General features: G+C 40.6%; 1 protein-coding gene and 1 long non-coding RNA gene across 11 annotated transcripts; one reads left to right on the top strand and one right to left on the bottom strand.

Moving 5' to 3' along the window:
- Window positions 1-16,630: 16,630 nt before the first annotated feature.
- Window positions 16,631-22,990, bottom strand: LOC128907230 (uncharacterized). 8 transcript variants are annotated; one of them, XR_008465532.1, is made up of 4 exons: window positions 22,876-22,990; window positions 21,703-21,880; window positions 19,200-19,267; window positions 16,631-17,731 (listed from the first exon to the last, which is right to left on the bottom strand). It is a non-coding gene; the product is annotated as an uncharacterized LOC128907230 (long non-coding RNA). The 8 variants fall into 8 exon arrangements; XR_008465531.1 differs by having other exon boundaries at window positions 21,703-21,864; XR_008465530.1 differs by lacking the exon at window positions 21,703-21,880 and having other exon boundaries at window positions 19,200-19,336.
- Window positions 22,991-24,089: 1,099 nt separating this feature from the next.
- ATF3 (activating transcription factor 3) lies at window positions 24,090-50,631 on the top strand. 3 transcript variants are annotated; one of them, XM_054196867.1, is made up of 4 exons: window positions 24,090-24,180; window positions 46,804-47,047; window positions 48,024-48,131; window positions 49,068-50,631. In XM_054196867.1, the coding sequence occupies exons 2-4, from the start codon at window positions 46,808-46,810 to the stop codon at window positions 49,263-49,265; spliced, it is 546 nt and encodes a 181-aa protein (XP_054052842.1). In that variant the 5' UTR covers window positions 24,090-24,180; window positions 46,804-46,807; the 3' UTR covers window positions 49,266-50,631. The 3 variants fall into 3 exon arrangements, with proteins under 3 accessions (XP_054052842.1, XP_054052843.1, XP_054052841.1); XM_054196868.1 differs by lacking the exon at window positions 24,090-24,180 and adding an exon at window positions 42,105-42,230; XM_054196866.1 differs by lacking the exon at window positions 24,090-24,180 and adding an exon at window positions 42,108-42,230 and having other exon boundaries at window positions 46,887-47,047.
- The last annotated feature ends 21,458 nt before the right edge of the window (window positions 50,632-72,089 follow it).

Here is a 72,089-nt window from a genome sequence, read left to right as displayed (position 1 = left end):
TGACTATAAATCTTTCATACAACTGTGTAAAAGTAGCGAAACATGAGTCTGAAATTGCTATTAGAATTACTATTCAGTGCTTTAGAAGTGGCTTACTCACCAAATAGACTGCTTACTCACTGCAAGGGAGTGTTTTGGTGCACCTGGGCTCCTGGAAAATTATGTTAGCATGAAAATTCTCCTGGCTTCTAATGTCTTTTCTAGATCTGGTATTGATATTTAGATGATTCATTGATATTTTTGATGAGACAATTTCAATTTGTTCCAGGTATTAGGAATGTAACACTGTTAATGAAAATAACACTAACATTTACAAAGTTTATGGTATTACCTATCTAGACAGAAAGAAAGTACCACACAGGAAAGTATCGTAAATATTAAGCAAATACTAATTTCATTTAGGAAATAAATTGTCATGATTTTTTAAAATATTGTTTTGTACCTAAGAAGTAACTGAAGCCAGGTCAGTATGGTCCTACATATGCCTAGAGGACAGCAATACTATTTTGCTATGAAAATCAGAATCTTTCATGAGAGAATTTGAACTTTTTTTTTTTTTTTTTAAAGAGAAAAGTAGGGATTTCCTGCTCTGCAGGTTGGAAAACTGAAGTCTCGTAATAAAGAGCTCAAAAATCAAGTTCCATTATTCATATTTTACAGTATCTTATTCCATATGTAGCTACAGCAACTCACTACCAACACTTTCACAGCACAATATTACTCAGACAGAAACAAGAATGCAAAAATCTAGCTCAAAGGTTTTAGCAAGAAGTTCAGAAGAAAATCTTGCCTTTGTGTTTCCTCATTCTGCCCTCTTAATTCTCAGATTGTTCAGTCTCTCACAGGATTATCTCTGAGGGAAATACCTGAATATATACCCTCCCCTCTGCATCCTATACTTGCTTTCTGGAATTAATATAGCTGGTATAATTAAAAAAAAAGTCATCTAGGTTATATCAGAAACTTATCTAGCCCTCTGTTAGTACAAGAGGAGAAGAATAATGGTCCGATTTGTGTCCCTCTCTCCTCAGATGGGTCAATATGACATAGGTGGGGACTTGACCCCTGTCTTTCATAGGCAAGTGAGTCACTCCTAGGATTAAGAACACAGACATTAATGTACATCTGATCCTTAAACTCCAAGGTCAAATCAAACTCTCTTTTCTCTTACAGATATTATTAATTCTGAGAATATAAGATTTTTTTTCCCCTTTCTCCCCTTTATGTTTCAATGAGTTTTAGTTCTAATTTATTTTTAATATAATGATTCCTTTTAGTTCAGTTTTCTTGATTTTTTTTTTAAAAAGTTTTCTTAACATTTTCCTTCAGAATTTAAACTCTTCTTTCTTACCAAGGTTTAGATGACTTTATAAAATGAATACTGTTTCTTTAAAGCTGACGCAGTAAGAACAAGCAGGCTGTCTTAGATTGCAGACCATTTCATTTCTCATAAGCGTGCTATCATTAGCTACCTTTAGGAGAATGAATTATATTGATTGGTTCAAATCAAACTTGTGACCTGGTGGCAGTATTAGATGTTTGTTACAAAGCATCACCTCCTCATTAATCTTTCATTAGACAGCGTGATCCGAGAAGCCAGCAGCAGTCACACCACGCTTACTCTCTCGAGTGATGCCACCACAGAGGGCTCCCTTATTGGATCACGGCAATTACTGGCCTTACAATGCAGATTCTGAAAGCCTTATCAAATTTCCTCCTAGATATGGCAAGCTTACAAATAATCATGTGCTGTTTCTTGGGTGAGGACATCACAGAATGACACCAAAATGCAGTAAGCTCAAGTCATTTGCAATTAAACATGTGACTTTTAATTCTGAGATGATACATCTTTATTTACATCATATGAAGTATTTTACAGAAAGCCAAAATACATAAAATTAAGAAGTTACAGTCAAAGAACAGAAAACTGCCAAATCAGATTTCTTTATGGCAGAAATGAAGCAGGATCTCCAGTACCTGGATTGCTGGCCTCTCAGTGCCATGATTTAAAGGAACTGAGTAACAATTGCAAGTAAAGAGCAGACAGTATGAGAAAGAAGCTCTAAGCACTGCCAGAACAGAGCCCAAGAGGGGGACATAGGTTCTAATTTTCAGCTCAACAGGACATCATAACAAGGCTTGTTGGGGGGGGCGGGGGGGAAGTTGGAAATTGTGCTACTCTAACAGTGCATTATTATTTGCATGCAAACATTAAGTTAAAATTTTAGCGGCTCTGAGTGAAGAAGAATCTTAATATACTGCAACGGACCTATACTTCCAGGGATCCTCAGGCTTACAAGTATAAGGATTGTATCACTAAGCTATTTTCTGCAGACATATAAAGGTAGCATTAAACTCTGAACACAAGACATCCCATTAACCTCTGCAACCATTAAAATAAGAAGGCCTAGCAAAGGACAAAACAACTCTCCATTAGAAGGGAACTTAAAAACGCACACTGCAGAAATGTCATTACTTATGCAGCTTAAAAATGATTCTGGCTAGATTACCAAGTTTTGATCAGGGATATGGAAAAGTGACACACCGAGCACACACTGACGTAATGCAACCACCTCACTACTGCCTCAGGCAACATGGTAAACGTCTTCCAGTCCCACAGATGTTACACCTCCTAGAAACACCGTCCATGGCCGCTCCCATGGCAAACTCAGCACAGCCGTCCACTATCCGTATAACTGTGAAAGGACAGGCAGCCTACGTAGAGTACCAAAACTAAGACTGACTTCTTATCCTGCATTAAAAAAGTCCCACAAAAAGACTTCCAGGACAGCTAGATTTAGCTAATGCTCTAAGTTGTAGGTTCATCTCATTATGGGCAGTACAAAATGTCAGTGTGACACTTACTACACAGACTCCAGTGGTTCAGAATTTGGAATTTGCTCTTAAAAAGATAATTTGAGCTTTAGGAAACTGAAGTGCTCACATGCTAGTTTCGGGTAAGATACAAGTATTCTGAGAAAAGATGCAAGTCTCTGGAGAAAAACTTTTCAAATGTGAACATGCCATTCTGATGCAGAAACCGAGACTGATAAAAGAGGAATAAAATATATGAGCACTGTCAAGAGAAAACTATTATATATCTTCAGTTGCACTTAACCTGCAAAGAAAGACCAAAATTTAAATATTTATAACAGAAAACCATGCATTTATACCCTACCATTGCATTTACATTACAGAATTAAACATTTTACCAACAACAGGTGAATACAAGAAATACACTCCAAGTTCCAACAAAACAGTTGTCAAGCTAATATGCCTTAGGCAAGACTGTAAGCCACCAAATAGACTTTCTGGATGACAATCCTGTGCCTTGACAAAATGCAGTAATAATAATGTTAATAATTCAAACACATGCACGTGAATAATTTTAACCAGTGCAACTGCCTTAGAAGTTACCCAGAGATTACTTAATCTATAACTGAAAGGTAGGCATCTATGGGGCAAAAGGTAACAGCTGTGTTACACAATTGTTTTGGTTGGGGAATATATTCCAACTGAAACTCCAGAAATAATTTAGGCAGCTCTATAAATATAATTTAAGGATACAGAGGTTAATAATCTTGAAAAGAATCCTTACTGACCACAAATGGCTTCCTTCCAAAAGACACCTCTGTATCACAGCATTCCACTACACCTTCCTAGAGGCATGAATCCCAAATACTGAATTTTTAATACCAATTCCTAGAACGCAGACGTGGTCAGTAGATGTTTCTAATCCAAGTTTTTATTGAAGCTAATGACCCTGACTCACTAAATGTGATAAAAATCAAAGCACAGTGCTAAAAACTGTGACCGCCATATCAGTTAATCACATGGACCATGCACCTATTTTAAGCATGAAGCTGACAGACTGTTATTTATTCTTTTTAACTCCTGAAAACACATACATTAAGGAATAATTGTACTGTTAATTTACTATAATATTTCCATCAATAGTCTCTATATTAGTACCATACTGTGAAATGTTGAAAAAGGAAGGAATTATATGATGCTGTGACTTTTAAACTCCATATAACTAATAAGCCATCATTAAGAAGTATTAGATGTGTGAAAGACAAACTGTTTACATCTAGAAGAACCAAGAAAAGCATATTTTAATTTTGCAATTTACCAAGCCTCAGAATTCCTTGTTCAAATTGCTGGAGATTAATAATAAACTGTAGGTGTCATTATGATCACAGTTATACAAGCCTATTACAATGAAGCCAAAGGCAGTTTACATTTTTCAACAATGCTATTCGTTTCACCCAAGAAGTCAGAAGCGGATCATTTACAATAGCAGACAATAATATGACATATGAAACATATCTGATGTAACTGGCTCTTACTGGTAAACCAGTCCGTATAAAGCCATTTGTGTTAGGAAGAAAAAAAAAAAAGGAAAAAATAGACCACCAAAAATACTCATTCACAAGGTATACAGCTCCACAATTCTTGTCTAAACTGCAAGCAGCTGGATGTATTTCTAAGTGCCATCCTGATCGAAACAGAGTTTATAGTTCTGGCAATGTTCTTTCCACAGTATGGTGGCAAAATGAAACCCTGCACATGGAGCAATGTGTAAATTGGCTTCAAATGTCTTACTGCAAGATGTTACAAGACTTCGTGTGTGGAATATTTTTCCGTTTGGGACATGCAAAGCAGGGAATGTCGATCTTCAGATCTAGGAGCTTCCTGCACAGGGAGGCCTCGAAAATAAATAAAAGCTGCATTTTAGTAAATGAAATAACAGTATATCTCCATGCTTCCCTCAGGCTCTTGCTTGCTTGGCTGGAAAACTGAGATAAAATGGAGCAGCTCATCTGCTTCTCGACAAGACGATGAGAATTCTTTTCATTCTAAGAGAAAGTTTTGCATTTGAAAAATCGTGTTTTCTGACAACAAAAAAATCCTACCAGAGTCCTCATTTCACCAATCATAATTCCATTCATTTCACCAACTATAACTTCCCTTGCCTTTCATTATTGCTTCCCTCCGAACCACAAACCCCTGTTTTCCTGTTCTAACTGCGGACTTCTGACTTTCTTTGCTTCACCACCTAGAAATGCTCCAGGAGGCTAAGATACCTGAAGTAAAATCAAATAAACTTAACAGAAACTACATTTTTCATATATAATCACAATCAGTTAGAAATTCCAAAACGATACTAAGGACATTCCTTGAAGTTTTGGAATAAACAGTATGGCTTCATTAAAAATTAAGGTGCTGTAGTCAGAGAAATGTTAACGTCTTGAGTGTTAGACTTTATTTTTCTCTGCCAGTATCACTGATATAATTCTTTTGAATTAATAAATACAGCTGAATACATTTTCTGAATTTTGTCAGGGGCCTGTCAGCAAGCTTACTGCAACAAGGAAACCTTTTGGAAAGCCTGTATAACAATAACCTTCCCGATATATACTCAGGGCAGAAAACAAAAAGTGTGATAAAACCCACGGGATATGGACTTAGAGAAAGACCTGAATCTGTGCTTATATAAGGATGACAAATCCTTGCATGATGGAGACTGTAATTTGTTTCTTATTTGATAGAGTGAATTAAATCTCACAACTGTAATCCAAAACTCCAACAAATATTCTAATACAACTCTTGTATTTGATTCTATGCAGAACTTTTATTTACAGACTTTGATCCTGCCTTTGTGTACTTCAGAGAACAACCCTGGTTTTCAGCTCCTTTCAGAAAAATCCAAACTCTCAAAGGCTCACACCAGAAATGAAGCAGGGAGGGAAAATTAACTTGTCTGAGAGAACTACCATTTACTCACAGTTCTCATCAGATTAATACAGAAACTGGGTTCCTATCCAGACTGGTCACTGGCTTTTTTAATCTTATATATGTGATGCAATACTTAAGTGTGGTAAAGAATTAAATACTTAAACCCTGCTATAGCAGAGCATTTAAGCAAGTCATCCCAATGAAGTAAGTAACTAAATATGAGATGTAACTTTCATGAAGACAGTCACACTATGAGAAGTTTAGCAAAGGTTTCTACAGCTGACTTTCAAATATATAGGATTATGGGAGGAGAAGGAATAACCCAGATAAAGCAAAAAACCAGCAAATTTTAAAAAAGGTTAAATTAGGTTATAAGAACATATTTAGTATGTAAATTCACCTATGAAAAACCTAAAACATTTCTGTAAAGAGCAGTAGCAACTTTGAAGGGTATTAACAGAGCAAGGTCTGGTTTAAAATAATACCCACATTGAATCTTAGATTGTGAAGTACTGTGCTGAAGCAGGAGTAACTGGGGATAATGGGACCCAATTAATTCATAGATGGGTAATTTTTCCATAGAAACTTAGAGTTGAATAGAGAAAATAACTCACCAGTACTAAAGGATGATAAACCAGATGTTTGTACTGTAGCCATCAACATTCATCTGGAATCTAGACTGTTTAGTTTAGAACACATGGTATAAGAATGATGAAATACTGTGAACAAGTTTACAAAATCAAACATATATCTCATTCCAAAAACAGACTTTCTGCCTCACAAAACAAAATTAACTTCACCAAGCTTACTGCTCAAAACCAACCAAAATAATTCACAATGCTGCCTCTGAATAATTACTTTTTTGCTGGTCTTGCCACAAAATTACGCAATTTCACTAACTCTGTACTATTTCAACACCGGGAATAGGTATTCTGCCTGTTTGTATAGATTAGTTAGCACGCATTTTCTAGATATCCACATCAGTAATAATAGTAACATCTTTCTAAAAGATTTACAAGCATGGATGAGCCTTGTTTACATACAGAGTACGTAACAAAACATGAAACTAGACGTATTTTGTGGAGGTTTCGGATTTTACCAAGAGCTTCTGGTATAGCATAACTCCCTCCTGTGCTGTCATTCAGATCACAGATTTGAGAAAACCAAAACATGTTCTCATTTACTTTTAAGTCTGTGGTATATGTATCCAGCATGGAATTTCTCTGTAAGCAAAATTTACTTAGGTAAAGCATTATTTACTAATCAAGTGTTTGGTAATACATTAAGCAATTCAAATACCTCCTATAAAATCAACAGTGTACTTTCCAAGGACCGCAGAATGCATATTCTTCAGACATTAAGAACCACCCACCAGAGTGAGTCACACAAAATCCCAATACTTGGTTTCTTTCCAAACAGTCTTACAAGAACATGAGATTGAAAACTAAAGATTTATGGTAAATGACTGTTGGTTTTGTAATATGCTCTGAAATTCTAATAATCAATCAGTTGTAAAAAGGTTTAATCTGCATGTGACAACATGGGGCAGCATCCACTAGAAGGAAATCTAAATATTTCATCTGCGTCAGATAGGTTTTAATAACTTTCTTTGGTTTCTTTTTCTGCATGACAGAATTCTTGATTAGAAAGTCATACAGAAAATATTAAACTGGACAAATTAATCTAATTCACAACCAATAAAAAAGTTAAAAATATAAAATCCATTGGAATAGTAGTAAGCTATAGTTAGACATTAATGGTATTTTTATATGTATTCATACATATGCATAAAATAAATTACTTGTTATCAAACTGTATGATTGTGTTCATCTAGAACACCAGCTTGGTAAGGAATGTATATGAATACAGTGGTTTCTATACCAAGGTATACTAACACATATGTACATTGAAATGTAGAGGTTAGAATCTGGAATTCGTACCCAACCTATCTTAAATACAGGTATTGTATCTACCATACAGAACAGAGCGTCTGATCCTATTCTAACAACAGCACTCCCACTGTCATACGGAGAGTCACTTCCATATATACATTAAAGCAATGCTAGCAATATTTTATGCATTAAAAAAACCCAAATAACTTGTTATGCAAAAAATAGTGAGTTTGACATTACTTTGTGAAAAACTTGGTGGAAGAGATAAGGTTATAGATTAGTATAGGCACACAGGATGTGTTACTGGAACAGTTCTGTATGTATTTTGAAATGTACTTGATTAATTAAATATACTTTATAATTATGAATAATGTAGATGGAGTTACATTAAGAAAAATGTTTAAATTCTAAACTGGTAACATCAAACAGAACAGAATTGCCTGATTTCCTGTGAAAAATTCACATTATCAGGTAAAAGAGATGGACATTTCAATAGTAACTGAAAATGAAAATGCAGAACCGTACAGAGCCCTTCCACGTTCAGTCCTGCTGACCAAGGAGGAAGAGTCATCTATGCAGAATTAATATTTGAGCGCAATGTCTGCTCAGCATTCAGAGCAGTGAAAGAACAGGCGCTGCACATCCAGCACAGGGAACAAACAAGAATCCAGAAATCCTATTTTTCCAAGGCATAGTTACATTCCACATATGCCAGTAGGACCTCCCAGTGCATGCAGCCAAGAGGTAAACTAAGATTCATAAAGGCGGCAGTGAATATAGATGTGCAGCTATGAAGGGAAGTTTCCCACTTTAACATGGGAAACTAATGGAAATTCTGTATACCGCTAGCTCTCAGAAGAACATTCCTATAAAGCAGAACTGCTGTCCTCATTAAACAATTGTCTTGGTGGTTGTTCATATTGATCTTAAATTGGCTATTCACTAAACGCATTGCGTCTCAGTCAAATGATTTTTGACTATGCAGTTTATTTAATGTAAATTTTTTTGAGCCACTAAGTATATTTAGATATTTACATGATAGTTAGACTAGAAAACTTCAGATCATATTCTAGCAACACATTTTTTTTTCTACTATAAACAGCAACATTCTAATTCTTACCTGTTGAGAATGAGTGAATTTAAGGATTTAACTAAATCCTTTATGAATTTTAGTTAAACACTGAAGATTAATTCAATGTGACCCATTCCAGTTTTATATTCTATACTGCTTGCTATGTCACTTCTCTACCACAAAACATCCAAATAGCTACCTATAGTTGATCTACACACGACTTAATCTGCATACGTGTAAAAATAATTCTGTAATACCGTATTTTAAAGTCAAGAATTACTCAAGATGTATGCATCATAAGGTCCTGTTTAAAGTTACTTTAAAACCTCTTGTGTACATCATTGCTTAGAATTTTAAAAGTGTGAAGTGCAACTGACATACTATTATTTTCATGTAAGGTGTGTTCACGCTGGCGTATGGATTTTTTCATAAGAACAAGAACTTCCATACTCCTTCAGTCTACGTGGCTTTTATCTTAGACCAACAGAAACAATAAAATCAAATAAAAAGAGAAGTGCCTCCAAGAGTTCTCCTCATAAAGGAAAAAATTATGTTAACTCACAGTAATTAAAAATGCAGTCATTACATTGGCTGCGGTATAATCTAGACATGCCTGCTCTAGTTTTGTAATATTTTGCTGGGATACTTGTAGCAATCTAGGCAGGGCAGCACAGACCTCAGCAATGGCTAGCAAAATGGTCTACTTCAGGCAGTCAGGAGCTCAATGGAATTGAAAGCTTTATAATAGCAATACAGTTTGCAATTCTCACACAAGCTTTGCTCATCAAATTTATAACTACGCCTCCTTGTAGTCTTTAATTCAGACTATGTGCTTGGATGATAAGTGCCCTCACTTCCCTAGGTTTTGCCTTTACATTTATAGGAATTAATACTTTCATTCTTCAAAAGGCCCATACATGAATGAGACTGGCATGTCAGATCAACGACTACTTTTTGATCTCAGACCCACTCCTGCAGGCTTCTTTGAAATTTGATATTAGATACAGTTTTGCTGTAATCTTAGCTCAAGCTGCAAGTTAAATATTGACCTTAATTTAACTCCTATCTCTACATTAAAAAAACCCAACAACCTAACTTGATACGGCACTGGAAAATTAAAGGACAGGTAAAGGTCAATTTACACAACTCATCAGTTGCTCGCACACCACTTCGTAGTGTGGATACTTACTTACCATGCTTTATATGCTACTAGCGTTTCACAGATGTTCACAACTACTTCCACGTCTCCAGAACAAACAATCCACTAATAATTCAGAGAGTAACAAAATCCACTACAATAAAAGAACCCAGGGAATATGCACCTGAATTCACCCTAACACCCAAAAATAAGTGGATTTCTTGTACGAACACATTATCTCACACACCACTTTGCATTGTGCTCCCTGTTTAGGCTAACTTGAGGACATGAGTTACACAGTAGAAAAAAAAAAAAAGCCCACTATCTGGAGACAACAAATTCACAGTGGCTGTCCTCACTGAGTGGTTCCTCTCAATACCTACAGATTGACCACATCAACTCAGATTCATCACTGTCCTTATGCCAGCAGTGATACAAGGATGTAAGCAAGCTGGCTTTCACCTTCTTCAGCGAGAGTCAGCGTCATGCAAAACCATCAGAACAACTCCGGGCAGTTCTCCAGATTCCCCAGTTTGTGCTCCTGATGTAGTCCTTATAAATTATTACAAGAAAGCTGGCTACCTGTACGCAAAACCATTCTGACTGCTCCCTCCCCTCGAATGACTTCTGTGCTTGGACTGTGTGCAGGGGCCAGGAACGCAGAGGCGGGATGCTATAGTGACTATGAGGAGAAGGAACAGAGAACCAGCGTACAGGGAGGAAGACAGGACCCTTTTACTCTCTTATCCCCGATATCTGCACATGGGGTAAGGCAGACCAAAAAATGGCTCCTAAATGTAGAATCAGTACATGATCATGCTGACATGTTAGTAAAAAAATACTTTTTTTCCCCGCTCTGTTACAGTTATTACCCATTTTTTTTTTCTCAGGTAGGAAAAAAGACTTTAATCAAGAAAAACACTAATACCTAAGAAGATTAAAGAAGCTCCACCAGAAAATTTTCCTTCTAAAAACTTAATCTATGAGTAGAGATGTTGCTACAATACATAGTACAAGATGTGCTTTGTTCTCTAATTGTCTCAAAGAAATAAAGCAACGTTACTGCACAGAACAAAAATATGCTCTACAATCTACTTCAATACATTTCTTTTCCAAGACTTGAACAGCAACATTAATCAAAGAGTTAAGTATCACTACTACAGAAAAAGTAGCCCATGCCCCCCGACAGATGCACATTTATATTTAAAAAGCAATGTAATGGTTCCTTATACTGACTTTTATATGTATACAGTTCTCAAAGACAGCAATAGTGTTCCTCACAATGGAAATGTCTATGTGGCCAGGGATGTGTACTACATAGAAGGGAAAAACAGTTACTAACCTTTTCATATCTTTTTCTCAGAATAGATACATCTCTTCCACTCTTGGTTGAGGCATCTTCCAGGCACTAGAGCCAGATTTTTCTTGGCACTGAGTGGGATGAGCACTTTGTATGCTTTTGACCAGAGTAGACACCACTCTGACCTGTTTTGCATTCCATCATGTGAAATTACTGATGGATACACACAACGAAATGGAATAAAAGGCAGACCACACCTTAAAGAGAGCAGGCAATTCTAAAAAAGGAAAATTGATACTTTGCTTATTTTTATATGACTTTCAAAATGTATTTTGTAGATCCTAAGAATCACAGTCTATTTGGAAGACATGAACAACATTACCAAGTCTGCATCAGACCTCAAAGTGGCAAAGCACTTTGCAATGATACAAATGGGTGACCGAGTAATTAATTTGCAGAATTACAAAAAAACCCTGACTTCCCTACTATATTGTGTGTGCTATTTCAAAATCATAAGGTAATCTACATAATGTAACTGTAAGGTAATCTAAAAAAAACTTACAAGCAGCTGGCACTTCAGATCCTCAGTAAGAGAATACTATCCAGCAAATACCTGTTAGAAATTATCTATTGAGAAGCAGGTAGACATTTTATTTTTTCTACACATGGAATAAACAGGATAATGCCAAGGCTTCAGTTTAGAGTAACACAGAGGGTTAGACAATCAGCTGAGGCCTAGAGGTTAACAAAATGGGAGGTGGATGTGTAGGGTTTCAAGCAATTTTGTTATGTCATTGCGTCTGGCTGTAATGACAGCCAACAGGACCGTCCTTGTTTGTGCAAAGCATCAAGCCTTGCCTCTTTCTTATTCCCCATTGTAAAGATCAGACACTTTTATGTAAGATATCCCAATATACTGTCCTGTCTTGATGCTTTTTAGTGATCCTTCGGCTACTGCTCTGGGAATCTTACAAAAATGCCTTGAAGACAGAACAAACCTCCTTTTGTCCACAGACAAGATGTGTACGTTCAACCTTACAGAGGAGAGTTAAATAGCACTAAAGCAGCACTCTTGAGAGAAACAGGCTTGCCCAGCCTTGAGAAGGCCATGAGGAGTCCTACTGCTGTCTTCCATGACCTAATAGAAGGGTGTAGAGAAGATAAAGTCAAACTCTTTTCAGAAACACGCAGTGAAAGGACTGCACTAGATGAGGCAATGGCCACAAGTTGCAACAAGGGAAATTTTGATTAGATATTAAGAAATTATTCACCATGAAGGCAGTCAAACCTTGGAACAAGTTACTGAGAGGAGATGCAGAATTTCCGTCATTGGAAATGCTAAAAACCTGACTGGACAAGGCCTTGGGCAAATTAATCTAAGTAGGCCGTGCTTTCAGCAGTGGTTTGAATTAGACAAGCTCCAGAGATCCCTTCCAATCTATATAATCCTGTGATTCTTGACCAGGCATTCCTCTTCTCAGAAACAGAGGATGGGATAAAGATTCAAGAAAATAATCCTGTTAGTGTATCTCTGGTTACTTTAGAAGCCTTTTCTTAAACATGTCCTATGTTTACCTCCACGCCATTGTCTTGTGGCAAACCTGGAAGGGAGGTATAGGGACTGCTGCCATGGAAGCTTTGGAATTCTTGTTGTATGAGGGGCAAAGTAGAAATCAGGGTCCACAGCAATATAAAGAAATGAGAGACAAACTTAATGAAGAAGAGCAGTCCCACGAACCTACCTATTTAATGCTATGCTATTTACATTACAGACAGTTGTTCAAGGAATGTAAGAGCACCAGTTCTCATCCACATCAAAGCTCTGCATGAGAAGAATGCCCATCCTGTCCTGACGCTACTGATTTTTCCATCTCTGATACCGAGATACACATACCAAGCATGGAAGACACGTGCTATCAGTGGAAGAATTTCTCTTAGGTCTTCCCAAAACACTTGTGCTCCTATTACAGTCCAATATCTTTATAGCAAAGCTGAGTTATATCAGGGGATATCTTAACAAAGTTTTCACCTTTGCCCGATGTTTTATGACATCTATATGCAAGAAGTGATAGACATTTGCTCCTAAAATTAGGAATAGCACTGTAGCATGAGTAATACCCACAAAATTCATAGCCAAGAAAGGAACGCTGCTAGTTAATGCTTTACTTTTCTGCAGTTTGCTATTTCTAGTAAGTTTCGAATGTATTTTTTAACTGGGCAATGTTCCTTTGCTCCAGTGCTGCAGGGCATTTCTTGATAATCAGGAGGAAGTAGGAGAAAAGAAATGAGTGTTACTTTCAGCAACAGCTGAGTCACAGTAACATTTCACTACGCAACACCCTGCCCCTTGTGCCCTTCTGCTTACAGGCTGCAGCAACCTTCAGCTGCCTACAAGTTGAAAGTCATGTTCAAAAACCAAACAATGAAATCAGCAACTTCTGTAACATGTCACATGGATCTGTGAGCATGATTTTGGGAAAGTTCCAAATTTAGAAAATGTTTCTCCTACTATTCCAATTATGTGGCAAGAACTTTTTGTTTCCATGGTTGGTTTGTAATACTGTGTAGGATTGAGGGTTTCATCCTGAAAATAAAGATGAGATATTACTGGATACTGAATAACAGTGACAATGGCCACTAATGGTCCTCCATTATGTGTGTGTGCATATTAGGAACTCCAGTGAATTAATCAATACACGTTTATTATGTCATACAGTGATCAGCTAATCTCAGTCAATAGAGAGACTTGTGCTGCCCTCAATAGCATTTGGATCAAACAAGCCATGATGCAAAAAAAAAAAAACCCCAACCCCAAATCAGCTGATATTGAACCATTGGGTATGTGCTAAATAAGGATGACTAAAGTTCCCAAACTGACTATTCAGAGGCAATATGTCAGATTCCCATACTGCTGCACACTCACAAATACAGTCAACTGCCAGTAAATGGGGCAGCTGTTTCAGCTTCATGATGGTTAGAGTTTATATACCCAGGCTTCACAAACAATGCTAAAAAACCTTGTCATTGTTGGAGACCTGTATATGTTGGCGCATCTGCTAATGCCTATAGATTATTCACCAATATTAAGATACCCTTGCCCTTCTGCAAGGGGTTAACATCACCATGCAGATGAAAAAATGTATGAGCAAACCCAAACAAAAAAACAGTCTCAACTGTTTGCTGAATGAATATATCCTTTGTGTAGCTGAGCTATAATGACAAAGCCACAGAAGCACATAAATGCCTAACCGCATTTTTGCATTACACATTACATACCTATAGTTCAGGGTATAGGGTCAAGTTATTATTACACTTTTATGGCCAGTTTACGTTCTTACCAAATTTATCTCAACGGAACAGTATAAGCATATTGTGCAACATGTTCTTTGCCTCTACCCTCTCCTAAACCAGAACTTCCCAGTTTCATAAATGTTAAAGATAAGTTTATAATATGTAATATGAGCTTGCATATTGTCTCGGCCGCAGTTCCAACATGAACTCAACTAATCACAGCAGCACTGTGCCACATCAAAGACCCAAACAAGACACTATGCCATGACATATGGCTGCCACTAACTTGTTCAGAACTTGGGTATCTCTGCACGTGCAGGACTAGATGGCAGAGACATCCATAGTGTATTTCAGAAAATGACCTATCTGGTCTCTGTAAAGTTGATTGCGGTCTGCACCCATCTGTACACAGGGAAACATTATGTACAGCTCATACTCTGTATTATCAGAACATGAACTAATATTCAACATGCTAAAATGGAGGTTCTCAGAAAGCAGATACAAGCAGGAAGGACATACTGTCATATTTAAATGCTATGCAATACTTCACTAACACAATTGTCAGTGTAACTTGCAAAATTTTAGGTCACCTCCAGTGTCAGATGTTTTAAGACTTCTTCGCAAACCATTAAGCTTTGGAGAAAAGGTATCCAAAGCTACACAAAGAAGGACACAAGTGGCTTTCAACATGTTCTCTACGTATTGTATCATACAATGAAAACAAAAGGAGACTGAAGAAAGTGCAGAAAAAATTTCTTCCTCTGTGTGACTGCCCTCCTTTAATTTACTGCATTCTGTTATAAACTTATAATCCAATTTTGTGAGAAATAAATGCTTTTTTATGAATCTAAGTATTTAGCAAAATCAAAGACCATTAGAGAGTCATCTTCCCAATCATATTAACAGCAAAACTCCTATAACTGAATGAATCAAGAGTTAACTCTACAACACATTAAAGAGACAGTTCATAGCAATTAATTGTCCAAATTGTAGGTCTTATTTTTAATAAGAATATCATCACAATAAAGTTTGTTACAAATGCTAGAGTACTATAATAAACCAGAAACTGTCAAGCTCATCTTCGAGAAACATTAAGCAGGGGGGGAAAAAAGAAAATGTAAAACCAACCCTAAGTAACTTGCCTTACTCCTGTTACTAGAAATAATATAAATCAACACCTGTGGCAATAATGCATTCCAGTACCAGACCTATGCCTATGGGTGCAGCTAACCCAAGTCTTGTAGGGAAAGGATTAGCTTCAAAACGGCACTGTCTCACCACGTCCTTGGCCTTGTGAAGCACATCCATGAGGGGAGAAGAGACTGTATGATTGGGGACATACATTACCTCCATTGTCACTCTTGGAGGATTTACAGGAAGAGAATGAAGAGCACAGCAGAAGTTTTATAACAATAAGGTACCCCCAAAGCAATGCAACTATGTATTGTAAATACAGTTAAAGAATACTGAAGTGTTTTTGCAGTACTAGATTCTTTGCTAGACATCGTCAGCTACTGGCTGATAGCCTCTCATACTCAGTGAGAACAGATACGGAAATCGACATTTAACCTGGTCTTTAAAACGATTGCTGAAATTTATTTAAGAAGAGAACTTATTCATTTTGGGTCAACATGATTTATTTTCTTTTATACAGATACCCATTCTCTTTTGTATCTAGATTTTCATTAATATTGTACAAGATTGCTATTCGTAACTGGATGAGAATCTGCAAAGTAACACTTAGAATACCATATCTTAGAATGCACATTTCCTCATTGCAACATCAGAAATACTGATTTAAAAAAATGTGTCACCTTGTTTTATGGTTCAAACGTACTATAAAATGTTCCCAAGAAACATCTGGTTTGTATTCACACCAGTTTGGTTTAAATACATATGTCAACAGATAATCCTCATATTCCAAGTCTGAATGAAAACAGACCTTTTCAGCAAATTCAGCCTCATCCTAATTCCTTCTGAAATAAGTGATAATTTCTACTTCATTAAGTGCAGAATATTATCCACTAGTACTAAACTTAATGAACTTAAAAATCTTACCTTTTAATAATCAATTCATAGCTCATCCCATTATCACTGATCTCAGTGACACAGGAACATATTCTAAGGGATCGTTAAATAAACAAGCCTATGCCTTTTTAGATTTGAAGTTATATTTTTCAAAGAAATGACAACAAGCATAAAAAATAATCATAATAACCTTTATTACAGATATACTCTTATTTTCAACAGCTGAAGACTGTTTTTTTTCCAGTGCTAAATAACTTAGCATTTAAGCAGAACAGCACTCACGAAACAACAAAACTCTACAGCAGTTATGAAGCAGCAAAAGAATAAAACCTGGATTTCTTTATCTGCTTTTTCAAGCCCTTACAAAGATTGCACTAAATACAGCTTAAGTGCCCAGGAGGCAGGCAGGACACTACACTGTAATCACAGTTATTAAAAGCAATCCAAGTTACAAAAGCTAACGCAAAACCAGACTTATATTTAAGTACCATTTTTAGTATAGCACAAAGATTAAAAATCATTATTTTTTCTGCATTACAAAGGGCTTTTAGGACATAAGCTACCATGACAAATTGTTGCAATTCATTTTCCTAAAATGTGAATAAAACAAAGAGAGATTAGGTGAAAGTGAAATAAAAATACGTTTTCAGTAGAGTCTTGAATAACACTGAAACAGTGTGCAACTCAGCCCTTAAAAACACTTCATTATTTATAACATAAATTTAAAATCTTAAAAAAATAATCAACTTATAATTAGGCATGTTGTATCACTGAAATGCATTTTCAAAAGTTAGTGAGAAGCGGGAGGAACCAAGCTTTTGTGGGAAATCTCTCAGTTTCAGGAAGTGAGCAAAATTAGGCAAAAGCTAATTAGAAAGCCTTAGAAGACCCTTCTTAAAACAACAAAGATACAAGAAGTTATCCGAGTTCAAACACAAACCAATGACCAAAAATACCATTTACATACCTGGTACTAGGGGGAAAAGGAGCAGACATTGAAAGTGATCTTCACTTTTAACATTGTGTAGGTTGTGTGTTTTAGCAGCCAAAACTGCGGCTTTTGGTCACACATCAATCCATACGAAGAAAGGAAACCAAGAACAAGCAAACTCTCCCATCCAAGAACCTACACACGCAGTCCTGCATCACTTCAGATAGTGAGAACTGCCACCGAGTTCAGCAGGGACAGGACCACTTGAAAAACAGCTTTATCGTATTTGCATTGCTTTTAAATGTAAGGCAGAAAGAAGATACCATGGCAGAATCATTCACTAAAAAAAAAAATAAATTTGAGATTTAAACATGCAAAAGTCAAAGAAATGAAAGATTAAATTTTCACAAAGCAGCAGTTCTCTCCTCCAGTGTAAATTGTGTGGTGCGTTTCTGCTGATAATGTTTAAATATATTGCCTCGACATGTGTTCATGCATGGTTTTCCTTCTGCTGTCCATTCAACTGAATGAGTAATAAAGGAGTTCTAAGCATTGTGCTCACTTAACATAAATGTTCCACAGTACACAGTGCCCTGTTTGTGGAAGTTTCAAAATGGTAGTCATCATCTATTGAGTCCATTTGCAACTTCTCATGTTTAGTAAGGCATTCCAAAGCAAAGGCCAAGTTCCAAAGAATGTATGAATCTAAACAGTCAGGAAAACGGGAGCCCTTGGGGAAAACAATGTTTAACTTTTTTAAACTTCTTTCCACAACTCTTCCTGCTTTGCAAAATATATTTCCCACTGTGATTTACAGTACACTACAGTTGTTTCTTTGTAAATTTAATAAAGTTATCGAATTTTTTTTTTTAATAACAATTGAAAACCAGAGTTACAGACCACTAGCAGTCCTAGATAAAGGCAAATATCATTCACAAGCAAACAAAAAAAGAATCAGTGGATATGGCGGAAGTGCCAGGAAGTTTTGGAAGAAACAAACAGAACAGAAGTTTCAAAGAGTCCGAGCTGCATAAAGAAGATGTATGTGAAACATTTTGACTTTACGGTCTTGGAAACTTTGATTTTGGGGTGGGAAGGGAGGTGAGGGTAGGAAGGATTAGAATGCAGAACACAGCAATAATGTTTAATCTATTTTTGAACTTTGTGAGTCACATTTAATGTAAACTTTCAAGTTGCACTGTTGGTAAAACAGTGGTAACAACAACAAAAAGTTCATAAATTATGTAATTCATTGCGTCATGATAAACACTACCAGGTAACAATCCTGCACTGACCCTGTGAATGGACTAGTTGACAAAATGTCAATTAGAAATTAATAGATTTATGAAACAGTTTAATGTTAAATGAAAAGCTATGATAACCTTCTGATATGAATTAAAGTTTATGATTAATTCACAGGTAACTATCACAAAATTTCTTAGAGATGAATGCTGTGAAATCTTACCAGGATTTGAGGACACAAATAAAAAAGGGACCTTTCTTTTAATAAGTTATGCAAATTGTCAGTAATGTAGCAAATGTCACAAATTGAATAAATTTATTTGTGAGACTATTAGACTACAGCAGATTTAATGAATACCAGTATTGTTTCAGTTCTACAGATGCTGCAGTAATTGTTCTGCAGAAAGTAGTAAAAGGTCAAAGAAAAACAGCTTAGGCCTTTAATGTGCAGTTTCTACTTATCTTAGGTATTTACATGATAAACAGTCTTAGCATTATGCTCACTACGTTGCTATGAGGTACAAAATGTATTATCTGTATTTGTCAGAAAGCATTAAATGACTTACCTAAAGCACCCTGTGGTAGACTGTATATTTCTTAAGTTTCTTGCTCACATCCTAACTACTTTTTCTACCTGAAAAGAAAAAGGCTCAGGATCACTGATAGTTCTGCTTACACTTGCTCGGAGAAAGGAAGTGATCACCTAAGGAATCAAACAAAATAATTTCATTTCTCAAAATGAGAATTCACTCAGCCATGAATTCCTGACTTTGGTGCTGCTAGAAAAACAGGAGATTCCCATGAAGAAAACTACAGGGTACTGACTTAGTAGTGCCTATGCTTGACTGTTCATAAGTAACAGCAGAACTGTACACATTAAGGGATTTGTAAACTTTTTTTAAACATTAATTTTCTCATATACCTTCATCATCCAGACTATACCCACTTCTACAAAAACTTCTATCATGTCCCTTCTTGAATTCCATCTTTCCTCATTAGATTCACAACCACAATGTAATAAATAGCTTTAAGGGTAACTGCCATCCTCCACCTTGCATAACCTAACGAACGATCTAATGAGAAAATGGTATTTCAAATACATTTCAAATGTATCATGTTTTCTCTAGAATGAAAAAGCCAGACTGCAAGAACTGACTTGACATTCAGCTCTGGTTCATAACAAAAGGAAATCCTTATGATTGTGAAGAAGAGAAAGCAGGGCATTTAAGTCACAGATATAACTCCCATTTACCTTTTTGGAGAGCTCCCACAGAAAAAGGAAGACTACCACAAATCACAAGTGTAACATAGCCAAATCTTCTCTATAGCCACAGGAAAGGTGCAATTATAATTTAGCAACAAAACAGCAACTCCTCCAGGCAGAAAACATCATATTGAGAAACAAAAATCACTCCTCCTTTCCCTCTACCCTCAGGCTCATAATTAAAGGAAACTCAGAAGAGATCCTCTTTATTTCTATTGCTTGAAAACAAAGAGCCCTGTTGAGTCAGAGAATACATCTCTCTCTCTCAACTTCCACCAGAAACTCCTTCTAGTCTGCCCTGAAAATGGGTTCCAGACATAGACGGCATTAGAAAATGTATTATTTTTTTAATCAGATCAATAGATCGAAGTTGTTAAAAGAACGTGGACCTTTGTAAGTCTCACAAGAATTAAAATACCCTGATTACATTAAAAAACTATATGTTTTCAGAGAAAAGGGTAATTAGCACTTAGAAGTGTGGAGGGGCCTTAATCATCATGGAATTTAAAGAACAGCTGCTAATTAGTGCATGTGTGAAAACAGAGGGCTGACAGGAAGAATAATGTCAAAATTAAGTACCAAATTTATGTTTCTGTTGAAACCACATTTTTTAAGGGTCCACCTGAGTTTAAAAAGTTAGGCTCCGGGCTTATGTCTTGGAGGCACTCTATCAGTCCACTTGGATTGCTCTGCAAAAATATTCTCCAGCTGCTGACTGGCTATTTCCATCCTTCAGCTTGTGAGAGCCACTCTAATGCCTGGCAGCTGTTCAGATTTATCCCAGTAACTTCCATGAGGACATTCAGTATATTGAGCAATTAAGTCACATTCTGGGATGGGAATGAGTAGGATCCATAGATTGCGGTAGGTCTGCTGTAGAGGGCATTTATTATGCAAGACTCACACACAGTCTGATTCTGCTCAGTACTCACCAACTTCCAGCAAGGCTGTGTCTAACTGGGCACCACCTGAAAGCTACAACGGGCAAATGAAAAATTCTGCGAAAGCTTCATATCAAGGCATAGGACTTTTTTCAGGAAAAGGGGATTATTCAACTATTTTCCAGGGAGGTTCTAGTATAGGATAGTACATCACAGGCAGAGATGTACAATCAGTACAGATTATTTTTTTTTTTTTAGAGTTACAGTAAGCTTTGCAATCGTATTCTGGTAGCTCATTCAAAGGACCATTTCCCTGTCAGCATACAGTCATCCTTGTAATAGTGAGGTAAGCATTGTAAAAGCCCCCTTCAGAGGGGATGCAATGTTATCTCCAGAACTGATAATATATGCTGGGGCTGTTTTGTTGCACTTAGAGCAATTAATTGTACAACTACATGTATATTGGTCCAAACACCACTCTGTTTGACAGGTGTACTCATAGTAGCATGTAACCAGAAACAAGTTAGTGGAAAAGCAACAGCTATTAGATTTCTAGAAGCTAATGAAGTAATCCAGGTTTTTGACAGAGAACAGCACAAATCTGTTGATACAGGTTTCTGGAATTTCTTTTTTAAAGCAGATGAAGGAAAAAAGTCCGTATTCCTGAAAGCTTGTTCACTTCTCTCCTCTCTTCCTTTATAAAATTTGATCTCATAAAAGGCACAGCCACTCTTTAGTAACCATACCACTTTCCCTTGGAATGCTCTGTGACAGCCATATTTAGCTTAAGTTTGCGCTGCACCATGCTATCATTACACTGCGCAACAAAGCCCTTCAAATTGGATATGCAACCTCTGCAAACACAGGCTGCTTTATCATAATGAAAGACTGAAAAAGAAGGATTGCCAGCAACTCTTCAACTACCTTTTTTAGTGCAGTGCCACACCCAAATGGCTGAATATCTACCTTCTTCAGTTGGTGTAGTTCGAGTTCCTTGTTTCACATGGCCCACCACATTTTCCTTGAGCTCAATCAACCTGAGAAGATGCCATCCCAAGCTAAAGATCTATTTGCTGCGTGGTCTGCCTACAGAAAACAACAGCTTTGGGAGACACACACACTCTGACTTTTATGCACAATTTCTCAAAAAAGGCACATGCAGAAGGGATCAAAAAGATCCAGCAGCTTTATAATACCACATTTAGAAATACAAAGGGTTACAATAACAAGCGGGTAAGCCTTGTCTACCAAATACTACTATTAAAAGCTTGCACATGTGGCCCAATATCCTTTCAAATCTACAATCATTATAATGCTTTATTTAAATATAGGATTATCTGATTCTTCGAAAAAAAGGCAAAAGAGCCAAGGCCAGCTCCTGCAGGACAGTATAAACACTCCTAGACTTTGATCTTTCACAGCAAGAATACACGGCCACAGAGGCTACAGAGCATCCTCGGGCTGTTCTTGATAGGAACAGACTTGGCAACCAGACTAGAAATGAAACAGCATCCTTATGAGATTCTAGATATACACTAGTGTTGTCATTGCTGTAGTTAAAAGAAAGACTAACACAAATGGCATCCCCGACGTGGTATTTATGTAATAATTAATTGCGGGGAATGTCGTGTTACAGTTGGCGTAGAAGCTATCCCCCGGGGTAATACACTGCTTCTCTTTACTGGGAGAGCGCAGTATTGGAAGAAGAGGAGCACCATGGTTTCCTCTCGCCCTCAGCGTGACAGAGTTGTTCTTTCACACAGCACCCCGCAAAAGGGGGTTAAGCAACGCCGCAGGCTCCCTCGCCGATGCCAAATAAAGGCGACCGACGGCCTCTCCTCCCTCTAACAGCTATAAATCCCGCCAGCGCTGCCGGTCCCCCATGACCCAAAGCCGTGACTACCCGCAACACTCAGCGCCCCGGCGGCGGCTCCCCGCTCCGAGGGGCGGTCAAGGCTGGGCTGGACCAGACCGGACGGGGCCGGGCCGCGGCTAGAGCGGGCCGGGGCTCTCCTCCCGCCCTTTCTCCCTCCCTTCCTTCAGCCAGGGTGGGCAGCGGCCCCACTACCCCCGGGCAGGCCGGCACAGCCTCCTCACCTGGGCCCGCCGGCCCGGCCCGGCCCCGCCCGGTCGCGCGGCAACCGCCGCCGCCCGCTGTAAACACCGCCACGCACGTGACATGACGCGGCACGCACAGCCCCGTACGACGCAGCGGCAGCGCCCGCATTACGTCACCTCGCCCAACGGCGGGAGTGTCTATAAATAACCCGAGGGCGGGCGCACGCGCCGGCGCGGGGCGTGGCGCCGGGGGACGTTAGCCCGGCCAGGACGTCACCGCCGACGCGTCCGCGGCCCCGCCCTCTTCTTCTATTTTTACTCCTTTGTTTCAAGTCTCCGCCCCTCCGCCGGCAACCGCCGCGGGAGGACGGGATGACGCCATCCGCTTCCCGGAACGATGACGCGCCGTGCGCGCGGGGGGCGCTGGAATGCGGCGCGGGGCTTCGCTGCCTTAAAGGGGCAGTGTCCCCCAGCCCCGCCCCCGGCGGCCCTGACGGACGGGGGCAGCCGGTGGGGCGGGGGGGGGGGGGTCGCAGAAGGGGGCCGCCGAGCCCGGCCATTCCCCAGCCCCTGGTGCCGCACCGGCGTGGGGGCCGCGGGGCCCTGCCCGCAGCGCTCCGGCGGGAGCGGGGCAGGTGCCGTCCCCGGGGCTGGCGGCGAAGGTGCCCCCTCCGGGGCGGGGGGTCAGGCCCGAAGCGGCGGGGACTTGTCCGGTGTCTCCTAGGGCGTTCAGGGGACGGGGCCTCGGATGCTGGTGGGGGTCTGGGTCCGGCGGGTCGCGGCACCGGTGCTTACCCGGTGTGCGGGTGCCGCGCAGCCGCGGCCCGGCGGGGTGAGGGGTGCCGGGTCTGCCCTCGGCCTCCCTGGGGCCAAGCAGGGGTGCGCATCCCTCGTCAGCCACGGCTCATTTACAGAGGGCGAAGCCCGTCATGTGTTCCCCGTGTGTTTCCAACCGTAACGCAGAAGCACCAAAAACCACAGTAAAGGCTTTCCACCGATGAAGCCCCTCCGGCGAGGGCTGCCAGCCGCCGGCCCTGGCCCTGGCCCTGTCCCTCCGTCTGCGGGCGGGGCACAGGGAGCCCCTCGCTCAGCCTGAGGTCGGGATGATGCTGTGGCATCGTATTTAGATCATGGCTCGCAGGGAAACGTGGGGTCCACTTAGTCACCTATGGCATGACCTTATATATTCCCACTCGATTTAGTAACAGCAGTTGGTTTCTTAGGGGGCATGTGAGATTTAATTTATTAACCGAGTTTCTAGGGGAGAAAGTCAGTAAAAGGCGTGAGGTGAGCAGTGGGCAGACGAAGGGGAAATGCTCAGAGAGATGGAGCTCCCGGAGAAATGTAAGTCTTGTCTCCTCAGCTTCTCAAATAGGACATTAATGTAAATGCAGTTCCTTACCAGCACTGATTTTCTATACATTGCTCTAAGTGATTATTTTTTTTCCTTTTAAATTATCTGGTCGTGATTTTCATTTCGGCTTTTGCCTTTTTGTTTAGTTTTGAGCCTTTTTATTGAATAGCAGAGTGGGATCTGTTGGAATACTAAAACCCTTGTGTTCCAAGAATGATGTTTCAGCCACCTGAAAAAAAGAGAAAAGGTTCCATTTACATTCAGATGGTGTATCTTATTCATCAGGCTGGCATGTGGAAATATTGATATATGTTTGAGCATGTAAAATCCTGGTAGGCAAATACCAGAGTAACTTGCCTCTGTATATTACAGAAAAGAATATGCTGCAGCTTAGCCCTGAGAGAGCCAGCGTGTCACAGATGTGTGTCCCCCGTGTCTTTTAACTCGGGAACGAATTCTGCCCTTACTGTCCCTTCAGCTGCTTCAAGTTAGGACAAGATACGTTACAAGAACTTTTAGCTTGCTGAAGAGCTTCCGGCTTTTTGCGTTATGATCCAAAAGTGAGCTAAAAGGGAGTTGGGTTTTTTTTCCCTAAATGATCACTTGCATTAACTAAACCAAGAAAGAGGTAGAATTAATAAAATATTGGAGATGATTGACTCTGAAATGTAATCTAATTAAGATGTCAATTTAAATAAATCACTTACTGCCGTTGGAACTAAATAATAGATGTCAAAAGCTGTTTATGTGCAAAAGATATTTGTGCAGTTTTCCTGGGAAAGTCATTCTTTAAAAATTTAGTATTTTTCATTCTTACTCTTATAAATAATCAGACAGGTTACTCTCTTAGCAATTTTATATTTCAGTGAATCTGAATTTGATTGTCACGCAAGCTTCCTTATGAGTCATTATCATAATTTCACATCACTCATTAAATGAAAGTTGTTTTTCCCCCTAAATCCCCTAACCTACTTCTGCTGTGCCAACGGGAGCATTCAGAAACTGGCACTAAGGTGCAGCTCTGATACAAGTTTTCTGTTTCCCTGTGACTCATTTGACATTAACATAATTATGTTACAGGAGTCAAAGTGATTTTCCAACTATGAGTAATGCACAATACTAGAGCGAATGTTTACAAGACACCGAGGCATATCAGCTAGCTGAAGTAACCAGCTGCTGATAACAGCTGAAGTAAGTTGGGGAATTAAAAAGTCTTATAATACAATTATCCTTCTTTGGCACTCAGTGTCATGTACGGCCGTGAGGTAGGTCGTGTGCTCTGCGAGGAAGGATCCAGAAGCAGCACTGTGCCGTAACGGGGAGAAGACTGAGCCCGTGGGTAGTTCGCACAAGAAGCCTTCATAGTTTTCTTCCCACTTGCATATTTATGGCAAAGTCGTGCTCAAATGAGAGCAGTGATCTTTTCAAGAAGCGGCTGTATTTACCAGAGTTCATTTCAAAACACAAGTGACACACATTCTCTCAGCCAGGAAAACAAGATCAAAATGAAACAACAACAAAAAAAATATGAGGTCATCTCACAAATATTTTGAACTCTGTGTGTGTGTGAATGACACAAAAGAAGAAAACTGATAAGGATAAGGTAAAATGGAGCGCTGTTACCACGATGAGATATCTTGTCTCCGTAATAAAAATATCTAACTGCAGGCGAGTGATAATGGTACAGAGAAGAATTACAATGAATATGTTCTGAAGAAATAGCAGAAAAAGTAACTACAAAATGTATAAGCCATAAGAAAAAAAATACTAAAATAAAATCTTAGTGGTGATGACTTGTTTCAAGTGTTCCCCAAATTTTTTAGAAATTACTGACTTCTCAGGACTTTTTTAAGTAGTTTGAGAAGTAGGTTAATTTTTTCGGACTTTTTTTTGTTTACAAGTAGCTTTTGAATGAAACCGGGGCACTTTTTATTCAGAAGTTTGTCACCTTTGGCTGGATATCTTTCCGATGAGGCCTTATTCAGTAATGTGCTGAGCACCCAGAACATCACTGGTTTCGTAAGAGCTGAGGACGCTGAGTTTCTCCCAGGACTAGCCCGTGAAGGTAGAAGTCTAATTTTGAAATACTAACACAAAGTAGCTACAATTTCCTAGAGTACTAGAACTGAAAATAACAAGTTAGAAACTTTCCTGTAAAACACCAGAATAATACAAGTGGGAAAGAGAGTGAAATGCAGAAAATACATGCCGATAGCAGAACCGTTCAAAGGATGTTTTCCAGGAGACGTATTCATAGGAGTCAGAAAAAAATTCCACGTCACACCCCGTTTTTTTAATTCATGAGAAAATCTGCTGAGGCCAGACAAGGCATGCTGAAATTATCGTCACTGACTCTCAGAGCTGGATGAGGACCAGAACTGGTAAAAAAGTTGTTCGTGGCAGGGGAGGGCCGGAGGAGGAAAGGTTTCCACAGTACCGTGCGTTGAGAACATTCCCCATTTGCCAGGAGAGTCAAGACTTCGAGGTTTTGTGTTTTCTCTGCTATGGTTTTCATGCGGTACAGTGGTGGACAAACTGGTTCTGTTTCCCTCGGCTTGCCCACCTCTAACTTACTAGGAGATGCAGTGTATCTGCTGTGCGGAGATAGCTTGGAATGGCAACTGCTACTACAATGACCAGCATGAACGTATTTGACACACGTTGATAAAATGACCCAGCAGAACCCAAACCAAACAAAAGCAGAACAATCCGAGCCCCATCAACAGAAATAGATTCCCACAGCACAATTCAGCAATCTCAAATTTAATCTGATTTGCTATAAGCTCATCCAGGGCTGTAGTTTTGTGACTACAAATATCCACCTCCGTAGCATGCTGTGCCACTGGGTTTGCACCTATTTTCACTGCTTTTAATTACCAATATCCCTAACTACCAAAGCTCAACCCTCAGCTCAGGTTGCTCAAATGTACTCCAGTATTACCAGAGCAGGTTCCTGTACTACAGGCATATATTGTGTTATTCCTTACAGTAAAACATTACAGGAGATGTTTGTAAAATAGTTCTGCTCAGCTCCATACCTACCTGGAGTCCCCTAATGAAGCAGTCTTGAAAGCAGTACCCCTGCGATGCTCTGCATTTCCACCTCCTGCTTTCCCTCTTGGCTCCAGAGGAATTTTCTTCTTATAATGGTTTTCAGGCCAGCTGCACCCAGTGCCCCTCCTTTTTCCTTCTTGGAAGAACTACCATTTACTTGTAACATTTATTCAGCATTCTGCATTGACATACAACCTGTGCAAATTCCAAGTATTTAACCTTTGTTCCTTGCCGAAGCTTTGCAAATTAACTCAGAATAGCAGAGTGAAATAGGCACCGAGGGGCATTTGCTGGAAGTAACCGATAAAATCTTGTGAGTGCCGCTTGCCCTTACTGGTTGGTTGGGTTTTGTTGTTGTTAGCTTGTTTTTCAAGCTGAGCTCCCAAACAAAATGTTCACAGACAATTACTCAGTATAGAAAATAATTATGATTTTGGAAAGCAAATAAAAGTCAACAGAGCCATCAAGATTTAGCCTATTTTCTGAATTAGAGAAAAATTAGCTGATACTAATTTTTTGAGTTTTCAGAGTACATATATCTTATAACAAGGCCCAATGTTTCTATAATAAGAATAGCTATCTTGGTGATAACCGATAACATGTTACTCTGAATAAGCAGCAGAAAACAGAATTGGGAGTGCGTACCCATGCCAGCAGCAATGAAAATAATTTCATCCCATTTCTTACCTGGATGAGCCCCGGTGGCATTGTCTTCCCTCGGTCTGCGTGGAGCAGCGCGGGCTGCTGCCGTATCCCACCACAGGGCAGCCCGGAGACCACAAGCAACCTCCTCCACGGCTACCAAGGGATTTGGGAGCATGGATGTTAGTGTCAGACCACCATCACGGCAAAGGCGAGCAGACCTGCCAGGAACATGAGCTCTATTAGGAAATACTCAGGGAAACTCTCGGATGAATGGCAAATATTGCTGTTTGGGACGGCGATGGCTCCCCAGCATGTGCTTGCGGGCTGAGAAGGGCTGAGTTAGTGTGAGGAGAGACAGACGGCTCCAGCGTGGGGTGACATGGCTTTTTCCTGTCTGTGGGCTGGAAAAGTTTTCCAGATTTTTCCTCCCTCAGTAGCCGTCTCTCTAAGGGTTTCTTCCACAAGGTTATGTGTCAGGTCCCCCATATGACTCTTAGTACTTTTTAGAAATATTATATATCAAATTATATATATATTTAGAAATATTATCTATCCTTATATATATATATCAGTTAAAATATTTGTTAGATATGGATTATTTTTTATAATTTGTTTCATATGACTTCTCTTAGAAAACTGAATTTAACAGGATACTAATTTTAACACTGAAAAACTAGACATTAGATTTTGTGCTATATCAAAGCCCAGTCCTGCTAACACCTATGTATGTGCTTAAATTTAAACATATGAGTAGTACCAGACTCACTGAGATTACGTGCACAATTAAAATTAAGCATGCATGAAAGTGTTTAAAGGTCAGGATTTGCAAATTCCTGCACTTGTTTAGAGTAAAAAACCAACCTCATTCATGTAATAAAATTGCAGTGGTGTTTATGTTAAAGGACCTCCTGTCATTTGATAGGCAAAGTATCTTATAAAACAAGTTTATATCAAACTTAACAAAATGAAGCACTCCAATGCTGTGGTTACTTGCCTGAGTGGCTTCATTTTCTAGTAGGAAAGAGAAAGAAATAGTTTAATATCTTGAGTATCAGCGGGGCTGAATATGGTTATTTTAGAATAAGGTGGCGTGTTTCAAAGAAGAGATGAATTATTTTTTTTAATGTGTTTATTTCATTTTTCTATCAACATGAGTTTGATATTTCCAGAAAAATTCAAACCAGTATTTTACATTGGGATGGAAATATACTTTTTGTTTACAAGGTGTACTGAACTTTGCTAAATCAATCAGCGACATTTTCACATGATAGTTCTGTCCCACTACATGTTCTAATTAGATGGTTATGGAGGTGTTGAGACTTTCTCCTTTTAAACATTTCCCCACGGCTTTCTAAAAGAGAGTTGTCCCTGGTGGTGGTGCACTTGGATCATCGCAAGAGAAAACAAAGCGGTTTCTCACACCTCGTTAATAATTGCTGTCCTTACTGTAAAATGTAAGCTTATTGAAGAGGCTCAGGAGCCAACAGAGTTCCCATAAAACCTCAGCCACCCAAATTCTAGTCACAGAAATACCTGACTTCTAGGTCCCCTGTCTTACATATCTTGATCCTCATCTGGAAGACTTCTTGAAGTAGCTCCCAAATCAGCCACCAAGGTGTGCAGGCAGTGTCTCAGCCTCCCCAGCGGGAGATGGGGGACCGCTTGCCCCCCGGGCTGTAGGGAGGCACCTCTGTCCTCTTGAGATGCACAAACCTGAGATCTCTGCCTGTGCTTTGGTCTCTTATTTTCAGTTTAGCAAGGCATTGCTCTTTTCTTGCAAATGCTGGTGGAAGGATGAGGCAGCGCTGCTTCCTTTGAGGATTCAGTAGGGATATGTAGGAGCCAGGTTCAGTTCCACTGACTGCCTAATGATGTTTAATCTCATATTTCTTCTGATCTGGCTATAGATGGGGAGAGGAGCACGTTCCATGCTCCTTGCCGAGGCCATGAAGAAAATAGATAGAGGACAGCTGTTACTCGGGAGAAGACTCTGTTTCTGGTCCTCGCTCCCAGGGCTGCTCGAAGATTTTATGCAAGCATTTTTTTAGAGCAGAAATTGATCCTTGTTCTCCCTTCTTCGAAGCAAGTGCCCTAAAAGACACCCAGTCTTTGAAAGAAAGGCATGACTACCCTGTGCAGGTGCTCACTCCTGCTGCATAGGATAGGCATGATCAGAAAACATATACCTTAGAGGACCTAGGGGAAGATTTAGTATCAGGAACCCACTGGGAATAGCCTACTTGGGCAGCAGATGAGCACTTATGCAGAAATTAAACTTTGAGGTGCATAGGAACACAAAGGTTTCTGACTGTGGCACATAGGGGATCTGGGTGCCATGGTGTTTGTAGCCCAGGGCAAGGGTTTTCTCTAAAAGAGTTTGAGATTTGCATTGCTTGAGGTAACTGCAGCTTGTCCACTCTAAAGCTGCCATCCTAATCCATCACAGGAGAGTTTGAAAAGGAGTAGGATCCAGATCTCTTTCAGCTGATGGCTGTGGTTGATGCTCTGCACACCGTCTTTGTCCCAAATAGCTCTCAGGAGACACTCACAGAAAGGTTATTTCCAGTTTAAAACAAACAAACTATAAATATTCCAGTAAAAGGAAGTTTCCAGTTCACCGTGTGAACTTTGAGATGTGCTCCAAAAATATGTTGCTGACTTCCCACTTGACATAATCTGTTTCCCTATTAAACTGTAATATAATTAGGGTCTGCTGTAACCCTGCCACTGGTTTAATGCTTACCTCAATGGAAACGTGGCCTCACAAATTGCAGTGAGAATAAGGCATACATGTAAAGTCTAAAATAATCCATGCCATAGTAGAAGGAAGGATAGCCATGAGAGAATGCTTACCCCTCCTACTTTGCAAGATATTTAGGTGTCTTATCACATAAGTGTAAATGGATGTTGGGCCAAAGGTCTTTGAGAACTCGGACTCAAAGCCCAACTCTCTGTTCATTAGTGCAAATGAAGTGCAGCTGAACTGGAGTCTGTGAGGTCACATGGGGAAGTGAAAGGAAAATTGGGACCAAAATGAACTGAGCTCAAGAGTTAAGGGCAAAGACTCTTGTAGCAACCAAAGAGGAGATTTGGAAAATAGGTGATGACTATGCTGATGGGCAATTGTGGTGCTAACAGTCACCATGATGATAATAGTTGATGACTGTTAGCTCATTTCATTTCATCTCCTGTGGCCGCTAAATTTCACCCAATAACCCTTCTGTTGAGCTCTGGGAGATATGCAGCAGGTGTTATGAGAGATAAGGACAAGTCTTGGACTAGGGTAATAGAAGAAGGGTGATTATAACACACACACACACACGGTTTTGTAAGCAGCCCATTTGGGGCAGGCACATTCACAAATAAGTAAGATTCAATGAACTGATTATGTCAGGAAGCCAAAGGATGCTGAAGTTCCCCTGTTACACAGTTTACAGGAACGAGTTTAGAGAGGAGGCCCATGGCTCTGACCTACCAATACGCTGTGACAGGAGTACCCATGATGGGGGAAAAGCTGCATGAATGTGCTGGTGGCTTCCTGAGGAGTCAGGCTGTGGCCTGGAATGCTGCTTTTACAGCACTTCTTGCAACAATATGTACAATGGGTGTTTTAAAAATGAAAAAAGCGTAGTGTTTAAACATGTATTCGAGTTGGTGATGAAACCTACAAATGCTCAGACATCTGCATGGATATTTTAAGGATACAGAGCATTCATGGAAAAGTTATATTATATTATATTATATTATATTATATTATATGTTTTTAATAAAAGTTATAGTGTCCTGTAATAATTGTAAACCCAAACCCAACAACTGAGTACATGTTTAAGCCCCACTCTCTTCAGAGAAAACAGTGTGCACATCTCACTTGCTATGAAAGCCTTTTTTCACTGCCAGCACTCTCAGCCTAACACATAGCTGATTTACAGCCTGAGTTCAAGAGATTTTACAGACCAGTAAGGAAATTGTTGAGAAAACTTCAGAGCCTAAACACCCACTTTTGCACAAAGCACAACTTTCACACAAACCTGTAAAAAAAGACCTCCCAAATTTAAATGTTGCCTGCCAGGTTTCATATTCTCTCTGCTTCATACAGATGCTTTGAACGCAAAATAAATAATCAACAAAAAATGTCAAGCTAAGCCATTCCAAGTGAAATCCTTGGGTGATGAAATGAAAGCACTTATGCCAATTTATATCTGCGGAGAGTTCATGGCTTGTTTCGGGTACTCTGTCATATCTGTAGTTTCTGCTCCAGTCACGAAGCTGATGATTTATCTGACTGGTTAAAGTGGGGTAGTGTTTAAATGGTACTAACAGATACAGGCTCACTAAAGCCAGGAAGCATGACACCCAGCCTAATTTATTGTTTCCAAACAAGTCACGGGACTGATCCTGCAATCCCAACTTGAGCAAAACTCCTTCTGAAGTGCTGGGCATGGCTATAAATTCAAAAGAGAGTGCCAGTCTGGGCTGGGGACTGCCAGATACCTGTCTGTGCCACAACATGGCTGTCATTTGGAAGCAGACTTTACTAAACATTTCACAATTTTTCTGATACAACATGGAACATTCTGGTTTATTCAAGGGCAAGAAATACTTCTGCATTAGCAAGGAAACTGCCTTCCCCTCCAGAACATGATGGGAATCTGTCTTTAAAATGGGATGGTAAAGCAAGTTGTACTTTGATCAGCTTTCTTTTATGGAAAAATATGATAAATTTAAATAGACTTGAACTACCCTTTCCTTTATGGGAAACTGAGCCCTTAAAATGGTAAATCCCTCCCTTAATGTGGAGCAATACAGTATTGGATTCCTGTAGAAAACACCATGAAGTCACAGTGAAATCTGCTGAGTGCTCCTAACAACCCTTTACAGGAGTATTTTATTTTTACGCGTTTACCTTCTCTTTCACGCTGACCGATGGCTGATTGTGTATCACAGTCTCTTTTCTGTATATAAGTGGAGAACAGTGTCTTCAGTTAACTAGTTCCTTACAGTTTTAAAGTAGTGTGTATGTTCATCCGTGAAGTACCACTAAAGATCCTTCAATATTTACCTGCAAAAGCAAGCAGACTCTTGAAAAGATAATCAGCAATTCTGGAGAAGCAGTCCTCTCTCATTATGGGCACAGTCCTGCAAAATTAATTGGGGCTGACCTTGCACTGAACTTGACAGGAGTGGTATCTGAGGAGAAACTCCCACATTGGTTCTTAAATGTCTTGATAAGTCCTGACAATAAAAGGAAGTGCCTACTCTAACTAACTCCATCTGTACCTGTTAGAGATTGCTTTCACAGGACAGCTTTCTGTCTCTAGAAACAACCACCAAAGTGCCCTCGTGTACGCTAACCAATATTCTGCTTCACCTCGCTGATCCCCTCTGGTCAGCAGGGTTTTCTCTCATTTTCCTCATCCTTGAAGCTGTAGCATAAGCAAGATCTTACATATGCTTGTACAAATTATGATTTGAATAGTCCTAGGAAGCAGTGCCAAAAAATATAGGGAAGTTATAAGGTATAGACTTGCTAATTTAGAAGGATACCTAACTTAGAAAATCATCCATTTCGTCATGTTTCTTTAGAGTAGTTTAATAACTGCATCATATTTCTAAGTCTGCCTAACTCTTACATTTGCTCATATGCTGTAAAGAGCCTGAGATCGTTCTGTAGAACATGGGACAAAATAACCCATTAATAACAAATAGCAACTCATACAAAACTGATCAGAAGCAAGCAACCGAAAAGTCTTTTTTTCCTGCAGCTGCCCTGATGAATTTTTCTTGCTTCTCTCCCTTCTTTCTTTAGCTTGCAAAATCTCTTTATATTCAACAGCTCTCCTACCTCCCAGTTCTGGTCCCTGCAGTCCCCAGGGCCTTGGGTCCAGTCCTGTTTCTGCTTTTACTACTATTTGTTTTTTGCTGCATTTGGAGTTTAATTTTTACTAGTAAAGCAGAGCCAATCTTTTTTTCATCTTTGTATTTTACATTTTTTTCATGAAGTACAACAGTAAAAATACCTGATGGGGAAGGCTTTTCCTGTCAGTAAGTGCCAAGCTGAGCACAGATATGGGGATGAGAACACTCCCAACTGATCATTAAACTCCCAGAAAATGCTTTTCTTACCAGTCATCATTGCTTATACACGACACGCGTTAGCTATTCCTGCTGCTGCAGGGAGACTCACTTCAGAGTGGAAGGCTTCCAAGAAGGCTTCAGCCGGCAAAGCCTATGGCCTCAAATGCACGGAGTTCATCTGGGCGTGTGGGATGGTGCATGCGAATGGCCTGGTAGTAATCCTCTGCATCCCTAGTTCAGTGCAGGAAATGTTTACCTCTAAATAACTTTCTGAAAAAGTAGGCTTAAATGGTTTGATAAATCCCAAACGTAAGAATTAGAGTGAAAAAGAATAATAAAAAGACAATTTACCTTAGAGATGGTTATTTTTCACTAACTAGGCCCTCCTCTAAAGTCCACTAACAATGCAGGCTTCAGTGTAACAGGTGGACAAAACACTCTGCTTTTGTTCTCTGTGTCAAACTTTGCTTTCGTGCTCTATGCCTCTTTAAAGTTATCAGGTTTTTGTTTCCTTTAATAATTCAGATCTACTCAAATTCTAAAGCTTTGTTGTAAGGTTTATAACAAATTAATTGGTCAGCCCATACTTATAAGAAAACTGCCAAAATAAGGACCGTGACAAAAGACCACAAAACTATACCTTGGCAGGTGCTCTCATCCCAAATGTGTTAGAAGAAATATAATCCCATAGGAATAACTTACAATATTTTATAGAGGCTTTTTATTAACAGCAAGACTTAAGTTAGGCAAGACTTTTGGGCAGGGCCTATTCAGCTCTGATTTAATTGCTGTGCTGAATCTGGGCTTCTGTTTGACAGTTGAGAGATTGTCATCCTATTCAGAGCTTGATATAAAACTCTTGCATATAAGAAAAATACACCCAGAATCCTTCCTGAGGCTGCTAAATACTACTGTGACACACACATTAAATAGTGAGAATAGATAATAGTGCATCTAGAGAGCATCCAGCAGCAAAAGGCCCAGGTGTGATGGCACATTAGAATGCTAATTAAAATTAGACATGAAAATGAAGTACACCAGCTGTATCAGTGATTTCCATTTGGGAATCTCAGCTACTTCACCCTAGAACATAAAATACCATTATCCATTTCAACACAGTGGGAAACAGAACCAAAGGAAGCCCATCAGAGTATGCAAAATTACAAAGACAGTAAATAAGGAGCCCTCTCATTTCCTGACTCCCAGTCCAGTGAGTAGCAGTGTCCTCATCTGCCTCATTAATAATTATTTCCAGTGTAGAATGACTAAAGCCCAGCTCCACAGAAGGAAGCCGGGCACGACGAAAATGAATGTCCCCATCTCTCCTACTTACTACCTAACCTGCAATCCAATCACCACTGTGACTGGGGCATTCACGACCCCAATTTCCCTTCTAATCTTGGACTATGTAAAACATCAGTCAGGGACTGAGCTGGTCTTTTAATAAAACTCCATCAGCGAGACCACTTGGTCTGGGTAGAAAAACCTGAGTTGGGTTCTCACCTCTGGCTGAAAGGGATGAAACTCATGCCCCCTCTTTTTGAGGAGAAATGATCTAACCACAAACCTTTCAGCTGTGCTTTTTGGGGAACCTTACTCTTGACTTCTCCTGCTCAAGCCTTCCTATTAGGAAGTTATGAGCCACTTAGTAAACCAGATGGTGCCTGACTTTACAGCCTCGTGGTGAGGACATGCCCACGGACAAGGGGCATCCTGCAGTCCACTTTTCTCTCTCTGTAACCATTTTGCTTCAAAGAGTCACTGGACAGAAGATGGACCCTACCCCACAGTGGGTAGTGACCCCACTGGACTGACAGTCACGGGGGGACCCCAGGTGGATGCAGTGACACCCTGCATCTTCCCCCCTTGCTGAGGTGCCCTCATTGGCAGCCTCCCATGCCCACGGAGCAGTCAGGATTTGAGCTCAGGGAATGCCTGTATGATTGCAATTAAGGCAGTCTAATTTTAAAACTGCGTGCAGCCCTATTGGTTTCATTTCACTTACACTTTGTTCTTTATTATCTGGGCAAGTTACTGTACAGTTAAAGCCAAAAAAATAAACCAGGGAAGATAAAAGGCTGCAAATTAAGATCATTCATGCGTTCCTCTCATGGCAAGGCACATGTAAAGTAGGTGAGAGGACAAATGATAAGCAGCGTGAAAGCTGCAATGGCAGCCTTGGTTTTGAATCGTCAGTAGATTGCAAATCTGTGTCATACGTTGTTGGTATCTGAAATGGTATTTATGTAGAAATCAATGTTTAATAATTAGAAATGTGCATTTGTAATTATTATGGCAAATTGTAATTTACATATTTACCAGGCAGATGAGAAGAGCTGTTTAAAGTATCATTAATGACATCAAGTCCTAGAGTGTCCTTTATAGGATGCACAGTTCCAAGGGCGATCAATGAGAACAGGTAATTTTTATAGGGAGCATGTATTTGCGTGTGTGTGTTTATTTGTGTGTAGCAGCGTGATGATTCCATAATGTATCCAAAATATTTGTAACTCAGCCCAGTAAAAATAGCCATATTCTCTCAGTCTCTTCCCTTTGTGTTTACCTGGCATACAAACCATAATTACATTAGTCCACCTAAGTGAAACGTACACCTTCAGTGAATAATTTCTAGCATTTCTTTCAAGTCATTTTAAGAGGAGAGTTTTGTGTGCTGAGAACCAGTGTGACTAAATGCTGATTTTTCATAGTCCCTGGGGGCTGAATTTATCTCTCATTGAAGTCAATGGGAATCTTCCCATTGACTTCAATAACAGTTGGATCAGGTCTTAGTACTTTAATCCGTGATCTTTTTTTTTACATGTAAAGCCATTGATGAAGTTCATTATGCTGTTCGGCTTCAGTTCATGCTCTGAAGAAAAATCTGGCATGCTTTTACAAGGTGGAAAGGATGGGGAGGAGGAGGTGAAGGGGAGGATCTGTGAAGATGGAGCTTTTCTCGCCATTAAACAGATGGGACTATAGAGGCACCATAAAGGAGATATAATTTACACTTGCCTGGAGAGCAATTAATATATCTGGCCTATCATTTTGCTTGTTCAGTGGAACCAGTGAGTTTGCTTTATTCAGTCTAGTTTAAGATGTGATTCTTTCATACTTTCATATGTGGGATCTCTCTTCCTTGTTGGTTACGATCTGGATGTATCCAAAGAGATCAGAAATTGTAATTACAGACTATTGTGCTTAGCCAGCTCCTACGTCAGTGCACAAAGTCCATCCGATAAAAAAAAACCACCTTGAAAGGCTTCAGCAGGAGGTAACTAAAGATATACTTGTCTGGGCCACTGTCAGGGCTGTCTCAGCTAGAGAGAAGGGATGTTTGTGCAACTTCTCCCCTCTCCGTCCCCGTCCCCTGACTCTGCACCCCGAACGCACTGTGCGTAATAATGACTGACAACCTTGTGGAACATTTAATTTAGTAAAGTTCCAGTAAAGTTCATGGTAATTTTGGGCACTAGAGTCTGGTCCTGAAATGTACATCTTCTTGTACCCCTTGGTAATTTTGTTATCAGTGTCTCCATCTTATTAGCAGAGAAACAAAAAGTAAAATCACAAAAAGTGAAAGAGAAAATTAAAATGAATCATTTAAACTTAGGAAGCTGCCAGGGCAGGATCAGAAGGACCTATGGGAGAAAAATTGCTGGAAAAAGGGAATAGAAAGGGATACAGGGAGGGAAAAGAGAGAAGTGAGAGGAGGAGAAAAGGGAAGTGGCAAAAGAAAAGGAGAAGCTGTTGTTTTGAGGAAATGGGAAAGGGGGCTATTACTGAAACAAAGTAAAAGAGGGTAGCAAACAGGAGCATCCAAAAAGGAGATAATAAACAGAGAATAAATGGATTTAGAGGAATTATCAGATAGTGATGGAAACAAGCAGTAAGGAAAGGTAAGCTGAGGAGGGAAAAGCAAGGAGCAAATTAATTTCACCTTGAGTGTTAAATAAATAAGTTAAAAATAGTGCACTTATTTCCCTTCACAAGACATATACTCATTGGCTTGAGAGGTATTAAACGTAAGCCGGTAGCAGGGTTTGCCATACATTCTCTGTGAGAGTCCATCCTCGTTGACTCTGTGGGTTTTAACTCTCTTCAGTTTTTGGACTTCTTACCCCATAGAGATCCAAATGTTCTGGGGTGAATTTGATCCTCCTTACTGTGCGCTTAGGGGGTTTTTTAGTCACTTTTTTGAGAAACTCTTGTAAGTAGCCCACAGATGCCCAAGGAATACCCAGACGGCAGCTGAAGAGCCCTGAGCTGGGTGGAGGTGGCTGATGCTACTTCTACTGCAGATTACTCCCGTAGTTCAAGCAGTAGTAACCTAAACCTTGGAAAAAATAGTCCCAAGTTTCAACTCTGGTGTTAGTCCAGTCAGATGGGAAAATTGTCTCAAAACTTGCGTGTGTTTTGGGGAACAGGGGAGTCATACCACATATATTTAGACCTGAATGTACCACATAGCAAAAATCATGGTGAAGGTTAATTCCCATCACAGAAATAGAGAATACTTTTTAAGACAGAGTCAAAAAACCTGATTCTGTGCTGATTTTACCACATGACAACTCTGAGTTCTGGAAACCTCTTTCTCATATATGTGCCATGCAGGGAAAAATTTGAACCGTCAGGGTTAAGCTAATTTCAAAATTTAATACAATTAAAACTGCAAAGCACACAGAGAGATGGTTTTACTCAAGATATCATAAGATGTTTTATTTATTTACATCTCATTATATTTTCACCAAACCAAATAGGTTTGATGGAACTGCTTGACCATAAGCCAACATAGGATCTGGATGGGACATGGAGATTTTAATTGTGTTACTCTGACTGACATCCTACAGTTGCATAAATGTTAAGACAGGAGACAGCAGAAAGCTGTAAGGATGGGAGTCTGTTCCTCTGTATAATGACGTCTATAGCTCTGTTTAGCAAGGAGACAGACGTATTTTAGTTTAAATCAAATACTCACAGCGTATGAGGTAGCATCAAGGGATGTGGAGGCAGGATTTGGTCAGGAAAAGGTAAAGGAAAGAATTCTTTCCTCTACACTGGGGACTCCTGGAGGGCTGCAAGGACCACACCGTAGGGTGGTAATCAGCCTCATGTCTGAGAAGAGGGAGAAGGACCCAATACGTGTCGGTCTTCTGGTGAAGAGCTGCTGTACCTGGCTTAAGGGAAAGTAGAAATAATGAACACGAATGTCACCTCTGTGAAATGAGTGCTATTCTGGTGGGTAAGCTGTCCCCTGAAGTTTGTGATGAAAGAGAGAAATGAAATGGAAAAGGATCGGTAAATGTTCAGAGGGAGGCAAATGAAAGATATTTTATGAGATGGAAAATGAAACTGGCAGAGAACGTCAGAGCATCTGGTGGCTGTACTGGGTTTTACTTTGACTTCCTGATAGCCTTAATTATTAATTTTTTATATCTTTAAACTGGTGTGTGATTCTATGTCTTTACTGAGATCAAGTTAGCTTTGGTTTTAAAGGGGAGCAGAATAAAAACCTATGTGACACAGTGGAACTGGGTTTATTTTTCAATGTGGTTTCATTTTCTTTTTTCACTGAAGAATTTCAAGCCAGGACATGTTTCAGTGGCCTAATCTTAAACGCGCACAGGAACAGTCTCTGTTTGCTTTGCAGGGAGGAGCTGGCTCACTTCAGGAGCAGTTCAAGAATGAACACAACTGGTTTGCTGTCAGTTTTTAGTACCGTCTGTAGCTCATGGGCAATAATGGTACCAGCAGTGGTGAAGCAGCATTGTACAGCAAACAAATCTCTTGGCTTTAGTGTTGTATAATATAGTATGATTTCAAAACAAAATAATCATCTGCTTGCTTGGTGAAGTGTTGTGATTGTTGAGTAGACGACAGCGACCCTTAACAACAGGATAACAACACTTGGATTTCCAAGCTACTTCTACCCACATTGAAGGAGGGAGCTGCTTTTTTTCCCTCTTCATTGTTCTGTGACATTGCTCTGCTTAGCTGAAAACACTCTAAGTTCTGGTACAGCTAGCTAAATAAGAACGGACAGTTGCTAAATCTCTGTCAGAATTATAGCAGGCACCTGGTCAGGGCCACTAAAACCGATGTTGCTAACACGTTTCCACAATAACTTCATGCTCAGAACTTTCCAACCAATTATCTTTTGGGAAGAAATTTTCCACATTTGGCCTCTGCTTGAGAGGGATATTTTTTTTCTACTAGGCTTGAGAAAAACGATGCCAGCTGTTTTTGAACACGGCATGAGTTATAAAATTATGCCTCTGAAGTAAAAAGAACCTCACAGGCTGCACCGAGCTGAAAGCTTGCTCTAGACCCTTTTGAAGAGCAAAGTTTTTGCCTGGCATTATACTTGACATTGATTTACCTAGATTAATAAAGATAAGGCAATAAACATGTTTTGAAAGAGCTCAAAATGATTTATCTATAAGTGAGTGAAAAGAAAAGCTTGCAGTTTGCACAAGCTGTAAACGGAGAGCTGCCAGGTAGGTCAGAGGAGCTCACTCCTGCCCTCTGCTAAGTGCACTTCATTGTTTGAGGAGAACAGGGAGCGACTGCACCTTCCACAGGAGGAAAGCCAACGTCACGACTCCAGACGCCTTCCCTTCACCACCAGATTTATTTTTTTTTTCAAAAGTGGAAAATTAAATGTAAAATAGGAGCGTTAAGTTTGCAAAGTTGAGCATGCTAGCACTGGGACATTTTAAAAGCTAAGATTACTACTCCTCTCTGTGTGGCCAATGTGTACATTTATGTATATACATATACACTCGGGCAGCCACACGGGGGGAGAACAGAGGGACTTTCATACTAGTATTAGATATCAGTATCCTTCATAAAGTGCTCCAAGCAATTAATACATGCCAGAATATACCACTTGAGACATATTACCTATTATCAAAATACAGCTACATTGATTATGAAATTAATTAACCAGTTGGGGTGCTTGATCAGGGTGTACATTTTATATATGAAGGTATATATTTTATATTGGTTTAGTTAGAATATCCTCAAGCATGAAATGTCCTGATCTTTCCATGCCGGGTACAGAGACTTGAAGACTGTCTTAATGACAAGTTTGTATGTGTTGTTTATGGAATGTTATCGTACTGCATAACACTGATCTCTCTTTGTAAGCCTTCTGTGTCTCTCCTGGGTAAACGCTTTTTTGACACATCTCATTTTACAGCACTTTGGGGGCTGTTAGAAGGCAATTCCTGTCGTTTAACAAACCAGGAAGCTATGGAAACAACAACAAAAAACAGAACAAAACAAAAACCCCTTCACCACTGGCATCACCATATTACCCTCTCTCCTATAGGTACTCCCTGGGTTTCCCTGAAATCATAAGGAAATCGTGTGCTGTTGTGTTTTAAGAAAAGACTAAAGAAAAAACCAGAAACCACAACCAAAAAACCGAAAAACACAAACACAAATAAAAAACCAGCCCAAACCCCACAACATTATTTTTAGCTTTCTGTTATTTCATTTAACGGGTCTTTCCTGCTCAGAGTAAAAACTGAAGCCTTCCTCTTCACGTAAAGCGAACTTTTAGCTGTCATCTGAAGCAGCACGGAGAAGGGGAGGGGGGAAGGAGGGGGGGGGTGCGTTAAACAGTTCTTTCCCGTAGAATAAGATCCCATTTTTCAGTCCTTTCGAAAACTACACAGTCTCCACTTTTTTTTCTTTTTTTTTTTTTTTGGGGGGGGGGTGGGGGGGGGGTGGGAAGGGGGGTTCGTGAGAGAGACTTTGATTTATTCTCCGCAGCAAAAGGAGCCGGAGAAAGAAACCCTTCGGTGCCTTAATTAAAAAAAAAAAAGAAAGGGAAGGTAAGGGAGGGAGAACGGGGTCTCTCCGGGCGCCGATGGATGCTCCGAGGTGTCGGGGAACCTGCGGTACCGCCCGGCACAGCTCGGCACGGCGCGGAACGGCGCGGATCGCGCCGTTCCGCGCCGTGCCGAGCCGTGCCGGCGGGGGAAACCTTGCATCACCGCCACGGGCTCCGTTTCCCTCCTCCCTCTCTTTCGGGGAGGCTATTAATAGCATGACATCAGCCCGGGACTTGCCGCCAGAGTAAATACCAGCGCTGCCCGCTCGGCTATATAAGGGGGGGTGATGCAACCGAAGCGAGAGGCAGAGGAGCGGGGAGCGGCGAGAGCTGCTCGTCCCGGAGGAGAGAGGACGGCTACCGGGACGGGGTGGGCTGGGAGCCCCTTCCCTCCGGCGGGGAAAACAGCAGCGCAGCGGGAGGAAGGTAGGTTGGAAGCGGGAGGGGAGACGCCGAGGCTCCGGGTGCCGGCGGGGAGCGGGGTTTTGGGCTCCGTGGGAGGTTGTCCCGCCGCGGAGAGATGCCCGCCGGGGGGGTCCGCGGCGGGGAAAAGTTTCGCCGCCGGAGCGAAACGGGGTGCGGATGTACCGCCGCTTCCCGTGAGCCCCGAGAGAGCCGCCGGCCCCGCCGAGCTCCCCGCCGCTGCCCCACGCCCGCCCTCCCGGCGCTCACATCTGGGGGGAACCCCCTGCCCGAGCTGCCGCCAGATGTGAGCGGCGGGAGGGAGCCCGCCGAGCCCCGGCTGGCCCCGGGCCGGCAGCGCCGCTCGGCACCGCGCGGTGGCGGCCGCGGCGGAGGGACGGCGGCGGCGGCGGCTCCGGGACCGGCGGGGATGCCGGGCGGGAGTGCGCCCGGGAGGTGGAGGCAGCCGGCGGCGGCACCGCCAGCCCGGAGGGTCCGCGGGGGCGGAGGAGCTGTAGAGGATCCGGGCAGGCCGTGAGTAACCCCCCCGGCTGCCGTGTTTGTATCTGTTACAGATACACAAAATGAGTGGGAAACCTCGGTGCGAGCCAGGGACGTTCACTTTTCTTTCTGTCCCCGTGTCTTGACACGAAGGAGATCAGTTACTAAACTGTTGCCTAATCAAGTCAGGCGTGACACAACGGCGAGCTTGTTTCAGAGAAGGAGTTTCCTGTTGGAAATCAATTTTCCTCCTAGTAACAGCATTTAGGAAGCTGGAAGGCAGCAGAAAACGGTTCGGGAATGATATGGGATGTCAGAAAGCTTAAGGTCAACCAGCGTGCACAGAGGTTGTGAACTGTAATTGCTCTTAATGCTGTTTAAGATTAACCTCAATGGTTATCGGGGTTTATTGCATCAGCACCAGAGGAAAAGGAATTCATATGAAGAAATAAAACCAAGAGGCACAGTGAGCCATCTGCAGTTAAGCAAAAAAGAAAAGACTGAAAGCAGTCACTTTTAATATTAATATAAAACAAGAATACCCGTAAATAATAGAAATGCACAGCTAGGAAGTATGTCCTGAAATTAAAATATTGTCAGATGAGATGAAAAGAAAGAATCATCAGCAAAAGACCAAACAAAAAGCAGGAGGAGAACAAATGAATAAAGTTGTTTGTATCTACCTAAATTGGGAGGGTACCATTAATAGAAAAGCTGTTCTCTTTGGAGAACTCCAAAACTAAGGATAAAGTAACGAAGCATTAAATCACACTGGGAACAAGCTGTGCTTTTCTGGTGCTGGTCAGTGAAATGTTCAGCACCTTCAATGTCAGTAACTTCAGAAGGAGTCAAAACAGCCTGGAGGTCCATGTACATGGTCTAACAAAGTAAACAGAGATCGTTTCAGAGAGGGGCCTGGGTGTAATCACTTTTTAAGGCTTGATATTCTTATTCCTATTGTTTCCCAAGCCTTTAGAAACCCAGAGAAAATGAGACAGTGCTCTTGATGGCTTATAGATAGAGGTACAAGTACAATTTGTACAAAAATTGGGGGAAAAAGGAAGGGCAACCTGTTGCATTTTTTTCAATAGCAAAATCTAATTTTCATTCCAGTAAAACACTTCTAATAGCAGATTTGTTCCTCAGAAATTGGAAAACATGTACCTTGTTATGAAAAGGGAATCTATTCAGCTTACTGAGTACATTTGACATAAGGCTGACTATTTTTGTTCCTTGTTTCACGGTGGTTCCTAACAATCTTGGTGGTAGGCTGGAACCCTACCCTTCTAGGCACTGTCCAGAAGGCCTGCCCAAGGAAAGCAAACCAGTGGCAAACAGCTCTGCAAAATGGGACTGGGCTCACGGCAGAAATCCTTACACAAGCCTCCTGGAAGGCCCCCTGGAAGGCCCCCCCTTCCCTAAAGTCTGAATAAATAGAGATGCCTTTCAGGATGTCTGGAAGGTCAGTGAGCTGTTCAGGCAGGAGAGCGGCAAATTTCTATGGTCAAGGACACTTGCCCCTCTGTGCTTCCCCTCCTTGTGGGCACCCTCCCATCCCTTTTCTTACACTAATGACAGACGGATGAGGGTACCTGAGGACATTGTAGTAGGGTTCTGTTGGTCCTTGTGGTACGCTTAGCACTAACAAGTAGAAATCCACAATTAACACGATTTCTCAGACATGTTACTAAAACACAAACCTTCTGGATTTCCTCTGGTGCTGTTGCAGAACCTAATTAAAAGTTCACCTAAATTGAAAAATAATTGAATAAACCACCAGTGCTGGAAAATGATTAGCTCAATTAATTATTTTGTAGGCTGAAGAAACGGCTTTACTGTTAATTTAAGACTCCTGGTTTGATTGAATTATACAGAGTTAACTTTGTTGAATGAAGCCATCACTGGGAGCCAAAGACACTGACATTCAGTGAAAACAGCTAAAATTTCTGCTAGTGGAGTTGCGTGTCATCTGGAATTAGCCTGTTTAAATGAGTTGAATAGTTGAATGTTGATAAATGATAAATAATGTTGGGAGGAGTTTACCTGGAAATTATCTGACTTGTTGGAAAAGAGTAACTGCTAGCTTTCTGAGATTATAGGATTAAACAGTATCAGTACTTTAAATGTGACTCATGAGCAGGGGCTTTCTGAAGAGAATTACATAAATTTCCCAAGGTCTTTCTGAAGAACAAGTTGTTCCAAATAATTTCCTCATCTTTAATAACTTCGGGTGAAATCCTGGCCCCATTGAGGTCAACAGAAAAAGTCCTCTTGATTTCAGTGGGTTCAGGATTTCACTCCTAGACTCTGGGAAATCTTCAGCTCTTCTGTGGTGACTGGGTGAGGAAGAAGTGAGGAAGTCTCTGCAGCTGGACATGTCATTTTCTACCAACTGGCAATTCACTGTCCTCACATTTTTGTATTTACCTCACTTATCAATGAACCAGGTTCTACTCTCATTTGCACCGGTGTGGATGTACAGTGTATTTTTAGATATCTCTGAGTAAAATCTAGCTTCTTGCCAAGGCACGTGACCCCAAACATTTCTTGCTGGGTTACAGAAGTAGCATACGGGAACTATGCAATCCTGTGTTGACCATGTGGAAGTTTAACTTACTCACACTGCTACCCCGAGGCAACTATTTGCTTACCTGCACTAAGTAAATTACAATCGACCTTGCTATAACTATTGCAGTTCTAATCAAGAGTAGATAACACGTACTGTAATTACCTGTACAGCTATTAAAAAAAAACCAAAACATAAAACCCACATACCAAAGAAAGCTGGAAAACCAACATGGTAAAATCCAATTTAACACAAGTCACTTTCTGAATAAGGGAAGTAATATAATCTGTTTTCCTATGCATTAGCACCTTTTGTACCTTGGGCCACCGACAAAAAAAGCTCAGTTTTCTTCCAAACCTCTCATCTCACCTCTTCTGGGCAAGAGATGGTTTGCGTCTCATGCAGAGCTCCATGCATCTGCTAGCTAGGTTGCCCGTGATGTTAGGATGGCTGACTGCTGAGTTTTGTCTCTTTGTCCCTCAGTGGAGTCACCAATTTTCACAAAGCACACAGAGGGTCTCTCACTCTCCAAAACTGGCTAAAAAGTTAATAAGAATGACTAAAATGAGGAAAGTAGAGAGCACTGTCAGGTAGCTTCATTTTCTTAGGAAAGCTACTAGAAATGAGGTTCCTCCATGGGTGTCCATTTGCATAATTCCCCTGAAGTCTCTTCAGTCACACTGTTCTATATCAGCAGGAGATCTGACCATAAATATTTAAGAATTTCAAACCTCTCGTTGAGGGCACATGAGGACAGTTTCACATTTTACAAGAGTAAAGGAACGAAGCAAATGGCCTCACATTTTTCACGACTCAATCGCTCCAACTCAGCCCGTGCTTTGAAGCCCCAGAGCACGTATAGACTTTTAACTTTGTGCTCGCTCTTATTGTTAACCATTTTCCAGGAGTTTATAACCAGATCTACAACTTTGTGTAAAATTGAGCATGATCATTTTGTGACAGATTCTGTCCTGGTTCGCAAACTTCAGATTCTAGAACTCTTTGAGCTGTGCCTAAACATAGTGAGATCAAGGTACACTCTGTCCATTTGAAGCTGGAACCCATGGTGGTATAGCTCTGAAGATGGAGATACTCTTAAACTCCTGTACTTTAAATAATAATAATATTTCTTTGCTTTCTGATTTTTGTTCCTTATTCTCTTTCTCCTCCTGTTCACTCGATTCTCATTTGCCACACATTACCAGTTTAAAACTTTGAGGTGTACATATATATACACATAATTTCTTTTCCATATTAAGTTTCAGAAACACCTTGATAGATATTGTGTGATACGCTAATACTATTATTATTTTAAATAGCCGCTTGAAATCAACCTAAAGTAGAAGATTTAACTAGTGACCAAATTCTTAACTGCTTGACTTTAGTGAGAGATTGGGGTAGATGTGAATGGGGACTGAAGCAATGCAAGAAGTACAGTATCATTTCACATTATAAAATATACCTCTAGGAGATATTATTTGCCTGTCTAATGTTGCCGAAAGACTATTATTATCTCTTTTTACCTTTCAGCAAAATGATGGTCCAACACTCAGGCCAGGTATCTGCCTTAGAAGTCAGCGCCTCCGCAATTGTTCCCACTTTGTCCCCTGCAGGCTCACTGGGGTTTGATGATTTCACAAATTTAACCCCACTGGTGAAAGAGGAACTGCGGTTCGCCATTCAGAATAAGCGTCAGTCCCACAGGATGTCTTCTACACTGGACACGGTGACAGTTTCTGAAAGGCCAATTGAAACATCAATCATGAAAACGGAGGTATGACTTTTAAAACAGCATTTCAGTGTCAATGATTAATTATCTAATAAAATTTCACCACAAGACCAGTAATTAGATCAGACAACCCTCCCCATCATACTTGATCCTTTCAAACCTGCTGCTTGGCTTTTTGATAAGTGCCTCTGGGAAACTCTCTGGTATTTCTCATTTCCCTTGAGGCCTATAGTTAAATATTTTAGTTTTGATTATGAACTAAGGACAACGTTTTACAGAGATTAGAGCAAGTGCTAATCTGGTTTCCCTGCCTACTTGTGGCTGAATTTGGAATAAGTCACTGCAGCTTTACTTGAGTGAGGACAGAGCAGTGGGATCCACGTGGAGTACACTGAGGTAGACATGGCCATGCTGTGTCCACGGATCCACGTGGAGTACACTGAGGTAGACATGGCCATGCTGTGTCCACACTAGGTTTTTACTTTAAGATAACAGTCTCCGTGAAAAACATTTCTCTTCTAAAGTGGAGAAATAGCTTATGTTATGGAAATAGCTACACCTTGGTCTGAGCCTCCACAGGAAACGAAACTTGAAGGAGTGCGTTAATATCCCCTTTTTGGCGCTGTCTTTAGTTTGCTGCACTCTATCTGCCTTGTTCATGCCACATCCTCCATTCTTCTTCCCATGCCCCTTGCTCCTTTTCCTCCTTGGGAAGCGGAGAAGAGATGGAGGTGTGAGAGTCAGCCTGGGGAGATGCTTGGCAAGATTTTTGAGTACCATTGATTTAAAATGAGCCATCACATCCGTCCAAACTCTGGTCAGGTTTTTATTGACAATTCTAATGGAGTTACTACCATTTTACTGTATGGGAAGCAAGGTCAGAATTGCATCCTTATGTAACTCACAATGTGAGCACTGACAACACTATCCACATTGTTTTTAAAAATTCAGAAGTTATCAAAATACAAGTTGAGTATTTATGACATCTTAAGGATTGTGTGTGTCTGTTTTTATGGGATAGTTTTCTCCTGAAGAGGATGAAAGAAAAAAGCGAAGAAGGGAAAGGAACAAAATTGCTGCTGCAAAGTGCCGAAACAAAAAGAAGGAGAAAACAGAATGTTTGCAGAAAGTAAGTGACTGGCATGAGTTGTTCTCAATCTGTCATCGTACCAGGATCTGAACAGACTGCACAGGGGCACTGTCATAGTAGGTATTACAGAAAGATGTCACCCAAAACTCTGTAAACCCATTAAATATTAGTTATTTAAAAAATGGACATGCTATATATTAAATCAAACCTGGTTAAAACTGGAAAACAGTGAAAGCATGGTAGGGGTGAAAAGAGATTGCTGTTTCAGGGACCAATCTTGTCTATGGGGACATATGAATTTAAATCAGTACACTGAACAAAAAAAAAAGTAAAATCTCATTTCATATAATATCCATGGTGGAGACCAAGAGCCTACAAACACCGACAAGTAATCTCTGACTTCTTTATGAAATGAGTGGCATACTAGCTTAGCCCTGAATTCTCTGGCCTAAGACCCCAGTAGTGTCTTCACCTGCTCTGCCGTGATATAAAACTATATTACAGCAGCATCAGGCCTGTCTTTGTTCCTATACCCAGGGGTGAAGGGGAAAAAGCTATGTCCTTACTTTTTTAGCTTAACACGGGTTTACAGGTATGTGACATGGTGTTCCAGGGAGTTACTAAGAAGCGTAAATAGCTTTGGGTAAATTTTTGACCCAAAAAGTTGAGAACAGTTTTGCAGAAGGCAGCAAGAGTGCTTTGGATGCCCGCTCTTGTAAGTCAATACAAATCTGAATTCAGCCTTTTAACTTTTGTTACTCTCAGTTCAGAAAGCAACTGTCAACCTGCTTTTTTAGACTAGTATCGATTGAGTGATGTATAGTTTCACCACTACAGGACGTTAAGAGCATGCGAGTTCTTTTACAGCTAGCCATATGCTTCCCCACCAATAAAAGACTGCAACTATTAGATAAACACTGCAATTAACTATTTGAACTGCTCAGTCTAATAGTTGTGTCTGTCCTTTGTGACTAGGAATCAGAAAAGCTGGAAACTATCAATGCAGAATTAAAAGCCCAGATTGAAGAGCTAAAGAACGAGAAGCAGCATTTGATATACATGCTAAACCTTCACAGGCCCACTTGTATAGTGCGGGCACAAAACGGAAGGACACCTGAAGATGAAAGGAATCTTTTTATTCAACAGATCAAAGAAGGCACGTTACAAGGTTAAGTGATATGGCAAACATGGAAATATTTATAGTGTTTTTAACAACTACCAGAATCCATGGAGAATCTGACATAATGTGTAGGATTCTATTAGTCAAGAGCCTTTAGGAAGGGCAGATCGCTTTCTTAAGCGGAAAGAATCATTTTGGCTTGACAGCGATTCTTCCCCTTGGAAGATCTGGTCTCAATCAAATTGAAGAGTCTTCTGCCTCAAATATAGGTTTTGCACCTGTCATACTTGCTGTTCCTAGGAGCTACAGACGACAGCTTCAGAAGTTTTAGCTCTCTGCTAGTATACAGTATCTGCACTCACGACGTTTGTGCTAGAACACTATGACTTCCGATGATGCACATGGTACAGACAACTGTGCTGGATGGACACTACTTTTCCTTGTTGCTGGTAGGGAAAGCAGACTGAGAGTATTTTTAAAGTTTCGAAGTTTCCAGGGGGATGGTTTCTGGCAGAACGTACCGATACGTAATGTTGCACTCTAACCTAACTCCATACACAAACACACAAAAAGCCTTCAGTTCCAACTAAGCTTTGTCATTTTTTTCACAACACTTGTGTGGTTTTTTTTTTTTTCAATGACTCATCTCAGAGACTGAATTTGAAAAGCCTAGTAGGTGTGACAAAGCAATGATATTTCTTGCAAAAGGTCCATGTAGCTAAGTTTGTGTTTTATGAGCTGGAACCCCAAATACTATCCTTCGGGGACTACAATTTTTCCTTGAATTGCTGAATGGCAGCTTGTACAACCACTTGGTGACTCAGTGAATTGGACCTACCAGAAAGAGGAGACTAACTATTGAGGGATATTGATACTGGTTTTGTCCGAGTAAAGTACTGCAGGACTGAATCCCAGGCTCATGAGTCATTAAAAGTTGGGTTTTTTAAAAAATAATCGATTTCATCTAGGATGTAATCCTACAAGCCTTAATTCATGCTTTTAATCCTTACTCACAGAAGAGGTTCTATAGACTTCAGTGGATCTACTTATACAGGTAGCTCTTATAAGCATAAGAGCTTGACAAAGCTTTTTTCCACCCTGGTCAGGGTTACTTCCTTTTGCCAGGTGATTCAGAGGGAAAAAACTATGATTGCAGCTACTTTTATTTCACGTTTGAGTGGCAACTACAGTCAGCAGAAGTGTTACTTAGAATCTAAAGGAGGCAAGAGTTTTGTTGTAGTGAGTAATTGTTTTTATTTTTTATTAAATACTAACTGTAGATGTTTTTGAACTGGTTGGTAGAAAAGCTGCTGGACAAAACAGTTGGAGCTATGAGTGTTTAAATTCTGATGTTTCTGTGAAATTCTCAGATTGTTTAATCCTATAAAATATATCCTTACACTTTTTTGTAAAAGAAAATATTATCCTTATTTATCACTAATATCATCATGAGTAAAGTTAATAAATACTGCGAGCAAGATAAAACTGAAAACACAAGTGTTGTGCTGTCTTTTTACTTTTATCTGTTGGTGTTGAATATTATATATTCCTAAACTTCACCAGTTGTATTTGAGACACCACTATTGAAAACACTTATCCCTCATCTTTTTCACAGATGAGGCACTGAGTATGTTGAATGAATGGGTACAGAGATTATACCTTCCAAAATTCTGTACCTCCATCGGTGGTGTCTAGCTGCTCAGTGTCACAATTTATGTGAAGCAGAAAATAAGAATGGAGCTTACTGTACATAATATTTTACACCAGTTACGCAGTGTTGAAATTGTGTTTTTTGTTCTAAAGGCTAAAATTAAAGATACCTCAGCCATAAGCTTCTTACCCTACAAGTCCTAGATGAGTCTACCAGATGTCATACCTGATCCTTATATGATCGTTATATTCTGCAACAGAACTTCTTAGTACATTTTCCTAAGATCTGGATATATTGTAATGTCCTATATCACGCTTTAAAGATATGTACTTCCTGTATCTGAAAAGTGACTGTATTACAGAGATGATGTACAAGGTCCGATTCTGTCCTGAGAATCCATTGTCTTTCTGTATGTTGGAAGGAGCTTCCGTTGACTTCAATGAGAGTTTCATTCATGCCCCGTAGGCAGAGTTTGGAGCCTCTGCTACAGCTTCCTTGGTTTAGAGGGCAAGTTCCACGGGGAGTTGGGCCAGCTGTTTATCAGAGAATGGATATACATGAAGTGTGTTACAATAAACTTGTCAAACAATGTTCATTGGTATTTGACTTCTGTAATGTGGAAATAAAAAACTGAGGCATCATTGCAGTATCATACACCTTGGCTTTGCCTTTTGCGCATCAAGTACCAGCAGACAAAACTGGTTGCCTCCTATACTGTTATAAAGTGTTACCACAGAGACTAGAATATAATGACAGAATTAATGTGTCTCCCTTAGGGAATTTGTATGGTTGCTTTTAACCGTATCACTGGTGACGCAGGCGTCATGCTTTTGTTGCTTGATGTTATTTACTTAGCATGTCAAATGCTAAAATGGTACCACTACTATTGTCAGAAGATAATCTATTTTTATTTCTTTATATGTGCACTCATAGCTGCTTTCTACTGCTTGTATGTGTGTGTGCATATGTGCTCCTGCACAGTACTCTAGAAATCACAGTACTCAAATTCGTTTGTCTGTGCCCAGGAGAAGAGTGTTTAAACGGCTAGACAGAAGCAGTATGTTGCATGAGTTTTCTGAAAGTATACTTTGTTCAGGAGAGCGTTTAAAATGCATTAAAAGCAATTTGTTTTCTATCCTCGAGTTTGTTTTGATACTTTAATAAAAAAGAATTAATATATATTTATTCATGTGTCGCTTAATTCATTCGAAGTTTTAAGGTCCAGGAGCAACTTCATTTTCCTAAAACAACACTGAGATTAAAGAGCAAACACTTTTTATAGGTTTGCAACAATAAGCATCTTACAAAGTGAAATTGGTACCATTCACTGCTTGTCAAGGCATAAACAAAGTTTTATTATTTCAAGGTTGATCACGAATTCCAGGCTAATTTCTTATTGTGGACTGGAAATTAGAACTCCTGAACCTCTCCTAACCCTGCAACCGACCAGCTGATAGTTATTTCAGCTTTCTGATTACCTAATGGGTTTAATGCTTTTGCTGTTGTGAAGCTTTAATATTTATAGATTGCTTTCTATGGTTACATAGAAGATGCTAAAGAGGTATAGCATGATTAGGGCTTTGGTTTGTTTCTCCGTGTGTTGGTGTGTGTGCATGTGTGTGGGCGTGGGTGTGCGCCTGGAGAAGCATGAGGAAAGATGAACAAAATGTTCTATCCCGCTTTTCCAAAACTAAGTATCTACACCCAGACAGAAGTCCCTGTGTTTTGACAGCCGGGGATGTGGACAAAAACTTTTGGCTTCAGTCCTTTGCAAGCATTCATAACTTGTAATACAGAGGTCAGATAGCAGGCCAGGAGCTCCAGGGACCAGGAAATGCATTGCACTATTGCAAAATCTAGTTAAAAGTGTCAGCTGGAAGGAAGATCTAGGCTACTATGAGCCTGGCAATGTTGAATGCTTACTTTCCTTATCAGTACATCCATTTACAGATGTGCAGTCACGATATGTGAATATACTCAATATGCATATTCACTGTTTCACACATTCTCCTATAGCTGCTATCAAAATTCACTTCTGAATACCTGATTCACTTCTATTTTGGTAAATTATAAGTCGTCTGCCTGGCCTGTTTTAGAAAACCTTATTAACAAAATTAGGGCTATGAATTCCTGAACTGGTATTTTATAATATTTTCTTTAAATGGTATAAGTTAAAACCATAAAACCACTGATGGTCTCTATGACATTACAAATAGCATAATTGATATTCCTTGAACAAAATAACACATTGTATCTCCTCCTTACATCTTGTTTTAGATGCTACATCTGTGTCTGTACAGGCCCATGCAAACCTTAAAGCGTGCTGGCTTCACACTGTACATTAATAAGGAGCATCTTCTACTTTTTTCTAGCTCTTGCCTTGATGTAAATGAATAAATAGCAATATCGAAGGTAGGTAGAGCCAATGATTTATGCTAGGCTGGAAACATTTAATGAAATGGAATGGTAACAAATTTAAGTTAACAATAATTTTTCTACATGGGGCCATTAGAATTTGAAATTATTGTTTAAGGGATGGTTTTAAAATCACTGATTCTTAGTTTTGCAAGAGAGACTGGACGATTTATGGCTAATGAGAATAAAACAGTACAATTGTTTGTTAGTAGCAAAAGAGTTTTGAAAACAAAATCTACTTAATCTTAAAAAATTCCTAAGTCCAGAATGACAACTGTATCTTACATCCATTGTTCTTGGGTTTGTTTTTTTCCCTTCAGCAGAATACTGGACTAGGTACCAGTCTCATTCATGCTGGCTATTACCATGTTTCTATGTTTGCCCAGTGCCCCCAACTGGAGACCCCGAGAATCACATAATTAAAATGCCCAATAATTCTAATTTACATAAGTACTTAGTAACATACTTCATTATTTTGTAATAACACCAATATAATATTTTCATTTCTATAATTGACACCTTTCCTTTTTAAAGTGTAGTTAAGATAAAGGGTGACAATATTTTAAAAAAATCCTGTTACTCAAAGTTTATTTCCTTACTGGACACTCTGAGTCAGAACTGCTGACTTTAGTGATAAAAATAGTTATTTACTAATTTTCAGTGCTATTAGATTTTCAAAGCCATCACAGTTAAAAGAGAGTACGCTGGAGTCTATTCTTGATACAGCATCAGTTCTGGCTGCAAATCTTTACTATTGCTGACAGTGATGCATGAATCAAAAAAAAAAAAAATCTAATGATTTTCAGGCCCCAAGCTAAGTGTACTAGAGCTGACACTCAGAAAAGTTATTAGACCTGTGAAATGAATAAATAGAAAATGGAAACAAACGGCGAGTTGAAGCTGTAATCCTTTTTTTCTGCTTTTGAGGATTTAGCAACTTGAGTATCCGCAAAAATAGTTGGTGCGCCACCATGTCCACTTAGACAGCGGGTATGCCCACACAGCAAACAGTAGTGTAGTATGGCAATACGTTTCTATGAGCTAGTTTAGTACTGGGAACATCCCAGTGATGACAGCAAGAAACTCAGCACAGACTAATTGATGCCACTGAGAGGATGAGCTCTCTGTGCAGCCAGAGGACAGGCTGCTACTGGCATCTGAGGTAGCTCATTTAAAGCCAGCTCGGGTATCGTTCAGCTCCTCAGGTTAGCATATGTCACGTAGCTGCCTGCATTCACAACTAAACAGCTCCACCAGTTCAGACCAAAGGTTCACCCAGACAAGTTTACTTTCTACAGCAGTGATCAAAAGCAGCTGCACAAGGAAGAATAAGAAGAGGGCAAGTATGCTTCCCCTGGGTGCTTTCCCACACTCTGACTATTTTCAGCCCATGAGTCACACAAGCTCGACATGATTGCTTTAGGTAGTAGCCTTCCATAGATCTTTCTCTCAGGCATTTGACCAGTTTCTCATCCACAGTACCATCATCTGCAGTAACTTTTGGTGTGAAGTTCCATAGGGCTATCACCATTTAGAAGAAGAAAACAGTTCCTTTTCTTCTGACCCTGTTCCCTGTAACTCTACTTGACAGTCCCTCATTCTTGAATTGGAAGAGTGAACAGCTATCCATTCTTTTCATGCCACATGATTTTATACTTTGCTGTGTTGTTTCTTTTTCAGCATAAAGAGTCCCAACCTATCCAGTCAGTTTGGATTTTTTTTTTTGGGTAGTCATTTTACATCCTTGGTCATTCCCATTGCCCAGATTTTCTGGGAAAACTGTGGGTTTCCAGCAGTATTGAGAGTGTGGTGAAGTCATGCAGTGGGATCTTGATGTTCACTGTCCCTTTCCTAATAATTCCAGAAATTCGTGTTGCATTTTTGATGACTGACAAACATTAAGTCTGATGCAATGCAACTATTATCATGAACTCAAAATCTCCTTCCTGAGTAAACCTCAAGCCCAACACTACGTATATGATGCAGGGATCAATTTTCCCCATATGCATTACCTTGTGTTTACTTGCATTGAATTTTATCCGCCATTTTAACTTCCAAACTGTAAATATAAAGTCTTCCTGCAAATCTTCTTAAACTGCCCTTCTCCTTACTATCCTCAGAAATTTTGTACCACCATCAACTTCCTCAGTACGCTACTCACCCTCTTAACAGATCATTTCTGAAAATGTTGAACTGTGCAAGTGCCAGCACAGGTTCCTGTGGAACTCCACCTGTTCCCAGTAAGACAGTTCATCATTTACTCCTACCCTCGCTTCTACTTTTTAATCAAATCTTTATGCATACACATCATCACATCATACATATGTATTGTCTCTATTCATTAACTATTCGGTTTCTTCAAAAATCTTTGGTGAGGGACTTTACTGAAATCTCTTTAGAAGTCTCCATAAACTACATCTACTGAATCTCTCTGACCCACATGTCTGTCAAGCCTTTCAAAGAACTCCAGATGCATGTGTAAGTCTGAATTTAATTTTACAAAAGCCATGCTGAGTTTCTTAAAGTGGAATGTATTTATCTAGGTACCAACTGATTTATATAGTTCCTTATTCTTAATTCCCATTTAGGTCTGTAATGTGACAGGCAACTTTAGTTCCCTGGATCCTCCTGGAACCTTTCGTAAAGGTTGGCAACACATTTGGCACGCTCCAGTCCTCACTTACCAAGGAAGATTAAGTTAGAGTGACGAGTGACAGTGAGAGAGCTGCATATTATTTTTAGTACTTTGGCAATTTTTTCTTTCTGTTTTCTTTGAGCTTTAGGTGAAAGCTCAATTGGTTAGTGCTGATTTTTCTCTAAAACTCCACCCATAGTCACTTTTTTAGTTTCAGACAAATCCTCTGCTGGTTTCCTTCCCTTTGCACCATCCTGGAGAGGGCTCTGGCTGTGAATGACCACTATTTCTTCAGCTTCTCAGTTCTCCAAGTGTTCCCTTTGTACCCTGATCATCAGTTGGCACTAGACTCTCTATAACTAATATATCTGAAGGATAATTTAGCATTTATTTTAATTCCTTTAGCTGCTCTATTCCCTCAGCTTGCCTCTGACCAGCTCCTTCTGCCCTAAGTGCCATCTCCTGAATGTGACCTACAACAGGGTCTTCATCATCCTCAATCACATTTAGAATTTTTAGAGTCTCTGCCAGACACTTCAAGCTTTTATGTGGCATTAAGGAGTTGTAACACAGGTATACCTCTAATTTTAATTACTGCCATGCGGTTTGACTTAAACACACAAACCACCCAATGCCTCAATTTCTCCATCTGGAAGACAGAAAAAACAACTGATACCTTCCTTTCTACGCATTTTGACATCAAAGGAAAAGTGTCATGATTTTTTATCAATTAAAAGTAGCACACTATTAAAAATTATCTAACAATAGCCTTCTTTTGAGAGTTCATCTCAAGTAAAAAACTACAGCAGTATCATTCTTTCATCCCAAGAAAAAATAAAATACCTTACTTTCAAAGACTGTGTTTGTGGATCCTCATGAGTATACAATAGTCCCTCCACTGAATGGAGTACAGCTACAACAGGGATCCTTTCTCCCCTGGCTTGGATAAGCATAGTCCCCTGATGCTGGGATGGTGAGAACTTCCCCTCTTGTTTTAATCTACTATAGCCATCAAAACTGAATCACACAGGTCTTCTAGCTCCCACACTTGTAGCTAATCCCTGTGGTTTTATCATGTATTTTCAAAGGCCCAGATCTGAAATACATCTGATGGGGTGAAAACCTCGTTCATCATGACTGTAGGGAAAGCCTCAGAAATTACTTGTGTGTACCAAGAAGTTCAGAAACGAAGAGAAAATAAATTAAATTTAATGCATTGGACTGTAAACATTTCATGTTTTGAAACAAATATTCTGGTTTGTGTGTCTCTGCATGGGGGGGTCTTTTTTTAAACAGGATTTTTGAATGTCTGAGTTTGGCCATATCACATTCTCTTGCTGACAGCAAAACGATCTACAGACAGAGGAAAGGGTCACTGGAGAAACCACTTATCAGTGCTAATTCTGAAGGGTTACCAATAGTAGATTCAAAGAAAAAATTATTATTAGAATTAATATCAAGAGAAAGGAGAGATTAATTTAAAAAGTTACCCGCCTTTCAAGTAATGTCATGCCCCTCTGCATCTAGCAAAAAGCAGTGAGAAGCACTCTGTTTTACATTCATCTGTTGTTACTGTGCACTGGCCCCTCCATTCCATACTTCTAGAAGTCGTTACTCAATTGAACAGAATGTTCCAAAACTGGTTTATAGCACACAGCATAACTCTTCCCTTAAAGAGAAGAGAAACTATTCTACAGGAAGCTAAAGCAAATATTAAATTGCACAAATATGTATTCAAAAGCAGGAAATGCCATTGTTGAGAGTGCAAGCAGAAGTTCAGCTCTGCTATCTTACACATGAATGATGAAATATCTTCTAATTGTGTGACTATTTCCAAATAAGATAATATATCACATTTGCCCTTCTTTGCATGTGCACAGTATAACACAACCAGAGCCTTTTAAGAAAGTGTCTACACACAATGCACAAACAGACTTAGGATTCTTACTCCCATGCACATCAGTTCACAGACAGTTTCACTTAGGAGCTATTTACTAAAGAAAACTGCAGTTACAAACTCAAACAAACAGGTATCCACACACCTAGGGTTCCAAAAGGTTTGCAAGGGACTACAATAAGTCTAGAAGTCTGTGCAGAACAAAGGTATCACATAATTAACAATTATATTATAAATCGTAAAGGTCAAAATTACAAAAGGTGTTGTGGATGCCTTTGGGAAAAACGAATGCTTTGACTGGTAATAATTTCCAATCAGTGTGAGAGCTAATGTCTTTTTTTGCAAGACATGTCCAAGTCCTCTTCACCACAGGCAAGAATTCCATAAAATCATTTGAGAGGGGATATAATAATCTTCCTTAGCCCAGAACAGGTCACTGCAGCAGAAATCACAGATGAGAAAAAGGTAACAGTAAACTAAACAAAGAACTGTATCTTCTTGTAGTCACTCCTGGACACAGTGACTACAGCAGCAAAGGCAGCTAGCACAAGTTAAGATGATGACTACTTCTACCATCATCTCTAAAACAAGACAGAAAATTACTAATGAGCAGTGTAAGCTCTTAATTTCAAGTACCTCCGTACAGGAGAACTTCATGTGCAGCCAATCAGCTTGTCACCCTTCCACCCTGAGGTTGGAACAGCAGATTTCTTTTACTGTGTCACTGAATCTCAGGATCTACGAGCTGCAGGGACCCATCCCCAGGGTGCATCTGCGACTCAAAGGTGTTCTTTTCAGACAGATGAGTATCAAGCCTCACAAAACCCACTTGGAAGAAGAACTGACTCAAGGGGCAAGTGTTTTCTGAGACAGAGGGACACAGGAAAGAGAAGGTACAATCCTACATTTGCCTAAGGCATCAGTATACCCTAGGCCATGTCTGAGCAGCAGAAGAACCTATGCAATGAAAAGAGCATATAAGAGATTGTCATGATTGTAAAGGAAATGGTAAGGGGCTAGGCAGTGGGATAGATTTTAACCAACCTCTTGTTTGGATTCTCATCTTTCTCTACCCTAGAAACTCCAGCCTAACAACTATGGCACATATGACACGTATTTAAATTCCAGAGTAATGACAGTACTTTCCATGGACAGCAGTAAGTGCATCAGAGAAGAAGGACATAAAACCATAAGGCCATTTTCTATGTCTTCCCAAAAATATAGTGCCATCATTTAAAGGTATTTGAAATATTTCTCTTTTTTTTCTCCAGGCATTTTAAGATGCATTTAATTGTCTCATGATCCATTTTGCTGGCAGAGTGCCCTACCAGAATTCATGATTGTTGGAACAGTTGTTTAGTGACAATTTCCTAAAGCACAGAGAAGCTTGTTCTGGACACTATGAGCTCAGAAACAGCAATGCAATTATTATATTCTGGAAACTGGATTCCGTCTAAAAGCTGATCTATCACAAGCAAAAAGAGGAAAAATTAGATTCTTTCATAACTGACCCCTTCACTCAATGTTCACAGACACTGCATACAATACAGGATCCTGTTCTTTTTGCCAAGCCTCTAGTCTGCTGCTCACAAACATATTATCAGTGTCCTAGATGCTGAGAGGCTATCCAGTTATGTCTGGCATTTCAGACTGCTCCTTAAGTAGGAAAGCATTAGTGTACTACTCCTGTGCATGCGAATGAAAGGATATGAACGTCACAAGGACTAGACAAGACCTCCTATCCTCCTATCAAAAAAAACCCTGCTAATGTTGATAAAGAAACCTGTGGTTTTAAAGAGAGATTTCAAGCCCACAGCCCAGCCTCTGCCACGTAACATCCGCATAGTTATCACGTAAAATCCACTTGAGTGTGAATTCCTTAAGTGAGCCTTCTGAATACACCCATGATCCCAAATATGTGCACTCCAAGTGAATGCCACATTAGATCCTGATGGTTGGACAGGCAGGCAAATTCCCACTCAGAGCATATTGCTGGAGCTATGGGTCTGCGCAACCACACAGAAGGAAGAAGCAGATGATGAATCCTGATGTTTGTGCATGCCAGAATTGTAGTGACAATAATGGTCCTTAAATCCTTTTGGGGATTTAAGTACCATTAAGGTGCTTTAGTTCTTGAACTAAAATTCAAGCACTAAAAAGTATTTCTAAGTATGGACAAGCATATGCATTAGTAAGGGAACAGAAGGTAATGCCTGGTTTCCTTTAAAATGAATTCTGTCTAAAACACTCAGTTAACGTTTTTAGGTCACCCTAGTAACACCATCAACATTACCATAGTATATGGAATGTCTTTCTTATATGGAAAGACAGATCACTCCAACCTCATGAAAAGGTAATTCTACTTCTCTGACTCATGGTAATAAATCCACACTTGTGGAATCAAATGGACAGTCACCAACTGTCTTGAGCTTCCAATGATGTCAGGTTAGTTGACTATTCAATATGTGTAAATTGAAAAAATATAGTAAGTGTCATACTTAAATTTATAATCCCCCAGAGTTCAGCATGTTCCGAGCAATTAGCACAAAATTACTGCCAGAGATGTGATATAGTAGAATAAATAACACTTTAAAAAGATACAGATGTTAAATGTGTATGTGCCTTCGAGACTTGTGTTAAACATTTAAAAATAACCTCAGTGATTATTGGTGCATTTAGATTTTATAAGATCTAGGATTGGCAGAGGACCCTGTGTTTCTTGCTCTGTTACTGTACCACACGTGTGATCTGTAATAAATTTCAGAGGGAGGTCTTTTTTTGTCCCTTCCAGAGTTTTACTAAGTAAGAGTGCAGCAAGCTAAATTCAGAAGCAGGGTCGGAAGGAGGATCCGGGGAACTACAGGCCTGTCAGCCTGACCTCAGTACCAGGAAAGATCATGGAGAGGATCATCTTGAGTGAGCTCTCACGGCAAGTGCAGGGCAGCCAAGGGATGAGGGCCAGCCAGCATGGGTTTAGGAAAGGGAGGTCCTGCTCAACCAACCTGATCTCTTTCTATGACCATGTGACCCGCCTTCTGGATGCGGAGAAGGCTGTGGACATTGTCTGTCTGGACTTTGGTAAGGCCTTTGACACCGTCCCCCACAGCATTCTCCTGGAGAAGCTGGCGAATCATGGCATAGACAAGTGTACTCTTCACTGGGTTAAAAACTGGCTGGATGGCCGTGCCCAGAGAGTTGTGATTAATGGGGTGAAATCCTCTTGGCAGCCGGTCACCAGTGGTGTCCCTCAGGGCTCAGTCTTGGGTCCAGTTTTGTTTAATATCTTTATCAATGATCTGGATGAGGGGATTGAGTGCACCCTCAGTAAGTTTGCAGATGACACCAAACTAGGTGGGAGTGTTGATCTGCTTGAGGGTAGGAAGGCTCTACAGAGGGACCTGGACAGGCTGGATCAATGGGCCAAGGCCAACTGTATGAGGTTTAATAAGGCCAAGTGCGGGGTCCTGCATTTCAGTCACAACAACCCCAAGCAGCGCTACAGGCTTGGGGAAGAGTGGCTGGAAAGCTGCCCAGTAGAAAAGGACCTGGGGGTGCTGGTGGATGGCCAGCTTAACATGAGCCAGCAGTGTGCCCAGGTGTCCAAGAGGGCCAACAGCATTCTGGCTTGTATCAGGAATAGCATGGCCAGCACGAGCAGGGAAGTGACCGTGTCTCTGTACTCAGCACTGGTGAGGCCTCACCTCGAGTACTGTGTTCAATTCTGGGCCCCTCTGTACAAGAGGGACATTGAAGTTCTGGAGCGTGTCCAGAGGAGAGCTACCAGGCTGGTGAGGGGTCTGGAGACCAGGTCATATGAGGAGAGGCTGAGGGAGCTGGGCATGTTTAGCTTGGAGAAGAGGAGGCTGAGGGGAGACCTCATTGCCCTCTACAACTACCTGAAAGGAGGTTGGAGAGAGGTGGGTGTTGGCCTCTTCCCCCAGGTGAATAATGACAGCACCAGAGGGAATGGTCTGAAGCTGCGGCAGGGGAGGTTTAGATTAGATATTAGGAAGAATTACTTTACTGAAAGAGTGGTCAGGCACTGGAACAGTCTGCCCAGGGAGGTGGTTGAGTCACCATCCCTGGAGGTATTTAAGAAACATCCAGATTTGCCACTTCAGGGCATGCTCTAGTGGCAGAGATTGTAGGTTGTTTGGTTGGACTCAGTGATCTTGAGGGTCCTTTCCAGCCATGAGGATTCTGTGATTCTGTGATCTCCAAAAACTCTATGGGTCAAATTTAACAGTGACCAAGTAGTGGTACAAACCATAATCCTGGTGTCTAAGAGGAGCAAATCATTGACTTCAGTTGCTTATTCTTCAGAGTCTGTAAGATGAGAATCAACTTACAGGTAATATAAACTGTTCACAGATAGGTGCTGGGCAGAGCGACCTGCACAAATTTAACATGTACTGGCTTGTAAAATGAATATAGTGTTATCTGCCTTATGGCAGAAAGCAACATTGATGGCAGTAGCAGCCTCAGTAACAAGCATTGAGACAGTGGGTTATAAATTTTCCCTCCAAGCTCTCAATTATATGTATCTCCCCTCCTCAGCAGGTAAGCTACAAGTTTTAAACTGAAAAACAAATACTCTCTTATCCCAAGAGTGTCACAGAAACTGTTCCGGCAGAGAAAGCTGAAGGCCAATAGGGAAATAAAGCATTTCTCTTGCATTCTGTCTTTCTGGATGAACAGAACTTGGAAGTGTTACAATAAAGGGTATGAGAAGTTAGAAAGCTACACTTTTGCCTCTCTGGCTCATTTTCAGTCCTTGCCTCCCTTCCCACTCTTGGCCCCCACCTCCCTACTCAAAACACAAATTACCAGCACATCTATCAACAGATTCTCTTTCCTGCAGCTCACAAGACTCACAGCTCAACCCCTAACGCTGCCAGTTCCTTCAAATGCAGCCACACTTCCCGTGCTGCCGCACTCAGCACGTGCTCCATAGCTTCAGCAGAGAGGCTGAATGCATCATTAATAGCAATTATTCCAATAGCACCTAATGCCCAGCCTGTGGTGACATGAATAACTAACAGAGGAGTTTAAGATTAAACAGTTCTCCCCAAATATATAGGTTATCTTCCCACACTTCTTCCTTTTCAGCATCTCCATTACACTTGTTTTGCATGCTTGCTGAGTGCTGAATTAGCTCAAGTTACTGCATTTTATCACATACTCCTCTTTTAGGAATAATTTACATACAATGAGAAACTTACACCATGATTTAAGTCATTGTTAAACTTCCCTCAGTACACGTCGTAATAAACACTGCTTAGAAACCACACATGAATTTGTGGCTTGCTTATGCCAAACAGTAGAAAAATACAAAGTAATGAACCATTCTTTGAAGTGCTAAAATCCTGCCTAGAAGACAAGCAGAGTGCAAAGAGTTGTTTCAATTCAGGTTTTATGAGTGGGGACCAGTCATAAAGGGAGGTTAGACCACAAAGTTTTCTTATTTTAAATGGATGGGAAGCCCAGCCCATGAAATTGCTGGGAGATCTACAGTACTCCACACATTCTCAGTAAGTGGACCATTTCATTACTATGAGTGGAAACTGCTTTGTTTTTAAATACAAAAAATAAAATCCCTTATTATAAAAAAAAAAAAAGAAAAGAGAAGTCATGAGCGAAAGAGTCTGTTTCAAACTCTTGGCACTAAAAAAACCCACCAGCTATTGCTATTGTTTTACAATAGCAGTTTTAACTTTCAGAAAACTCTGATCACTATGTAACTGTTCCCACTACACACGGGCAAACAAACCCCTGTAATGTAAGGCTTCGCAAGGAGCAAGCAACACAGTGAACTCAAGGTCAGCTTCTTAAGCCTTGGAACAGATAGAAAGCTTCCTATTACTTCATTTTTCATCAGTCTGCTAAGAAACAAACCAAGGCAAAGTTATGCCCTTCAGCCTTTCAAATAAATTCTGACCAATCTGGAGAGTCCGTGGTTTAGTACATCTCCCAGTGGTAGGTGTAATTTTCTTGCTAATATATATCTCAGAAACTTTCTCCTGCCTGTAAGTTTTTAGATGATTACACAGATAGCTAGAGCGCCAAAATCATAGATTGGAAGTGAACAGTCAGTTCAGAAAATCCGGATTCATTTTCCATAAAAAGCTCAGAGGTTGACAGTTCTTCATAAAGAGAGGTAAGAGGATTTTCTTTGGCTCTACTGTCATGAATGTCCATTTACATTAATAGAGCAAAACACAGAACATTATTTTATCAGAGTTAAAAACAGGGTAAATGATTGCAAACATCCCTTGGAAGGATGTGCCAGCAATACCTACTGGGTGAAATGATATAAAAACCTGAAGTTTGGCTCTGGAGTTTAGATCCTACAGTCCTGAGTTGGCAAAGATAAGAAATTGTGCCAAAAAGCTATGAGACTATTTAAGGCAGAGGAAAATATATTCATCTGCTTTTTAAATGGGAATAGAGATAAACAGCAACATAATCCGCAGATAAAATATAAGAGGAAAGAAAAATTATTTCAGGGCCCCCTCAAAAATTAACATTCCCAGAAGATGATTCTGAGAGAGGATTTCCCTGAAATACCCTCCCTTCTGATAAACCATAGATCAGCACACACAGCCTGTGGAAGAAGAGAGTTTCTTGCATCTCTCTTGACTTCTAAGGAAATAGTCACCATCCACAGGAAGGAAGTTAATGAAAGCAATATTAGGGACTGTGGACAATTAGAGAGGAAAAACATAATCTGCAGTCGGTTCTTTTCAGAGGCAACATGAATAATGAAGGTTTCTGCCCCAGGTAACACAGATTTCAGCATGAATTGAACTGATGGCCAATTCCAACAGATACAAAAGGCAGAATTCTATTATTGCAATCTAGTCTTTTACTAGTTCTCTAATGAGCAGCTTGGTTCTTGTACATAATTTGATCACTCATACCCAGAAATGGCTAGCTCATATGGTGACCTTTTAATTCACACACATGCATAGCACTTCCACTGCTTCAACATGAACTGTGAGCATGCTATGAGTAGCACAACACTGAATCACAAAGCCGTGGAGTATTTCATTTCTAGTACAGATAGTGAGAAATAAGATAGAGTTCAAACGCAGGGTTTCTATTCATCGTTTCCTTCTATGAAATGCGGTATTTCCAGTACGTGTTTCTCAATCACACCATCCCCAGATCAGCTCCTGCGAACAGCTCAAAGGCAGGCACCAGATACTTGCTGGCTGGGTAGTAGGCAACACCAAGCAGAAGTGAAACAAGCTTTCAAATGCACTTTGCTCAAAGCAGCTCCATTCCTTCTCCCCCACTGACTGGAGATAAGACAGTGCCTTAACACTTAACATCCAAGTGTATCCTTTCCGTTTCCTCTCCCATCCCCCAAACAACAAGCACAATTCTTTGAAACATTACGTGTTTTGCTTCTTAGACTAACTCAGCACTGTGTCAGCAAATGACAAGTACACATACCGGTGCCAAAGAGATGCAGTTATTATGCATGGCTTCTGCAAGACCTTCACATATTTCTTGCATTAAACTATGAGTGCATCTTGCATCATCTTGATGTGATTCTCGTATTTTAGTTAATTTGAAACAGCATTGCATGTAGTAAGCTGTACAGAGTTTGGCTCTTTAATGGTAAGTCAACATTAAGCAGACACTCAGACTCGTCACTCCAAGGCTGCTGGAATTTCCATGGGAATGATGATTATTCTCTTAGAACAGCACTGGTTTTGGCTGCTTTCGGCAGGCTGGGTGGCATCATCAGGAGCAGATCATTAAACCTCAACACGTTCCCAAAAGTCATAAACGGAACCGGGTAGGCTGGACAGTGGTTTATACATTTTCTATTTTTATCTGATGATAGCAAAAAAACAAACAAAAAAACCAACAACAACAACAAAAAAAAACCAAACAAAAAAAACTTCGTTACTTTGGCCCAAATCCTGCACCTCGGGGAGGTGCCGAGCCCCCTCCGCTGAGGGTTCCGGGCGGGCCGGGCCTGCGGAGCCGGGGCCTCCTCGGAGCTCTCGTCCCCTGTCGCACCGGGAAGGGGCTCCTGGGCGAGCATCGGGTTCTTCATCGTAATCCCGAAACTCTCGATTTTAATTGAAAGGCTTTCACTTTCCGCCGGGCCCGGGTCAGGGAGTCGCCGCTAGGGGACACTGCGGCCCCGGTTACCGCGGCCCGGCGGCTCCTCCCAGGGCTGCCGAGAGGCCCGGCCCGGCCCGGCCCCACCGCCCCGGCGGGGCTGGAAGGGCCCTCTCCCCCGCCTCCGAGGCACGCTCAGCGGGGCTCACCCCACCTCTGCGGCGGGTCCCTTCCCCGCCCGCCGGCCGCTGAGGGGAAGGGGCGGCCCCCACGGCGGGGCGGCCGTTGGGAGCGCGGGCGGCCCTGAGGGGGGAGCGCGTTCGCGGCGCGATGGCGGCTGCCCCTCCGCCGCGGGGTAGGCCGGCCCGGTGACCCGGGGCGGCTTTCGGCTGCGCCTTTCCGAGGCCCGTGTCCAAATCCCGGCTCGGAGGTGGCTGGTGCGGGCGGGTCGGTGTGGGGCCGGCCGCAGGGAGCGTGTCACTTCCAGGCACCTTCAGCCCGCGCGGCCTGATGGTACGTGCAGGGACTTCCCCGCCTGTCGGCAAGCCCAGATCCTGTAAATGAAAATTCAGGCCCTGCTGGTTATCTGGATGGAGAGTCCCTGAAGGCAATTTATAGACCGTATTTCGTGACTAACAAAATATGGTCACTGGGATTTTCTGATGGCTTTCAGGTATAGCTGCCTTTATGAGAGCAGAACGCGAAGATGACAGCAGCGATGGACAGAGGAAACGTCAATGTCCATTGGGCCTGTTCCACCGCACAGACAAGACACCATAGCCATTTGTGCCATACCGAGCATTCCAAATCAGAGCCGCACAGCTATTGCTGTATGCAAACACTGCACGAAAGCGGTGGACCACAGAGTTACAGACAACTGTCTAAGAACCCTGAGCCAACACAGTTGACGCCTATCCTCGGAACACACGCAGAGGCGCTAACAAATCGCCAAAACGGGCTGGCCATTTTAGCAAGCACTGACTTTTACAGCACAAGAGGATTGCGGCACATCAGTCTTGCTGAAGTCATGTAATGGTGAAAACGCTGCAGAGTCGTGCGGTTTGCCCTATGAAGGACAAGTCTTAAAGGAATAAATACTAGCCAATTGGTTTAATTTTTTATGTTATTATCACTCAAAAAAATCAGAAAGAACTGAAATATAGGGTATGTAGAGGAAAAGCACACGATTCAGTGAGATTGCTTTGTGTTCTGAGTGGCATTTTGGGGATTTAAACCTCACCTGAGAAAATTGTTAATGTTTTGCAGCTCCCAGGGGAGTCCTGTGGAGCACATTCCTGCACATCATAGACTAACATCTTGCCTGGGAGTCCTGCCTCATTTCTTGGGAACCATTGTTCTGTACATCAGATGCTGTGTAAGCTATTTTTCCACTACATTTTTCAACTCCTTTTGTAATAAAAACAGTATGATGAAACTACAAGAAGCATTCACTTCCAAATGACATTATTCCATTTTATTTGTGATGACAAACATTTCTACAGAGTGAATTGATGTATGGATGGACTGCCTATCCTGCCTGATTCATGGGATTCAAATGCACTGGGCATATCGTGCTTGCATTGCTGCGAAGGCTAGTTTAGGATTTTGAAATGCTAAAACCAACTACGACAAGTAATCTCTTACTGGGTATCAACCAGTACTGCTTTAGCAAGTATCAGGGTAGAGGTGAAAATGATTTAGCACTGAAGTCCTCTTGAAGGCATGAATTTCTTAAAAAATAAAGACAAGTGTGACACTAAAGGTTAACAAAATACCTGAGAAGACACTACCAGAAAGAATACCTTCACATACAAAATCAAAAACTCATCATTCTCATCACAGAAAAACTTCAAACTCGGTCATGAATTCTTCCAGTGTTTTCTCTACGTTATTTGGTCCCAAAGGAAAGTGGAGAAGGAGAGGAATCTTTTCATATTATTACATCTGAATCAATAAAGTTACAGAGAAATGATGGCCATTAAGACTATGGTTCTGAGTAACCAGCTTGTCTTTTTCATCTGCTTGAAAGTGGTTAATTCAGGAAATGAGTGATAGCATCACAACCACCTATTAATGTCCAAGAGTTCAGCTACTGCTAAAGCATGTTAACAAGCCAGCTGAGATATGTATGCAGCTATCAAATGACAGATAATCTATCCTGTTTATGTATACAAATGTTGGATGCCAAATGAGGATGAAGCAGTTCATGTCACAAGTGTTTGGTAGCAAGCACAACCTACCAATTGAAGGCATTCCCCTGCCTTTACTTCTGTCGTGGCAAGCTCCCTTCTTTCAGCTGTGCCATTCCTGCTGTTTGTCAAGCCATTATGTGAACAGGATCAGGCAACTAACACTCAAAAAAAGGTTCTTTTTCGTGCAAGATTACTTTTCAACCAGCTACAGTTCACTGACTGGGTTTATTATGCAGCCCATAAGTATTGTGCTGGTACCACAAAGAGGGCAGCAATACGGGAGAAGGGTGGGGGTGAGCAGGTAAGACCTGCTTTAGCTGATGTTGCCACCCAGAGAACTGTTTGTGCACCTAATGTCAAAGGACTGCTATTGGTGCTTTTACACATCCCTACACACTGAAAATACACTCAAACAGCATCCAAAGTTCATTTTTCCCTCTGGATGTCTGAATTCTCTACCCTTTCCCTTGCTCTTCCCCCACGCTCAGCAGGGACTGAACACCTTGGTTCTGAAACCCTGACAGAAAGGCAGTCCCTGATGACAAATCCCAATGACTTGGAGGTGGGGAGGAACAGGTTTCACACCATCACTTCTCACAAGTTTAAAACCAAAACTTCTCACTCTCTGACTCCATCGGTAATAAAACACAAATAAGCATACTGCAATGTCTTACCTTAAAGCATCAGTGGCCTTTCAAAGGAACCAAGGCATCTGAGTGAGAACTGAAGTAGGTTAAGCAGGGGTATGTCCCCTTCTCTCGGTTCTGGTAATCAATAGCAGAGGAGCAGAGTGATATCCATGCACCAAAAACTGTGGCTGCTAAATTTACCAGAGCCAATTTGCCAGTGCTCTTACTCAGCTGGAATGTACCCACATGAACACTCCTACTGAAATCAGCTTGTAAATTAGAGAAATGTCCTCCACACCCATTTTAAAATTCCTTTGTGTTGCCAAGATGGCATTAAGGGGTGGGGGAGGGAGGTATAAGGAAGGAAACAGGTGTGATGTTTTATTGTATTAGTTAAGTTGTTGGGACTGCAATTTTGAAATCAGTAAGACAAATCATCCAAGTGTTTGGCAACACATGCATAAGTTTACAATTTCCCATAAGACTTTGAGAAAATCTAGACTGTAACATGCAATTTCAGAACCTGAATATGGATTCATGCATGCAGAGCTCTTGTGCTCTCACTGGGAGTATCAGCACACGATTAAATGAAAATATTTAAATTTACTAACTACAGTGCTGAAACAGTAACGCAAGTCTTGGTTTGCAATCCAAGAAGATCCACTTTCATGCCAAATATACATGAATTAAACTCACATCATACAGTTCCCTGAGAGGACTGAAGATTAAAAAGAAATCCGCTCCCTTAAACTCTGGAGAGTAACCTCAGAGAACTAATGCTTGATTACTAATTGAATGACATCAGAAAGCAGCCATCAGCAGTATTCTGCCAATTTCCTAGACACTGGAGAATTTTGGTAAGAGTTGCATTAAATGATCTGTCATCAACCGAATATTAATCTCTCAGTATTTTATTACTCAGTCTTAAACAGGGCCTTCTGGAGGGCATGAATTATTTGGCAATGGAAGGCAGTAATTACAAAGTGAGGTATAGTGTAGCAAACATGACAAATGAGTTAAAACAGTGTCTGGGGACCATTTAATATTGTGCTGGCAAACAGAATGTGTTATAAAACCATTTTAGAGAGAACAGATATAATGCAGGAGTCTAGCAAAAAGGAACCCTGAAGCAGAAAATTCCTTTTTTTCATTTCTCATGTTAAGGCATAACCTTTCAGGTTACACTCCCTTAGTGGAGCAGTAGATTCTGCCTATGCAGACCACCATGTGGATGCGCCAAGTTTCTTGAATGTGCTACAGGACTGGACACATTTTTTAAACGTGTAGTAATTGCTGTACACGAGATGCCATGTTCTATGGTCTGCCTTTTGGGTGCCATGTGGCTGATGACAGCCTCGCTGAACTCAGTGGTGAAGGGCCTCCAAGTAGCAGCCGAGTTAAACTGAGGAAATATGCACTATACATGTGCGTAACACTGACATAGTTCTGGTGTAGTTAAGAAAATATTTCAGTAAAGTGAAAACAAAATCACACTGAATTATTACAGTTCAAACATCCCAACCTGAGCCAAGTATGAACAGATACTATTGTGATGGGCATGTGATAATCATAGAATCATAGAATGGTTTGGGTTGGAAGGGACGTTAAAGGTCATCCCATTCCAACCCCCCTGCCATGGGCAGGGACACCTCCCACTAGACCAGGCTGCTCAAAGCCTCATCCAGCCTGGCCTTGAACGCTTGTGTGTGTTCAGCCTGGTCTTGAACACGCAATAATACAGATGTATTGTGAAGGGACAGTAAAAAAAGCTAAAATCAAAGCGTACAAGGGATCAGCTGTCATAGGGCAGGGCATATGGCTGATAAAAAGATAAGTGGCTTTGGAAGGCACCACTGAATTATTAGGAAGGCTCAACCCATGAGACACGGAACCGACCATTTCAGGCCACATGATACAGCCTGATATTCCCACAGCTGTCATTATTGCATGACAAAGCATGAGTAACAGCAGAGGAGTTCTGTTCAAGTGTATCAGTGCATGGAAAGACCAGGAAAGTACTGGAACATTTCCCTGAATTGGCTACTTATTGCAACAAATCCTTTGCCTTGAAGAACTTATATTCTTAGTAGGTAAAATGGGTAGATGGCGCTGGAAAGAGATACATTTTACCTGATGAAGGATCAATAGCAATGTACTTTTGTACTTTGCAAAGCATGATGGCCCTGAAAGAAGAGCATTTTGAAAATGTATAGCATAATGCAAAAAGAAAAAAAAAAAAAAGAAGGAAGTCATTAATATTATTGTAATGTTATTATTAGGGAAATTGGAATGTTTGTAAGCAAAGAAGTAAAGACTGCATGTTGACTTGGGATAGATTACTGCTTTCTCACTCATTTTTAATATACATTCAGTAACTGAATTACTGCTCTTGAAACACTACTATTTAGGTATAAAAAAAATATTCAGACTGTGCAATGTGATTTTTATTAAGAAATAATGCAACAGTTTAATATCCCTATGTTATCATTTGTAATAGTATATTCTTCAAGTTTGTGAGAGTAAACCAAGAAAACAACAGCTAACAGTCTCTCCATATGCATCTGATGTCACATACTGCTACAAAAGTGAAATTGAAAACACATCATCCATTTTTTCTTTTGAATGTATGTAGCTGGCATTTAAAAAGTAAAAAAATTTCATTGTTCCTCAACCGTTATAAAAGCTATAACTTGAATTCAAAGTAATTATCTACAATTGTACATTGTTTCCTGAATTTGTAGTTGGAGATATAAAGAAAATAAATGGAAACAAATGATGATGGAAAACCAATTGGTGAAAACTGTAGGAATTGGTTTTCATATGAATTAAATAGAATTTTTTTTAATTAAATAGAATTTTTTGGATTTTGTAAAATATCAAATTGACATAAAAAGCTTATCATCTAATAATTTATGGGGAAAAAGTTTGATCACATAGTTTCTTAACATGATGGTAAAAATACAGAGGTATTTACATGTGAGCATCATTTAAAATTGCTCATAAAAAGCCTGAGTAGTCATGTAACTTTATATTACAGCTCTCAATCACCCATATCCCTGTTTATACTCTTCTGCTTGAATTGTATCCTGTCCCTGCTGCAAGCTGCTCTGCGTGGGCTGATCTCACTGAGTGTTCAACTGAGTTATCTGAAACTCCAGACAGGAGAAGCGTGGGACTACCAGCAGGCAAAGGTTCAAACCAAGGCAAGCTCCCTCAGCATTTTATTCACCTGGGAAAAGGGACTTCTGTACTTACATACACAATACATAAGTTGCTGTCATTAATTTCTTCCCCTGTATGATCAAAAAGTCTCTTTCAAATGTGATGACTCTTGGCCATTAATCAAGTCCTTAAACACAGCTGATGGACCACCTACCCC

This window comes from Rissa tridactyla, chromosome 3, assembly GCF_028500815.1.
Source record: "Rissa tridactyla isolate bRisTri1 chromosome 3, bRisTri1.patW.cur.20221130, whole genome shotgun sequence".
NCBI classification, from domain to species: Eukaryota; Metazoa; Chordata; class Aves; order Charadriiformes; family Laridae; genus Rissa; species Rissa tridactyla.
Note: the sequence above shows the minus strand (reverse complement) of the source record. Positions and strands in the feature narration are given on the sequence as shown.

Bases quoted from the DNA above. Each gene is read 5' to 3' on its own strand.
- ATF3 (XM_054196867.1), top strand. From the start codon at position 46,808: ATGATGGTCCAACACTCAGGCCAGGTATCTGCCTTAGAAGTCAGCGCC. The intron at 47,048-48,023 runs GTATGACTTTTA...TTTATGGGATAG, and splicing joins CATCAATCATGAAAACGGAG to TTTTCTCCTGAAGAGGATGA. The intron at 48,132-49,067 runs GTAAGTGACTGG...CTTTGTGACTAG, and splicing joins AAACAGAATGTTTGCAGAAA to GAATCAGAAAAGCTGGAAAC.